The sequence below is a fragment of the Pleurodeles waltl genome, chromosome 12, assembly GCF_031143425.1.
Source record: "Pleurodeles waltl isolate 20211129_DDA chromosome 12, aPleWal1.hap1.20221129, whole genome shotgun sequence".
In the NCBI taxonomy this organism is placed as follows: Eukaryota; Metazoa; Chordata; class Amphibia; order Caudata; family Salamandridae; genus Pleurodeles; species Pleurodeles waltl.
The window spans coordinates 163,374,846-163,446,934 of NC_090451.1; positions in this window are offsets into that span (position 1 = coordinate 163,374,846).

The following is a 72,089-nucleotide window of genomic DNA, read 5'->3' on the forward strand; positions in this document are numbered from 1 at the left end:
CTCCACCATCTTCCTTGCCCAGCGTCTCAGGTCCTCCCATGTTTGCGACAGTGGGTGCTCCACCTGTCGTAGACCCCCAAAGTCCACACATCCTTGGCGATGGCACGCCATATACCCTTTTTCTGATGGGCACTGACCTGCAGACAAATAAACATAGAAAAAAGGTATCAGTCATAATCAAATCATTCACATTTATAAAGCGCGCTACTCACCCGTGCAGGTCTCAAGGCGCTAAGGTCATACCGTCCAGCATGTTACACCCATGGTTCACTAAATCCCTCCCATCCCCTTATGCACATACATTGACCACCAGACATGCAGCACTCTGCCCAGGACCCCTCAACCAGCCCCCCCTTACACGAGGCTTTCACAAACTGCACCCCATGCATTCATGCCCCATGCATCGTGCACACAGTGCACTCACCTGTTGACCTGGAGGCCCATGAAGCAATCGGTACTGGGGTAGGACCCCATCCACCAGTCTCTCCAACTCCTCCAAAGTGAATGCTGGGGCCCTTTCCCCGGAGACTCGAGCCACGGTCGCTTCCAGACACAGGTCACAGCAGCACTTGCAGTGCAGGATCCTCTCCTGTTGAAGATCAGGTAGCAAGTGAGTGAACAGACAGAAAATGGCGGTCACGTCTCCGGTGGTGCGTACCGTCACCGCTGGCGTGCATCACCAGTGGCTACTGGACCCCATAGGGCCCAATGATAACCAATGAGGAGTTGCACAGCGGTTCTCGACCGCCTCCAACAACGGCACACAACGTCTGCGTAATTACCTCATTTCCACCTGTCCCTCCACACAGGACAGGTATCCGCCATTTCAGGGGGGGGGCAGGCCATGGCACATAAGTGCGTCACAGCATACATAAGCACATTTAGGTACTACACGTAAACATACTGTTTCTGTCACAACATGCAATGCATTTTACACTGAGGATATGTTTGAAAATGACCAGCTGCTCACCATTTTGCCCTCCAGATTACAACCACTGAGGATGATGAGGAGATGGAAACATTTTCCCCATATGGTGGACTTGGCAACAATGGAGGACAGACACATTATCCTCACCTATAGACTTGATAGGGCCACAATCCAAGAGCTGTGTGTCCAATTGGAGCCAGACCTGATCTCAGCTATCCGTCAGCCCACTGGGATACCCCCTCTAGTGTGAGTCCTATCACTGCTACATTTCTTGCAAGTGGCTCCTTCCAAGTGACAGTGGCCATTGCAGCAGGGATGTCACAGCCAATGTTCTCAGTAGTGCTGACTAGAGTGTTGTCTGCCTTGATGAAACACATGCGCAGCTACATTGTTTTCCCCAGGTGGAGGATTTGGCCACTGTGAAGGCTAACTTCTATGCAATGGGACATATCCCCAACATCATTGGAACAATTGATGGTACACATATTGCCTTTGTCCCCGCTGTTGAAATGAACAGTATTTAGAAATCAAAAGAGCTTTCACTCCATGAATGTGCAGATAGTGTGCCTTGTGGACCAGTACATCTCCCATGTGAATGCAAAGTATCCTGGGTCTGTGCATGATGCCTTTATCCTGAGGAATAGCAGCATCCCATATGTGATGGCTCAACTCCAGAGGCACCGGGTGTGGCTAATAGGTGAGCCCTGGTACCCACCCAGTAGATGTGTGGGCTTGGCCCTAAAGGTAAGTGTGTGGCTAACAGGTATCCCTTGGTATTTGCAGGTGACTCTGGTTACCCCAACCTCTCATGTCTACTGACCCCAGTGAGGAATGCTAGGACAAGGGCAGAGGAACGTTACAATGAGGCACATGGGCGTACAAGAAGAATTATTGAGCGTACCTTCAGCCTCCTGAAGGCCAGGTTCAGGTGCTTCCATCTGACAGGTGGATCCCTGTGCTACTCACCAAAGACGGTGTGTCAGATCATCGTGGCATGTTCCATGTTGCACAACATTGCCTTGAGATGCCAGGTGCCTTTTCTGCAGGAGGATGAGGCTGGAGATGGGTGTGTGGCAGCTGTGGAGCCTGTGGACAGGGACGAAGAGGAGGCAGAGGATGAGGATGTGGACAACAGAACAACTATCATACGACAGTACTTCCAGTGACACACAGGTAAGACACTGTAACTTCACCTTCCATTGCAGTTTTGTGTAGTGATTTTTCTCTGGCAGGCTGCTGTTCCCACTACAATGGCCACTTACTCTACCCTTTGACATGTCTATTCACAGATCTTTTTGCCCTGCTCTGGCTCCTGGTGTATTGAGTGCAGCACATTACAGGTCATACCTATATATACATAACTGTACAGTCTAATTGCAATGTCTACAGATTGTTAAACAAATACATCCTTAAATCATTTGACAAACTCCATACTTGTATTTTTTAACAGGGTGTTTATTTCAGTGCTGAGAAGTAAATGGGAATGTGCAATGGACTGGGGTGATGATGAAGGAAAGTACAGGATAGAGTTCAGTCTATTTGTTTCACTGGTGCATTGTCCAATGGGGCATAGGAAGGGGAGCAATGGAAGTTCAAGGTGGACAGGGTAACAGAGTGGGTCACAAGGGTGGCATCAGGAGAGTCTTATTTCCTGGTGGGGTCTTGGCAATGTTCTCTGGCTTCTGCCTAGATCGCAGGGACCGTTTGCGTGGTGGTTCTTCTTCTGCAGGGGGTGGGGTGCTGGTGGCCTGTTGATCCTGTGGTGGGGCCTCCTGTCCACTAGTAGGGTGGAGGGCTGTTCATCGGTGTGGCTAGTGTCAGGGGCCTGTTGGTGTGCCACTGCCTCCCTCATGGTGTTGGCCATGTCAGCCAGCACTGCTGCAATGGTGACCAGGATGTTGTGGATGTCCCTCAGGTCCTCTCTGATCCCCAGGTATTGCAGCTGCTGGGTCTGCTGCAGCTTGGCCGGTATCTTGCCCATGGCCTCCTGGGAATGGTGGTATGCTCCCAGGATGTTGGTGAGGGCCTCGTGGAGAGTCGGTTCCCTGGGCCTGTCCTCCCCCTATCGCACAGCAGTCCTCCCAGCTTCCCTGTTGTCCTGTGCCTCTGTCCCCTGAACTGTGTGCCCACTGCCGCTGACCCCAGGTCCCTGATTGTCCTGTGTTTGTGGGGTGTCCTGGGGTCCCTGTAGTGGTGGACAAACTGCTGATCGATGTGTCTTGGGACAGAGGTATGGACCCGCTGGGTGGGTGCTGTGCTGGTGTTTCCTGAGGGGGAGACTCTGTGGTGGTATGGGACTGTGACTGGGTAACCGACTGTCGAGAGGTCCCTGATGGGCCAGGTTGGTCATCGGGATACAGGCGTGCAGAGCTGCTGTCGTCATTGTGAGCCTCTTCTGTGGGGGGACTGGATGTTGCTGGCCCCTCCTCTCCGGTGACATTGCGTGGGGGCCTGTGGGGATGTAAATACAGTGTTATAGTTTCTGCATGTGTCATCTTGTACATGGGTATGTTGCCCTCTGTGGTTGATATTGCCATGGCAGATTGGCCTTAGTGAGAGTTGTTATTTGGTGGGCTAGGTGATTGTCTCTAGTGTACATGCAGGGGTGATGGTTATCCATGCAGGTCTGTAATGAGTGTCCATGCATTGGTGGGGCATGCAGGGCTTGGCATTGGGATGAGTGGGTTGTGATGGTGGGGTGTATATGAGGTGGTGGAGTTATGGTGGTGAGGGTTTGTGATGTCATGCAGGTGGGGGGGTGAAAGTAGTAAAGAGTTGACTTACCAGAGTCCAGTCCTCCTGCTACTCCTACCAAGCCCTCAGGATGCAGTATTGTCAAGACTTGCTCCTCCCATGTTGTTAGTTGTGGGGGTGGAAGTGGGGGTCCACCGCCAGTCCTCTGTACTGCTATCTGGTGTCTTGTAACCACGGAACGCACCTTCCCCCGTAGGTCGTTCCACCTCTTCCTGATGGCATTCCTTGTTCTTGGGTGCTGTCCCACGGCATTGACCTTGTCCAGGATTCTCCGCCAAAGCTCCATTCTTCTAGGAATGGATGTCTGCTGCACCTGTGATCCTAATAGCTGTGTCTCTACCCGGATGATTTCCTCCACCATGACCCTTAGCTCCTCCTCAGAGAAACTGGGGTGTCATTGTGGTGCCATGTGTGTAGTGCGAGTGGTGTGAGTGTGAGGGTTTGTGGGGTGATGTTTTGGGGTGTGTGCTGTGAGGTGCGTGGATGGTGTATGGGTGATGGTGTTCAGTGGCTCTGGTTCTGTGCGTGCTCTTGGTGTCTCTCTCACCCAGTTGTACATTTTTTTGGAGTCGTAAATGGTTGTGGGTAGGTTGTGTGTGCGTGTTTTATATTGGTGTGGGTGTGTGGATGTGGTGTGTGGATGTGTGTCTGGTGTGTGTAGTTTGAATTGTCCAATGTGGTGTTGTTTTGTATGTGTGTGTGTATTTTGAGCGCCTGCGGTATGTACCCCCAATGGTTTACCACAGTTGAATGTCCGCAGCGGTGATTCGTGGGTCATAATGCTCTAGGGATAGTTCTATTGGTGTAACGGTGTGGGTTTTTGTACCTCCATTTTATCACTGACCTTTGGGATGGTGGACCTGTGTGTGTTTCTGTATAGTTACAGATTTCTATTTGTGGGTCATAATATGGGTAGCGGTATACCACTGTGGTCGTGGTATGCTGGCGGCAGTTGGCATGGCAGTAATTGGGACTTACCGCCAATGTTATAATGAGGGCCATTGTATGTTGTAGCCTGTGACAAGTGAAATAGGAAGACATACATATTGTCAACTATCTAAGAGGTACAAAAGAAAGGGGATTTATTTTGTGAACTCAATGACAAACACCATAGCAATGGGTTTTACATTATTTAACACTGAGTTGAGAGACCTTCTTATGCTGTCCAGACAGAGCATGACAGAGCATGATAAGGTGAAAGTTAATCAATGTTCCGGGCACAAAGGGAGAAAAACATACACATAACACAAAGACAAGGAATGAGCACACTGACAAATCCTTTGTAAAGTATACCCTTACTACCCAAATCTTAGCCCTAGTTCTTACACACTTACAATTACATAGGGTAGCCCCAGAAAAGCCTGCAGTGCAGACTGTCATTAACACCTGTTGACTCTACTACAAAAGTGTAATTGATTGAGCCAAGACATTGAGTTCTAGTTCACCCAGCTCAGGGAGGGGTGACCTTAACAAAGAACCAACATTTGAACCATAAACACTGCCAATATGCATATTGATTCATTTAATTTCTCCATGAGTTGCAGGAAGAGACTAACCTTTTAAAGGAGGCGTAGCTTGGGCCCTCTCAGGTGATAGGATATTCAATGGGAAAGAAAAGGAGACTGGCATGGTATGGGCTATTACATAAATCATCCTTTCCCAACCAAGAGGCAGAAGAGTAACGAGCTACCCTCTAGGTAAAGGTATGAAAGACACAGAAAGAGGGAAAGACAGTGAAGGAACGATAGAGAAAAAAACAGAGAGGAATAAATGCCACCTAGGAACTACTTGAAAAGGAGGCTTATTCATCATGGACACTCTCTTTAATCTTTCTACATGAAGATGGCCTCATTTTCTGATGATTAAAAGGGTAAAATGATAAACTTTGATAACTGTTTCATTGTGAAGCTCAAACGAAGGCAGCATGGGGGAAATTGATAGTCCCAGAGTGTTTTTTTCTGTAATTTTATTTAGGCATCCTGAGTTATAGTAGAATTATCCAAAGTGGAATGAAAGGTGAGACAATACTATAATGGACATATTTATGGATTAAAATAGATTTTTTTGCTGTCATTGATTATTATTAAGGGTGGATGTAAATCACATAATTTGCTGTAGTATCATTAAATTACATTACAGCAAAAGTAGACAAGATTCTGGTGAATTATGTGAGGAGCATAACCCAACATGTAGCGCAGAGAGTGAATTATGTACTAAGAAAATAGTGCTATTTGCAACAGAACACAAATAACAGCAGCCAGAAGCAACTAGTATTTGTTCTTGTGCTCTGGCTTTCTATAAATTAAGAAAGCATGTGTATTTGTATATTTTTGGGTAATTTCACAAGAGTAACACTAAATTACTAAAATTACTCTGATTACTAGGGCGTGATTAAAATTTCACCCAGACATAATTATTATCCCTAGATCTGCCAGCAATACACAAAGAGATTTTAATGAAATTTGCTGTCTGGATGCAACCCTTTCGTCATCATTCTTCTGGACCTATGAGAGAACAGGGGGCTACAGAGAGGGCTTGGTTTCCCTCCAAGGGCATACATTTTAAAATTATTTTTAGCTGTGGGTGAACTAAAGTACTTTTCTTTAGTTTGGAGCACAGTTGCCAGCATTGGCTACTGCAAGCAGCTGCTAGAAATTGCTATAGACTAGTGAATGTGAATTCAGAGGCAAAAAATGGAGAGTGCGTCTCAGCTCCAAGTGTGGCAGGAGAGAGGGCTGAGAATCAATGATGTGGTCACTGGTGTAAGTGGTACTCAGATGCTAGTAAACACAACTGATTGTGCACATGATATGGAGGTCAGTGATCTGTGCAGGGAAAGGCGTTGAGCAGTGAGTGTAGCTTGCCATGGTTAGTCAACAAGGGTTTCAAAAGTGAATAAATGGTGTAGCTGTCCCATTAATGTATTCCCCTGCAGTCTCTGGTCTAGTTTGTTAGGCAAAGTAGACCATTAAGGTTCAAAAGTAGGGGCGGTGGTGAAATCCGCTCTGCTTGCAGAGTTTGTGGAGGTTTTCCCACTCTGCACTCCTCTTACAGTGAAGAGTCCCGAAACTCTCTGTGTATCTGAGTTTGCTCCTCATTCATGCTCACCAGTGGTAAGTTGGCGAGCCCAAGCAAGGAAAATCCTACTCCAGACCACCTTCCAGCTAAATTTCTCAACACGGGCGGTCACAAATAGTCACTACCACTCGTGTTGAAAAATCTTTTGTTTGCGTTGGGGAAGCTGCTGCGCGAATAGAAAATCTACTAAAATGTCAGAAAAAAGCAGCGCCCTCTTGACTGTGAATGGTGCAGTTCATGCTGATTTGTCAGTGCGAGACAAACACTGGGCAATAAAAAATCAGCATGAACGATATGAACCTAATGCACTCCACCGCTTGGTGAACTCGGCGCAGCACAGCAGAGTTTTTTGGTTACTTCACGGAGTTCCACATAACAGAACTCCGGGAACTCCACCCAGGCCTATTCGAAAGCAGAGGAAGAGGGCTCTGCTATTGAATGAGTGTTGCAGCAATTATCAGGACCAAGACTTATCCTTTATTGAATAAGTAAACACCATACATTTAGCGATGACCTCGACAAAGACATGAGTTAAACTGTTAAAGCACTTTTAGAGGAAAAGCAAAAAAATCCTAAACCCTGACAGTACCCTACAGCCCCCATATAATAGACGTCGCACTACTAGGAGTACTCCTACACCTATCAGAGTATTATTTACAGACTACCAAATACACTTTAACACCACACACAGAGTAGTATTTACATGCTGCTATAAAACTTGCCCACCTTACAGAGTAACAGTTTGACACTACTAGCACAACTCTTACACCCCTCACAAACTAGGGTCTGACACTACTGGCAATACTCTCACTCCACGCAGACGAGCATTTAATCAGTGTAATACGCACTACAGCTCCCCTCAAAAACTAATAGTAAAGTCAATATTTATGGCTGACAAGGGAAGTGCCTCCTTATTGATTGGCGACTGCATGCACGCTATAGTGGATGAGCAAGTGAGTGATGATACGAATAAGTCAATGGGTAGATTAATTGATGCATGAGTTTAAGAATGTCAGACTGAGCAAGTGGATGGTAAATTAGTGAGGACATTGAGGAGTGGGTGAGCACCTGTATAGATCACAGCATCCAGGACCTTTCATTCTCTTACTGAGTAATCTTCTTCCACTGCCTAAATGAGGCACATACATTCTGTTTCTCTTTTTGTAAGGATTCTTTTTTTTAGGGAATTTTTACTGATAATGTACTGTCTGTGGAAGGCAAATACAGAGGTCTCTGGGCGTAGATTTGTAAACAGCATTGTGTAGTATGTGAGCTGCACGGTTATATTGAAGTACTATCAAATGCATTTTGGGAATAGCTTCCTTTCTCTGTAAGGTTTAGAAAAAGCGTTGGAATAAAAATTATGCTAAATAAAACTTGGCATTTGTTTGCGTCTCAAAATGCCAATATCTGTCAGAAGATATGCTTTTTAATTTGTTTTATTTCCCAGCATATCAAGTGCAAGAGTGTGATATATCGCATCACTGCAGTCGCATCAATTTCATTCCATATTGTAATAAATGAATGGCGCTCTTGAGTTGTTTACATTCAGGATTACATACAAAAGTAGATTTGTTAAAATGTCACACGAGAGCACATTCTGTATTGAACTCGTGGCAGCATTCTATCAAATATTACTATGCTGAATGAGGAATTTTGTTAAAATGGAGGGAAAGGTCATTTTCACATTATCATATATGTAACAGCTTTATAAATTATAGCCTTGAAAACAATTTTAACAAAATAGCACAATGGGTAATAAAATGATGGAAAGATACGAATACAAATTTTTCAGCAGTCAATAACGCAAGAAGATGGGAACGCCGTCAATACAAAGAATCTCTCAGAAGTTGCTGTCATTGCGACAGGCAGAACATGGAAAAAACATTACTTGTAAATTGGGGTATTAACTACAAACGCCATTTTGGCCTGCACATTAACAACAAATGTGATCAGTGATACTTGCAGAACGCCCACACGTGTGGTATACAAAATGCGAAGGGCTAGCATTTACTCTGTGTCGACTTGCTCAATCGTGAATCAGTTACCCTGTCCGGAGACCGCAGGGTACGGGACCCTGGGGATATTCAGCGTAATGGCAGAGTGTGATACGGGCGGTAGCCGTTTCCGGTTTGAGTGGGATACATGTAGCCCTGCGTGCAAAATCTGTTGGCTAACTCCAGCTAATGTTAACTCCAAAAAGAGGTATGGAATGGTATGCTAATGTATCCATCCTCAGTTTTGTCATTACTCTGCACCACCCTACTTTGTGTCAGCGAATTCACAAGTGTGCAAGTGTGAATATGTGCACCGATAAATGGACATTTTCGCAAGCCATATGTATTTTAAACGTTCAGTGGCTTCTGTTTCATCACTTCAGCACGTGATTCAGAGGATGTCTCAATTTTGACATAGCAGTGGTTGGTGATGATGTCAATCTTTTTATAATCATAAAAGTGCAAATCTCGCCAAATATATACTTTTTATGCCTATTGATCATTTATTGTTTTCTGTGTGTAATCTGAATGCAAGGAATGTTCCCGCATATAAAAGGCACCAGAGGTACCTGTTCAGAACTTTGTCCATACAGTTTATAAAGTCATGTGATGACTGTAATGCATTCAACCACTACACACATCCAGTTTCACAGTTACAGCCAGCCATTTTCTACTCGAAAAAAATCTCCAGTTCTTCCTTCCACAAAACACAAGGGGGCCAATTAATCAACATAACCGCAAGATTACACTTCAATAATAACAAACATGCACATTCCTACCCCACAGGGTAGGCGCATGATTTCTTTATCTGTGCATAGAGGGAGCGTGAGCGGGGTCCAGGAAAGCTTATGAATATGATGTAATATATGATGTAGACACATCTGAATCATGCCAGGTCCTTGTGGGTGCTCCTGAAATATATAAAAAAAAGTGATGAATGGAATGCTTAAACTAACCTTAGCCTAAAGTAGTTAGGGTAATATCCAATTCCATCATTATTTTGCACACCATGCCACCTCAGTTTGAGCTCAGCCATATTGCAAATCAGTTTAGACCCTGCCCCACTAGGAGCAGTCCAGTCCGAACTACCACACCAGGACCTCCCTCAACTGGAACACAAGTAACCCAAGACCCGTTTCACCCTTATTAGTGCTCATCAGTCAATTATAGCTTGGTTCCAGTGATACGGTGTGCACAGGTCCCACATCTGGGCATACCACTTCGGGCGTTTGTTAGAAATGGGGTCTCTAGTTCGCAGAGATATACACCCTTGTCCAAGTAGGGACTACAATCCTAGTCAGGGTAAGTCACAACACAATCCAAATTATCCTGTGCCCACATTCTGGTAGCTTGGCACTGAACAGTCAGGCTTAACTTAGAAGGCAATGTGTAAAGTATTTGTGCAGAACGTATATCATAACACAATGAAAACACCATAAAAAGACACCACACAGGTTTAGAAAAATATAGAGAATATTTAGCTGAATAAAACACAATTGAAAGAGGAAAATCCAATGTACATAAGCAAAGTTAGGAGTTTTTGAAGATTTCATCCAACTAAAGTGCCTAGAAACACAATAGCTCTGATTGGGGCTAATACGGCATCATTGGTAGTCATTCCCAATGATCTGACACCACCGGCGCCACTCACGAAATCACACGGACCCCCAGGTACGGTACCTTTTGAAAACGAAGAACAAGGATGTCGCATGGAGTCGGAAAGAGGCGTTTTTGGAATCTGTAAACTGTCAGTCGCTTACAGCTTCTGAGGAAAGAGGCACCTGTGAAGCAGGTGGAGGTGAGGTGTCGGTTCCGTCCGGATGCAGGGGGAGATGAGGCGGCAGTGACCATGATGCGTCGATTCCTCGTGACCCGGCGGGGTTGCTGGTTCCAGTCCATCAGGAAGTGATGTCTCAACTTTGCAGTGTCGCGATGACCCTGAGTGACGTCGCAGAATTGCGGCTACGCCAGACTTGCGTTGCATGCTGCAGTCATTGTGTGCAGCCATGTCTATGGAGCAAGCTGCGGCATCGCTGGCATCACTGAAGTCGTTCCGGAGTCGCTGGAGTCTGGTGCTAGCAAGAAGCTTGTAGTTGAAGTCTTTGCTGTCCCTAAGACTTCAGAACAGGAGGCAAGCTCAATCCAAGCCCTTGGAGAGCACTTTTGGGGGAAGGCAGAGTCCCTCCAGCACAGTAAGAGGCCAGCAGGGCAGCAGGGCAACAGGAGGGAAGCAGTCCTCCTCAGCACAGCAGTCCAGAGAGTCCTTTGGGCAGCTAGGCATGTCTTCTGACAGAGTTCAGGTGCAGGTCAAAAAGTGTCTGAGTTGGTGGGGTCAGAGACCCAACTTGTATACCCCCAAATGCCTTTGAAGTGCACAAGTTCCCCTTTCAGCACAGTCCTGTATGCCAGGGTCCCAGTGGGGGGAGGGGGGGTATCAGTCCTTTGTGTGAGGGCAGGCCTGTGGCCTTTGAAATGTAAGTGTCAGGCCCTCCACCCTTCCAGACCAGGAACACCCATTCAGTATGCAGATGAATACAGTTGTGACTGAGTGTCCTGTGGTTGTTGTTGTCTGGGTGAAATCCACAAGGGAGGTGTCAACCAGCACAGACCAAACATTGATTGGTGACAGGCTGTAAGGTACAGATGGTTTTAAGTGCAGATATGGTTTTAGGTCACATTTCTAAAAATCCAACCTCACCAATAAGCATGATTTTTAGGGGGTTCCTAGAAGACTGGAGGTCCACTAAGTAAATTGACACCCCTTTCTGCTCCTTTGTCTCATATGGGTCATTCCAGCTGTCCTGGAGCGCTTTAGGCTCTACTGGTTCCATCACCCATATTTTGTCTCCAGGCTGAAACGCCACCAGGGTGGTCGTCTGGTCATACCAGCATTTCCTAACCTCTTGAGTGGCCTCAAGGTTGCTCTTGGCCTTCTTCCACAAGCAGTGCATCTGGTTGCAGAGGGCCAGCATGTAGCTGACCACATCCTGAGGGGGTGCCTTGGGAGATTTCTCCCACCTCTCTTTCACAATGCTTAGGGGTCCCTTGAGCGGGTACCCATAGAGAAGCTCAAAGGGACTGAAACCTACCCCCTTCTGGGGTACCTCTCTATAAGCAAAGAGAAGGCATGGCAAGAGGACATCCCACTTACTCCTCATGGCCTCTGGGAGGCCTGTGATCATGCCCTTCAAGGTCTTGTTGAATCTCTCCACAAGACCATTGGATTGAAGATGATAGGGTGTGATGAATGTGTAGGTCACCCCGCACGCATCCCACATGGACTTCATCTATGCAGACATGAAGTTTGTGCCTTTGTCAGACACAATCTCCTTTGGGAATCCCACACGGTTAAAGATCCCCATCAGAGTTCTGGTCACCACCGGTGTAGTCCCTGTCCTCAGAGGGATTGCCTCTGGGTAGCGGATGGCATGGTCCACCAAAACCAGGATACAACTGTTGTCTAGGGCAGTTTTGGGGTCCAACGGACTAATGGTGTTGATGCCAACCCTTTCAAAGGGGGTGCCAATGATGGAAAGTAGGATAAGGGGGGCCTTGATCAGTTTCCCTGTCCTCCCACTAGCCTGACAGGTAGGTCAGGACCTACAGAATGCATCTGAGGCCATCGGCATTCTGGGCCAATAGAAGTAGGTGACAAACCTGGCAAAGGTTTTGTCTTGCCCTAAATGTCCTGCCAAGGGAATGTCATGAGCCAAGCCCAGTTAGTTGGTCTGGTAACACTGGGGGTCCACCATCACACGTGCTGCCCCAGGCTCCGGTACCTCAGGCTCACTGTAAAGGAGATCATTCTCCCAATAGATAAGGTGATCCCCAGAGGCTTCAACTGCTGCTTGGGTTAAGTCCAGTTGCCTCAAGCACACAAGAGTGCAGAATTCTTCCCTGGTTGGCTCATCCTCAACTTGCGAGCTAGCAAGCTCAGGTAGGTCACCCAGGGCAGCAATGTCGTTCCCTGTTGGCTCAGGGGCTTCCTCCTCAGGGACCCAGTCAACCACCAGGGAATCTTCTGGGACCAGTTTCCCACGCCCCTTGGTATCAACAGGCATGGCAGAACTCACAGCTACTCTCAGGGTACCAGAGACCTCACCCCCATTCAAAGGAAACCAGAGCTACTGGTAGGTGGCTATAACGATTGTCGGCAACTATGACTTTGTGGAATGTGTGGTAGGACCTGCTCTGCTGACACCAGCTGGCCCTTGACAGTAGTCATGCTGGCTCCTCTGTCACATAGAACCTCCACTTGTTGCCCACTAATGGAGACCCAGGCCCGTATTTATACTTTTTTTAGCGCCGCATTTGCGCCGCTTTTTGACGCAAAACGGCGCAAACCTACAAAATACAATGGTATTTTGCAAGTTTGCGCCGTTTTTGCGTCAAAAAGCGGCGCAAATGCGGCGCTAAAAAAAGTATAATTACGGGCCCCATTGCTTATACTTGTAAGTATTGGCAGGCATGTGGGCTTTTGGCACCATTTCTGCATCCCACAGGGACACTACGTACCAATGACTGTTCCCCAAAACTAATTTGGACTACTTCCTCCCCGCCCGATACACTAGCCAGCCCAGGTATCTGCCCTCCAGTGGTGGGCTGCGCCCTCTTTGGACATCTGGAGTGACCTTTAAAGTGACCATACTTAGTGCACTCTATGTATTGGAGTACAAACCTCCCTGTCTTATGGTCAAAGAACCCTTTTTAGAATCAGAGTGGGACTGGTTACCACTATTCTCTTGAGAATTATTTTGGGGGCCGTTTGAGAAATTCTTATTTTAAGTTTTTCTTCCCTCTCTTTCTTCTTTTGAGGACAATGACTACCTTTGTGGGTGTCACCGCCCCCGCCCTCCCCGAAGCCTTTTTGGGCACTCTGGTGCCAGCCCAGAGATTCGTCTTCTTAGCAAGCTTCCTGTCAACTAGGTGCTAGTGCAACTCTGTAAAGCAAATACTGAGCATATGCTCTCTCAGGATCAAATTGTACACCCCCATGTTATCATTTACTTTACTGCCCCGCACCAGCAATTCAGTGCCTTACTGAAAAAATCGATACAGTCTACCCAGATTTGTTTGGGCAGCTCGTTACAGTCCCTGAATCTTTGGCAATATTTTTTAGGGGTCAGTCCAAATTTGACAATTAAAATGGCCTTCATAGGTGTATACTTAGTTTGGTCACAACCTCTAATGTGAGAAGTGTGTCTCTCCCAAGTAGTGGCACGTGTTTCCACAAGCCCGCCCCCCATTGCTCTTCAGAAACCCCATGAGCCCTCAATGCAAATTCATAAGCAGAAAAATATTTGACAATGTCACCTCCCACCACCTAACTTGGCACCACCACAGGTCCTGTATGTATGCTGCCACCATCACTGCTGGACTCAGATTGCATAGACTTGAACTCCAGCTCTTTTAAACTCAAATTGTGAGACAAGATCAGTTTCTTTTCTGCCAAGGCTCTCTCAGCCTCAGCTCTCCTGTCCTCACAGTAGTGGAATACGAATTTAAGAGTTTTTCACTACTAGGGCCTACTTTGGGGTGACTTATATGTAGAAAAAGGGGAGTTTAAGGCTTGGCAAGTATTTTTAAATGTCAAGTCAAAGTGGCTCTGAAGCTGCACACACAGGCCTTGCAATGGCAGGCCTGAGACATGGGTAAGGGGCTACTTATGTCAGTGGCACAATCAGTGCTGCAGGCACACTAGTAGCATTTAATTTACAGACTCTGGGCACGTGTAGTACACTCTACAAGGGACTATAAGTAAATCAAATATGCCAATTGGGGATGAACCAATGTTACCATGTTTAAGGGAGAGAGCATATGCACTTTAGCACTGGTTAGCAGTGGTAGAGTACGCAGAGTCCTAAAACCAGCATAAACAGTGTCTGAAAAGTGGAGGGAGGCAGGCAAAAAGTTGGGGATGACCACCTTAAGGCTGTCAGGTCTAACAGTGTTGCATTGAAATATACAAAAATTAATTGATGGAATGCTTGAATTAATCTTAGCAACTAGTAATTACTCAGAGTCACCTTCCACCCCATCCTTATTTTGCATTACTGCATTTCTGAGATCAATGTTTCTTTTACTGTTCTAACACACAGAAATGTACACTTTTCCTCATCTGCAAATGCACAGCATTTATTTAAAGAGTTTGGACTGATTTACATTTTGGGCCTGATTTTGAGTTTGAAGAATAGGTTGCTTCGTCAGAAAAGTGACAAATATCCCATCCACTTTATTACATTACCATAAGATATAATGCACTTTAATAAGGGAGATGAGTTATCTGTCGCAGTTGAGATGGAGTAAAAAGTCATACTCTAAATCAGGCCCCTTGTCTTTTCATTGCTGCATCGAGGTTCAGAAATACTTTTTATGACTGAGGCTCTATGGGCAGATATAAATGGTAGCTTGTTCCACGAAGAAGCTGCTCTCTTCCCTTTTGAAAAAGCTCCATCATTTCTAAAGAAGTGTTAGCCATTTAGTACTAATAAAGTACTATTAATGCTTACACAGGGCGCTTGACTGAGTTGATATTCTGGTTCTGCCAACTGCCTAAATGTTAGGGCAAGCATCAAAAAATTAACATTTCTATGCCTTTCCTTTCTCTACCCTAAATCACAGCCATAAATAATGTCTCTCTACTGGGTGTGTCCCCAGAAAGAATTCTCCAGTACCGCTTACAGACACCACTCTTTCGCCTGAATACTCCTTTTTGTGTACAACTCATTTAGGCCTAGTTCTGAGATTGGTTGAGAAGAAAATCAGTATTTTATCCAAGAAAAAGCTGCCAGTACATATGACAACCCTTGATTTACATTTGTATCTGCTTACCAAGACACACAATAACTTCCATTTGTTTTTTATGTGACACAAAGATTGCCATTTACTGCAGCGGCGGCTGCCACCAATCAAAAGTAGTAGCTTGGAGGGGTGCTGGGGAAGGGGAAAAAAAAAAAAAAAAAAAAAAAAGCACATACTGCTCTGGTCCCGGGTCTGGCCGCCTCAGTGTGCTCCTCATCCTCCCTGCAGTCATAGGCCACAAAGCACAGACACCCAATTCAGACGCTGCTCTAATGCTACACCAAGCATGAAAGCAGCGTCGGGATTGGTCTGAGCGGTCTGGTGTGACTCTTGCTCAGGAACAGGGAGCCTGTGACTTTCCTCCACCCAGCTGTGCAAAATTGTTGGGCTGGAGAAATATAAGTGGACATGTTGGTTTGGCCATCCTAAGACGGTCGACCAAACCGATATGTGCACTTTACAGTGCCCACTACTCCTCCTCCCTATGGCCTGGCCCCGCTCTAGGATTCGAAGGCTGTTGGAGTGACAGCAACAAATAAAATGATAATAAACTTGTTTTATTATCATTTTATTTCTCACTGCCTGACTCTGAGCAGGGGCGATGCTCCTCCGCTATTACAGAGAAGCCATCCCTGATGTACACCTGAGTAGTTCCAAAAGGAAAAATGTACAGTCCATTCTAGCAATCAAAATTCAAAGGAAGAGCAACAGAATGTTGTATATGGTGCTTCCTTATTAAAGGGAAATCATTTTTTATTGATGTATTTCAGATTTGCCCAATCTACTTCGAGACACGCCAAGCAGTTCAGTACGTTTGGGAGCCTCTTTGTGCCCTAGCGCCTTCCAGCAAATTCATCCCCTGTTCTTTTAGATGCTTAGATAGATTCGGAACCGGGAATGCAGGGCAAGAAAAGTCATGCCGCGGACTAAGACTACTTCTAATATGGCTGTCAGAGTGCCTTTAACCAGGATAGGTTCAAGCTCTTGACACCTACTTACAGCTGAGGAGAGAAGCTATGTAGGAGCCTGTGAAAAGGATGAGCTGTGTGACACAGGTACTTCGGGAAATGTTTTTGGTAATAATTGAGTGAGGGTGTGTGACTGAGTGAGTGAGTTCGAGAGAGTGAGAAAGTAAGAGTCTAAGAGTGTGTGAGAGAGTCATTGTGAATACCAGTTTTCGAGTTAATGTATGTAACAATGCGATAAAGTAACATTTGAACTGTATGCATGGCACCCTGATGGTTGTAGGTCAGAGAGGGCCAAGGATGAGGAGCCCTGCGCCACAGGAAACGCAGTTTGCCACGGTGCTCCCTTGGTAAAATCATTGGAAGTGCGACAACTTTTGGAATGAGCAACAAAGGAAAGGTTGCACCTCTTCTTTGAGGACTCCTAAACGAAAACTGCCATTCTATCTCAGTATGCACGTACAGAGTAACAACTGCAAACGTCATAAGGGACAATTCTACTAACCAATGACAGTAACGTGGGCTTATGAATAAGTGATTGACAATTGCAACCAGTAGCTGATGGGGGCTGCCGACCGCCCTTCCTGTGAGTTATATTCGAGGTATAACTTCTGAGAGACAGTTAATGCACTAATTGCAGAGGTCTACGTGACCTCTAAAGGTTATTGGTATATTCTTCAATTGAGGACATAGGTCTTAACATTTCTTGGAAGTAACCAGATGTTATTGCTGTTTTTAAATCTCAGTAAGCCTAATATTAAAGAACAGCCCGAAAAGCCCAAAAAGTTGGGGTTTCATTGAGTTGGAAAAATGAGTTTTTGTATCTGTCAAAAACATTTGAATGTGTAAAATCTATCCAAAATGTAATTTTCACAGCCACACAAAGAAGGATTTTTGCAGTTGCTGGTTGACAGCTGTGGGCAGGTATTTGCTCAGAGCTTTACATCACCAGCCCTGTGTCTTAGATTTGACCCGTCTACAACACACATATAATAATGTTGCAATACATTCAAGACCTGACAGATTTTTTTCTACAAGTGGTCAGACAGAAACCTGGGTTCTCCAAAGACCTTATGCTCCTATAGCCCGGGTGCACAAGCTGTCTGACAACTGACGCATGACATGTGGCACGCAGCAGGAAATAATAAACAGCAATCTTGCAAAATGCCCTAAAAGCCTTTTTTTGTTGCAACTCCTGAGCTGTCATTTGATTCAGACAGCGACAGCTTGATTGTTACTTTCTCTCTGGCACTTGTGAACTAAACCTTTTCAAAGAGCAAATGACTCGAGAGGCAGATGTGAGTGCAAACTGTGGGAGACAGCTGCATCTCCATTAGTGAAGCGCCATTTTGTGTGCTTGGGAACTCAGTAGCAGGATCCAAACATTGCATATATTAGCGCTCGCTGTCAATAATGCACGTACAAATGATCAGGTGGGTAACATGTCTAATGTGCTTACCAAACTAGAGCACAAGGTGATTGCAGCAATTATGTGGTATTCATGTGCTGGAAGTAGTTGTAGCAATGATACAATCTACTTACTGTACGAGTCGTCCTTTCTTGGATGTGTAGAAAACAACTGGGTTTGCGGTTGTCAGATTAAAACATTATTTTAAGACTGAAATTGTTTGCAAATCAAATCTGTAGCGATAACGGGAAATAAGCTTCACCCATGTGCGAGAAGCAGATTTATGGCTACTGGAACGTTCATCAGTTGCAAAATACGTTAAATAAAATGATGGGCAAACTGGACCTGTCAATGGGGGCTCGGGGGGAGCAGAGGGCTTGCCCGGTCTCCCCCCGGGCTTTTCGGGCCGGAGTGGTACAGGCCACTGATGAGTTGGGGATTGGTAGTCTGTGCAGGAAGGGGCGGGTTGTTGGTGTGAGGATAAAAGACAGGGGCAGGGTGTGGGCGGCCTCTTTGGCCGCCGTCACACCCAGTAGGCGTGTTTGTCTTCGTGCTGTGGAGATTATAGGCTTGTTGGTAGGCGTTTTTTGCTTGTTGGAAGGCGTTTTAGGGTGGAGCTATTATTAATATTGAATTGTCACTAGAGTGGGGGAGTGTTTCTTATTGTGGTTTATTGGGATCGAGAACTGAGTAAAGTTGTGCAGGCCCTGAAGGTGTTGAGGGCAGGGAAGATTTGATTAGAGAGGGCATTCTGGAAGAAGCATGGGTGGGTTTAAAAAGACCTAAGAGGTTGTCAGCTGAAGGAGTTAGCGCTGCGGTAGCAGCTTGTTTCTCGCCGCAAGTAAAGCTTAAGAAATTTAAAACTAAAAGCGCGGAGGGTCGGAGAGTTACGCGCTCAGCTTTTGGGCCCCAGGAGGTGTTGGGGGGGCCGGGTTCGAGATCGGAAGAAGTGGTTCCTTGTAGACGAGGAATGGGCCATTTTCTCCGGCGTTCGGGAGTCTCCCTGGCGAGGAGGGTGTCGGCGGGAGGGAGGGGGGCGGGCCGCGTGGGCGCGGTGACACAGGGAGAGAGGCAGGGGGCGCGGCTCTGCAGCGAGCGCATGACGAGAAATCTGCGTGGTCGGAGGGCGGGAAAAACAAGCCCAATTGCCGCGCAACAACGCGATTGAACGCGAGGCGGCCATTTTAGAGGAGAGATCCTTAGGGGGCGTAATCAAAATGGCGGCGCCTACGGAAAAGGGCAATTCGGGGGCAATGTTATCGGTTAAAAGGGTTTTGACAGAAGGCGGAGGAGGGCAGGGAAAGGGAAGAAGACGTCATTGTGATATCTGACGAGGAGCCAGAGGGACAGGAAAGTTTTCGTTTGGGGGAAAGCGTTATGGATGAGCAGGAGGTGAATTTTTTGAAGAGAGATGCTGGGGCAGATGGTTTGAAGGAGTCCAGTTTGGTGAGGTGTTTCAAGCGTAAGGAGTTTTGAAGGAAATTTTGGAGCACGGAATGTTGTGCATGTAGGTGACCAGGTGGATTTGGTGGATCAGGAAGGTGTATTGGTAACAGGTTTGGTTTATGGTCAGGTAGGTAGGGGTGTGAATAGGGAGACGGGTAAGGTTTTGCTGGATAGGTGAAATCCAGCTTTGCAAGAGGTTAGCGCTGGGTGTGACACTCCTCGGTTTCCGGGCAGACCGGGGAGTTTGGCGGTGCATCAGGATGCTAGGCGGCATGCTGGTGGGCAGAGTTTGCCGGTTAAGGCCAGGGCGCTTTTGGTACACCGGAAAGAAGGGAGGGTAAAATTCCGGAGCGGTTTACCCGACGACGAGGGAAGCAGGTGTACGTTGTTCGCTGGGTCACAGTGCGGGCTCAATTTTGGATGACGAGCAGCCTTCCACCAGCTGGGGCGCTGGTGCAGGTTTCGACATGCAAGAAGAGACTCTGCTTGATTATGAAGAGGACGAGGAAGAACAAAATGTAAGGGTAGCGGTACCGGCGTAGCAGTCAGCGGTTCCAGAGGTGGTCCAGGGCGATCGCTCTGGAACTCGTCGCAAGGTTACAGCTGGGAATTTACCTAGAGGTGAGATTGGGTTGGGGATGGGTCGAAATGTTTGCGGCTATGGGAGGGAAGTATGTGGTTCGGGTGGGGTTGACGCTTCTGTGCAGGTGGATTGCAGTACTGATAATGGGGCAGGTAAGTCGGTAGTCACGGGGGAGGTGCGAAAGAGGATGAGTCAAAAGTCTTGCAGGAGGCGGTTAAGGAAAGGGGTGTAATAAGTGCGGATTCTTCGGGGAAAGGTAAGAAATTGCCTTACATGGGAGTGGCGATGCCTTTGGGGGCGCATCTCACTCAGAATTTAAAAGATAAAATTTGGAAAGGTGAATTTGTGGATGTGTTTAAACTATTGCATAGAGAGGTGCAAGCAAAAGAAGGGTCAAAGGAAGAGGAATGGGAGCTGGCTCGGAGGCCTAAGGTGCCTACAAATATTGAAAAAAGCTTTTTTGATATATGCAAGTGTCTATTGTGAGAAGTACGTGGATTCGTGTGTTGCTTTGTTTAAATATATGGTGGTGCGGCGGGCCCAAATGGATTATGGGGGTTTTGGGTGGTTTAGATATGACGAGGAATTTCGTGCAAGAAAGGCGATGGATCCCTCCAAGGTTTGGGGGGAAATAGATAATGAGTTGTGGATGCAGTGGTTAAGGACAGCCAGGTATGCTCCTACTACGCACACTGCAAGTGGCTTGCCGGTGCAATATAAGCCCTTTCAGGGGCGTCCCACCCAATTTCGGGTGGGTTTTGGGCAGCGAGGGCAGTTTCAAGGGAATGGGTCTTGCTGGGCGTTTAACAGCAGTTTCTGCAATAGGCAGCCCTGTAGATTTCGGCATGACTGCTCCCATTGTGGAGTCAGGCACCCAGCGTTTCAGTGTCTTGGAGGCATGCACTGGGGATGGCAAGGACAGCAAAGTAGAGGTGGTGACAGGGGCAGAGGCCAAAGTCAGCATGTTGTTGGAAAAGGGCCCTACGCCTATTAAGTTTGAGATTATTTCAGATTGGCTACGTTGGTATCCTCGAAGGGACGAAGCAAAGGTTTTGTGGAGTGGTTTTGTTGAAGGTTTCCGTTTATGCTATCAAGGTCCTAGAGTGCGAAGGTGGGCCAATAATTTGAAATCGGCGAGGGCATATCCGGAGGTGGTTCAGGAAAAATTGGACAAGGAATTGGAATTGGGAAGGATTTTGGGCCCATTTTTGGAGTGGCCTTTGGCCAACTTGACTATTTCGCCCCTAGGAGTGGTTCCAAAGAAACAGACAGGTGAATTTAGGCTGATACATCATCTGTCCTGGCCAGCGGGGTGTTCGGTCAATGATTTTATCGCTTTTGAGGATTCTGTTGTGCATTATGCATCAGTGGATGAAGCTGTTGCCTTGGTGAGGATGTGTGGGCATGGGGCAGAGATGGCAAAAGCGGACGTAAAATCAGCGTTTCGGTTATTGCCTTTCACCCGGAGGATTTTTCTTTGTTGGGGATTCAGTTCGGGGGTGCGATTTATGTGGATCGCATGCTTCCAATGGGTTGTTCGGTTTCTTGTTCCTTGTTTGAAATGTTCAGTACGTTTTTGCAGTGGTGTTTTCAGTACAAGAGAGGGGACAGGTTGGCGACACATTACTTAGATGATTTTTTCTTTGTGGGGGCGGCAGGGACAGGTTCATGTGGCAGGACTTTGTTGGATTTTTGAGGATTTGATGTCTGAATTTGGGGTTCCACTGGCAAAGGAGAAGACGGAGGGACCTCTGACATGTATTAGCTTTCTTGGCATTGAGTTGGTTTCTTTGAGAATGGAGGTGAGGTTACCTCAGGACAAAGTGAGGCAGTTGATTTTGCTTTTGGAAGACACGGTGAAAAGACATAAGCTGGAGTTGCGGCGAGCTCAAGAATTATTAGGACATTTGTATTTCGCCTGTTAGGTGGTCAGAGTGGGCAGAGCCTTTTGTAGGAGACTTGGTTTTGCAATAAGGGGTGCGACGTTACCGCATCATCACATTCGGATTAAGGCTCAGGTGAGGGAGGATTTGAGAATGTGTATTTGTTTTTTGCAGGAATTTAATGGAGTTCCCATGTTGGTTGATGATTCGGATTGGTTTTGGCAGGTTGAGTTGTTTTCGGATGCATCTGGTGCCCACGGTTTTGGGCTGTTTTGGGATGGTCATTGGATGGCGGAGGCTTGGCCAGCCAGATGGAAAGAAGCGAGGCATAGCATTGCCTTTTTGGAATTTTTTCCTTTAGTTGTGGCTCTGGTAGTATGGGGTTCTCATTTGGCCAATCGGAATGTGGTGTTTAATGTGGACAATCAGACTGTGGTAGCCTTGGTGAATTCACAAAAGGCGAAGGATGTTACAGTGTTGAAATTGCTGCGTATTTTCTTGTTGCATTGCTTAAAATCCAATGTTAGGTTCAAGGCTAAGTACATCCCTGGAATCAATAATGATACTGCTGATGCCCTATCTCGTTTTCAGTGGCAGAGGTTCAGTGGTCTAGCACCGGGAGCAGATATGGAGAAGACGCTGGTTCCGGGGGAGTTGTGGGTTTTAGGAGATTAAGAATGTTGGAGCTGGTACAGCGGTCTATAGCCCCGTCTACAAGGAAGAGTTATGGTCAGGCATGGTTGGATTTCTTGGAAGTGGGAGCTGTGGAATTGGTTGGGGGGGATGACGTCGTCATTAGGAGACGGGATATGGCGGTTCGGTTCATTATGCATCTGATTGTTAAAGGTTTATCTGCTGTTACAATTGCAGGTAAGTTGGCGGGAATATCATTTTACGGTAAGTATTTTTGGGGTTATGATCCAGTGGAAGGGGAAATTTGCAGGCGGATCTTAGCGGATTGGGCCAGGTCAGGAGGTGCAAGGTGGGATAGAAGAAGGCCAATCACGTCCCAGTTATTGCGGGACATTTTACGGGCACTGGGAGTTGTCTGCTTTTCAGAATGGGAGGTGGGTTTGTTATCTTTATGCATGGCTTGGCTCTTTCATGGAGCGTTTCGTATTTCAGAGTTGTTAGGTTTAAAAGGGAGGGATGGTTTATTACGTTCTAATGTACAGGTAAGTGGAGGAGAGGTTGTTGTGTGGTTGGGAAAAACAAAAGGGGATCAGTTGGGCAGGGGTCAGGAGGTTGTTTTACGGCGTACAGGCTCTCAAGATTGTCCAGTTAGGTCGTGGTTCATATTTGCAGGTAAGTTGCCGGAGTCTGCAAAGTTTGTATTTTTACATCAAGATGGTTCTTCATTATCGGCATCTCAGGTTTTGGCGGTTTTGAAAATGTGCTTGAGGCGGTTGGGTTTGGATCCAGGATTATACGGGACTCATTCGTTTAGGATCGGCGCGGCAACAGAAGCCAGGAGAATGGGGAGGAGTGATCAATTGATCCAAAACTTGGGTAGGTGGAGGTCACAGTGTTTTAAACGTTATATTAGAGCAGATAAATGATCATAGGTGATCTTTCATTGGTAAAGGGTTTCTTTTCAAAATTGTTCTTTTGCTTCTTTTAACTATCTGCTCTTTTCCTCCTGTTCTAGCTGTCAGTTTCGGGTGCTTTTCTTTGGGGTGGGTTATAGCGGGGGGGTGTGACATACTTTAACATCTTTTTTGCTTCATAGGTTGTGTTGGGGGTCCAGATGGAGCATGTACGGTGTGGATCGTCGGGCACTCATTCATTCGCTGGGCGGAGAAGCAGGCTGCGACGAGGCATTTTGGTCGACAATTGGGTTTGGATGGTGTGAGGGTTAAAGTTAGTTGGGTGGGTAGGAGTGGGATGAGGTGGGGAGAGCTTTTATATGTTCTTTCACAAAGGATTCGGCAAGGTGTTTGCCCGGATTTATTGGTCATTCATCTTGGCGAAAATGATTTGGTTCCCCTTTCGGGTATAGGTTTACGGAAGGCAATGAAGTTAGAATTACTACGCATTCAGGAGAAGTGGTCAGGGACACACATTGTCTGGACGGGACTGGTACCTCATTCCTTTCAAGGCATAGAGAAGCAACGAAAGAAGGTGAATAGGGAAATGAGGTCTTTTTGTCGAGTTCAAGGTTTTTTCTGTGTTGAGGCATTGACAATATTAGCGGTTCAGATGTAGGTTTTTTCCGTCAGGATGGGGTTCATTTATCCTTTTTGGGTAATGAGATTTATTTGTTTGAGTTACGAATGATGATTGCGGACCTGTTGGGGGTTAAGCTATGGGATAGATAGAAGGGGTCGGGTGGGGCAGGAAAACGCCTACCGGGTTTTCCTGTGTGGCGGGGGGTTTATGGTCAAGAAGCATTTCGGGTGGGGAAAGGGATCGATATAAAAATCAGTGGACAGGGAATTTACACAAGGCAAGGGGAATTTTAGAAGGGATGGGTAAGGGGTAGGTCAGGTCAAGGTGGTAGGCATAAGGGGTAGGTTGAATGGGTTCTTTAGAGGGAGGGGGAGGGGATAGGACGAAGTTATGTATTAGTGAGGTTATGTAGTTTTGTAAGGCTTTATGCCAAGGTGTTTATATATTGCCAGACCTGTTCTATTAAAGCGGCCTTTTACCCCTTAACAACGAGTTTGTGGTTTGTTCACTCTTCGGGCCCGATGGGGGCTCGGGGGGAGCAGAGGGCTTGCCCGGTCTCCCCCCGGGCTTTTCAGGCCGGAGTGGTACAGGCCACTGATGAGTTGGGGATTGGTAGTCTGTGCAGGAAGGGGCGGGTTGTTGGTGTGAGGATAAAAGACAGGGGCAGGGTGTGGACGGCCTCTTTGGCCGCCGTCACACCCAGTAGGCGTGTTTGTCTTTGTGCCCGCCCGCCCTCCCTTGCATTGATTCTTTGTTTTCGTACCCCTTTTTTGTTTGCTGTTTTGTGGCTGGAGGTGATTTGCATTTAGTGAGGCGTTGTAGGTTGGGCATTAATAAGTTTTAGCTTTGACAGGACAGGTCTGGGTTTGTTTTTGGTTAATGGTTCATTAGATGTGTTTGTATGTTAAAGGGGGAGTTGGGGTGGGTTTTATTATTTTTGCTGCTGGTAGTCAGGTCTGGCTGCGGGGGGTTTATGGTCAAGAAGCATTTCGGGTGGGGAAAGGGATCGATATAAAAATCAGTGGACAGGGAATTTACACAAGGCAAGGGGAATTTTAGAAGGGATGGGTAAGGGGTAGGTCAGGTCAAGGTGGTAGGCATAAGGGGTAGGTTGAATGGGTTCTTTAGAGGGAGGGGGAGGGGATAGGACGAAGTTATGTATTAGTGAGGTTATGTAGTTTTGTAAGGCTTTATGCCAAGGTGTTTATATATTGCCAGACCTGTTCTATTAATGCGGCCTTTTACCCCTTAACAACGAGTTTGTGGTTTGTTCACTCTTCGGGCCCAATTGGAATTACGGCAAACAACTCTAGTATTATTATTATTATTATTATTATTATTGTTTGTTATTATTGTTTCTTATTATTAGGAACATTATTATTATTATTTTATTAATAATCATCATCGTCGTCGTCATCATCATCAATGCAGTCTGCACAGGCATCATAAAATCCTTTACCTATTTTCCTTAGTTCAGTCTATTTTAGCCCCCGCTATGCTTGTGTAGTAGCCACATGACTACTCAACTGTAGTACTTTGTTACTTTTGAGTCATCCGGTTGCACTACCTGCAGAGAGAGCAGACAGGGTTAAAGGGAGGAGCATTGTGCAGAATTGTAACTACTGTTTAAACAAACACAGGGATAACTAGCTTCCCAGTTAATTTCCTTCTTAACCCTTTCCCCTTTGAAAGGAGCTTGCATTTGGCCTATCGGGATAACGTTCTGTGACTACATTTATTTAACTACATATTGTAGTCTTTATTTTGAGAGGAGACTCCGTATAGTTTCTGCATACTAATAAATGCACAATATCTTTCAGAAGAAGAGGCAGAATAATGTACATTTCAAGATGGTAGGGATAGTAACAATGTGTGCGACCATGGATTACAAGAATTAATTACATATTATTGCACAAAAACGATGATGAATGCCGTCTCAAAGTGCTATAATCTTACCAAGGAATTTAGGCTTCAGATTTGTTTACTGCGTCTCACAGAACTCCTCTTGAATACTGAAAATAATCAACATATTCATGCCACCAGCTATAATGTGTGAACCGTTTAAGGCGTGCACCGCAATCTCACTCGTCTCTTGCTTCTTAAAATATTTTTGCAATTATCATCGAACTCCATCTTACTTATGTCATGAATCCTTGAAGGTAAAAAAAGCTTCACTGGCGACTACAAAAATAATCTGTGTCCTGTAGGCAACAGAAAGTCAATGCACTGATAACTCCGCCAACTCTGGTTCATGGGAAACTATCCGAGGCCATAAAGATTGATTGAACACGGAGAAATAATTCAGTAGGGGTCGTGGAATAGTGTGATAATAGATTAAACTGGCAAGCGTTAGGGATGACAACAAGCACAAGGACCTAAATGTTCCACTGCACTCAATAAAGGACTTCATAGCAGATCTAGCTGAAGTATAATGGGATGTAAACATTGAAGGCTGCACACTCCCTTCCCCAAATATTGTACTACATTGTTATATTTGTATAGCGCTTACTATCCCTGATAATGCGGCATCGCGTTTTTAGGTGAGTAGCACGCTAATCGGGAACCGAAATGGATTAGGATTTATTCAGTATAGGGAAATATGTGCTAGTTTGAGCTGTGGACATGAGTCTGTTGAATGGTCAGTGGAAGGATAGAAGAAGGAATAGTAGATTTAGAAGATGAATTGGACAGAAGAAAAAACGTATTTATTTTATTATTTATTGTTCTTTGGAGTGATTCCAGCATGAGGAGCCCTGCAAAAATACCAGGCGGCATTCAGTGCCCGATTAAACCCTGTGAAGGCCCCCAGGTAGTCGAAATTTCGAGCTCCCTCCCGCAGAGTACCTCCTAATACGTTTTTAATTTTACCAACAGACACTTTTAAGAAGCCAATTTTATTAAGCAAAACTAAACATTACACTTAAGTAGTTTGCACCAATTTTTTCAACAAAGTGTCAGCTGACAGAAGGTGAGGTTTTAGAGAAAAACGTTTACAGAAATCTGATGTCTATAGTTTATGTACTTTAAGTTGTTAATGGGTACATTACATTAAGGCAGTATCTTCTCTATAGAGTCTTTAATGTACAGTTTTCGTTTCTTTAAGTTGATTCATTTGTTTTCTTTTGGAAACATTTTAAGAAAGCTTGATTGTCATTTTCTTTCAAGATCAAATCAATAGGATTTTGATCCCTTGTGGGGGGGGGGGGGGGTGGAGGGGGGGGGGAGTGGGAGGCCTAAAAGAAGTGGGGCCCTTTGGCCGATGCCTACTTTGCCTATTTGATAGTCCGGCACCTGGGGGGAGTTAAAGCAGTTTTAGTAAATAATATCTGCATGGGTAACAGATCAGAGACAGGTTCAAATAGGGCTCCATGTGAAAACATAGAGGACAACCATAAAGAGTAAAATTAAATACACATTGTAAAATGTAAAACCATACAAAACATCTAGCTGAATAAAAGTTGGCATGGTAAAAAAAAAAAAAATCCAGCCAGGCTCACTACTGATTTAGTGTAGGGTGACATTAAATTACTGATTTATTATGTTAAGGGAAAAGTGTTTCATTTTTGGATTAATTGCATAGCAACGTTTTTGCAGGTAGATATTTCATCTTGGCCTGTATTTTCACAGTATTCATACTTTATCTTTTACTCCTATATTAAATTGTCTGTGTTCAACATTTCACATGCTACCTCCAATAGTATATTTATATGAGAAGTTTAATAGGGGGAAGTAATTAGCTTAATGGGAGGGGAGGCATGTCTGCTAAATATGTGGCAGGTTTTCAACATGGCACTTATTGGAGCTCTCTTCAGGTTTGTATCCTGTTTTAGACACAGGATGAGAGCTTGGGTCGCCAGTCTTATTTTTGTAATTTGACCTGGCAAGAATGCACATAAAATGGTGCTTCAAAAATTCAAGACTTAGCTTTTTTTCTGTAAATCGTCAATCGAAACTGGCCCCACAAGCTGACTTAAAAATGTAATAATTCTTGAATCCACTGCTTGAAACGTGATAGTTCACTCTTCAGGGGGAAGTTCAATCGGAAAATTCTTGTCTTTTTTTGTCCAAAGGTGCGATGAACTATTTATCTCAATAAACCCAATTTTTCTCAACATTCTCAATTTTTCTGTTCACCAATTTTCCTCATATTCGCCTACTTTTTGGCTGTTCTTGTCCACGTATACGTGATTTTTTGCTGCATTGTTGTTGGCAAGTTTGTTAAATTTAACATATTTCAATATTTGTTTTCATCTGGCTCAGGACAATGCTGCAAAAGAGAGCCAATGTTACAAGCATAGAAACCTGTTAACTTTTTCAGGATGTTCTCGGTGAGTTCTGTGAGCCTCAGCCATGACTCACATTGAGGCAGTGGGCTCTATTCACAAAGCAATTTGGATGTGTGTGTCTGACTTACATGTGCAAATGTGGCGATTTATGAGTATAGGGCTTTCATGAAGGGTGCCCTTGTACTCATAGATCCTTTCAGTCATGTAAAATATTACCCTATGAGAATGTAATATTATACTGGGAAAATCCTTTCCAAGAGATAAGGAGAAAAAAACCTTGTGCGCATCAAGAAACAGGAGTATGTCAAATGTCACAGGCATTTTGCCATGAATAATTATGGAATATGTCGATTTAAGCAGGTGAACTATCTAAGCACAGACAAAAACAGAAATCGACTAAAAGTTTCTTAAAATGCATGTGGAAACATGCAACATGTACATTTTCCCACTGCACTTTTGAATATTGTGTAGGTTTAGGTGGAGTTCACAGAGTCCCGCTCCGCAGATTTCCATGGAGTTGAAAAAAAACTCAGTGGAATTCCTTGGAGGTGGAGTTCCATGACCCGCAGAGTCCTGAGTGCGTCTGATCTTGGAAGCGCTAAGCAGGGTGGGGTCTGGTCAGCCAGGCCTGACCCTGCTTAGCGCTTCCGAGATTAGGCACATTCAGGAAAGGGTCGTAGGCCGTGAAAGCAGCCATTTCAAGCCTCTTGTGGACCAGCCTGTCGCGTGTGTAGTGTACACAGGGCAGGCCGGTGCACAGGTCTGAAACAGCAGCTTTCTTTCGCTGCCTATGGCCCTCACCTGAATTCAGGACAGGGACGTAGGCAGCAAAAGCTGCCAGGCCTGTTGTGCACCGGCCTGCCTGGTGCACAGTGCACACAGGAGAGGCTGGTGCACAAGAAGCTTGAAAAAGCAGCTTTCACTGCCTATGGCCCTGGCTGTAGGGAGGCAAAGCTGCAGTTTCAGTCCTTGTTTTCACATCAGTGTGAACAAACACCAATAAAGGAGAGTAAAAGATGAGGACTTATCTTGGTCTTCTAGGGGGTCCTCCTCTCCTCGTCGTCTGACGGCGACAAGTCCCTCTCTGCAGCAACTGCCTCCTTTGTGCTCGAGTGTGCTCTGCATCCCGGTTATTTTGTCAATACATGAACTGTAAATCTTAACTCTAGAGTGGCAAAATGATGGTCATTCTCTGGCTCTCTGTTTGACACTCCTCCCCTAACCATGTTTGTGCCTGCCCACCAGAGTCTTTATGCACAACGCTCAACATATCACCAACATAACATGCTGACAGTAACATGAACAACAGTGGTGTGAATTTGCGATTGTACAGCAGGAATGCCAACTAGACACCAGGAATATATATTTATTTTTTTGTGTGTGGATTGTTGGGGAGCAGCCCCTTGCGGAAGGGTCGTTTCCCTTTGGGAACCATCTGTGTTGGGCGTTTCTGCACCCCCTCTGGTGCAGATCAGCTATTTGTTTAATGCCGATCTGCCCTGAAGGGGGACAGAAACCACTAGACAGCAGGGATTATTTCAGTGCCAGTGATTGTTTGTTTGGGAGCGGCCCCTTGGGCAAGGGTTGCTCCCCTTTAATGAGATATATTTTGGCCATTTCTGCCCCCCTTTGGGGGCAGATTGTCCTCTTTATTTCAGGCTCATCTGCCCCCAAGTGGGGGAAGAAACCACTAGACACCAGGGATTATTATTGCACAGAAATACCATGTTGGGGGAGCAGCCCCTTAGGCATGGCTCGCTCTCCTTTGGAGGAGATGTATTTTGGCCATTTCTGCCCCACTTGGGGCAGCTGGGCCTATTTATTTTAGGCCCATCTGTCCCCAAGGGGGCAGAAACCACAAGACACCAGGGATTACTTTTGCACATAAATGCTTGTTTGGGCAGCAGCCCCTTGGGCAAGGGCTCTCTCCCCTTTGGGGGGAAATGTATTTTGTTGATTTCTGCCCCTCATGGGGGCAAATCAGCCTCTTTAGTTTAGACCAATCTGCCCCCAAGAGGGGCAGGAACCACAGGACACCAGGGATTATTTGTAGCACATTGTTTTTTGTTTGGTGAGCGATCCCTTGGGCAAGGGTCGCTCTGCTTTGGGGGAGATGTATTTTGGCCATTTCACCCCTCCCCTACTTGAAGGTAGATTGGCCCTTTTTTGTTTTTGTCTTTTTTAGCCCATCTGCACCGAAGGGGGGCAGAAACCACCAGTCACCAGGGATTTAAATTGTAGCATTATTTTAATGTTTGGGAGATCAGCCTCTTTATTTTAGGTTCATCTGCCCCCAAAAAGTAGCAGAAACCACTAGAGACCAGGGAAAATATCTCAATGTTTGATGGTGGGGTGTTTGTGGACTGACACATTATTTGCATTTGTGATCATAATGTTTTATTTCTCTTCTTGATTCTAGTTCAAAGCTTTTGATTCTTTTGCTGTGACTCCTGCTTGCGGTTCTAGCAGTGGTAGACCTGCAGTTTGCATAGTTGCATGTGTTTGGTAAGAAAAGCATTTTTGTACTGTTTACTCCAAATGAATATCGTTGCCATGCATGAATGAGTTTTTTTGTAAATGGTGTAATAATAGCAGCACATTTAGCTTATATTTTATCATAAGTGAAATTCTTCTTTGTGTTGTGCACAATGTGAATTGTGTTGTCTCATGTGTAATTTTATTTTGTTTTTCCTTTTTAGTGGGATATCGTTGGTGCTTACTGTGTCTGTGCAGAATAGGTGGTGGTGAGTCTAGCTCTCTCAGGTAGGTGACTGGTATCTGTTTTGAGCATATAGGTCTTTGTGGTAAAGCCACATTTTGTTTTATACTTATTTTACACAGTGGAAGTCATATTTGTCAAGTTACTTTTGTGAGGACTGCTCATGGCTAGCCGCAGGTTGACTGTTAATCAGGTTGTTGGTATGCTTTTTAAAATTTTCTCTGACCATGATTATGAGACTTACACTGCATCTGAGGAAGAGGAGAGGAGGAAGTGCAAGATTCTGGCTGCAAATTTTCTGTCAGGGAGGAATCATCTGATGATAAAGCCACTCTCAGTACAGATAAAGTTTCTGTTTTAGAGGAGCACACTGATGTGCTGATAGTGCAGCAGCCTGGGGCTGAAAGGCTTCCCATTGGAACATCTAAACTCTGGGTTTTCCTAAACATGGTGCAGCTGGCACTGCCTGTTTTACTGCTGTCACAGGGTGTAGAGTGAATAATGAAAACTTTTTGATGGGCTTGATAAGGAAGAGGTCACTGTTTTCATATTGGTCTACCAGTCCCTTGATGGCAACGGTCATGTTTCCTGCAATCATGAGTTGTGATTGGTATTTACTTCTGTTGCAGATGCTGCATTTTGTTAATAATGCTTTAGTATTGCCGCAGGATCACCCAGATTGTGTCTGTCTTTTGAAGATTCAGCCTGTCCTTGATCACTTTGTAGAGCTTTTTTCAGAGATCTATGTTTCAGGGAAAGAAATAGCTGTGGACAAGTCGTTGGTCCTGTTCAAGGGCCATTTGGCTTTAAGGCAGTACATTACTAAAAAGAGGGCACGTTATGGAATTAAGATGTATATGCTGTCTGAGAGTAGTACAGGATATGTCTATAATTTCAACGTCTACACTGGCAGGGATTCCACTATTGACTCCCTGGTTGTCCGTCCATTTTTTGAGTTAGTGAGAAAATTGTGTGAGAACTTGGTAGAGGACGTTTTAACAAAGGTCACCATTTAACTAGATAACTAATGCACTGCTGTGGAATTGTTCACGGAATTGTTCAAAGTGGACACTGTTGCTTGTGGCACAGTCCACTCTAACCGTAAAGGTTATTCAAGGGAGCTTCTATGTAAAAAACTTGAGAGGGGACAGTTCAGTGCCTTGCGTAGTGATGAACTGCTAGCTGTGAAACTTGCAGGCAGAAAGGATGTCTACATGCTGACTACCATCCATGATAAAAGTACTTCACCTGTGACTGTTTGAAGTCAGGTTGCTGAAGTGTGCAAACCTGTGTGCATTCTAAATGACAATAAGCACATGGGTTGTGTAGAGTAGATCAGAGGTTGGAACCATACACTGCTGTTTGTAAGACTTAAGTTTGGTATAATAAACTGGCTATACATCTCTTCCATTTGGCAAACTTTAATGCTTTTGTTCTGTTCAAGGATTGTTCTCCAGAGTCAAAGATTACTTTTGTTCAGTTTCAGGAATATGTGATAAGCAACCTTGTGGTAGTGGAAAAAGCAGGTATTCCTAGAGTTGGAGCAATGGATGATGTGGCTAGATTGATAATTGTTCCCTTTCCTGATCTTATTCCTCCCACACCCAAAACATACAATCCCTGTAAGCGCTGTAGAGTCTGTGTGAAAAGAGACATGCAGTAGGGGAGTCGCAGGCACTGCCCGATTGTCCTTTTAAACCTCGGCTGTGAGTTCCTGTCTGTACCAAATGTATTGTGCACAAATGAGTTTTTGGGAGCACCTGTGAGTGTTGCCTGCTCTGTATCGTTTTATATTTTTTATTCAGTTTCACTGATGGCATTAGTGTAATGTATTTGATTAGAGCTATTGTGTTTGTAGCTTTGTATTTACTTACAGTTAGTTTGGTTTTCGTTTATGTTAAAAACAATGTGATGGCAGTGTCTGTTGACTGGTGCTTGGCTGGCGGTTAGCATGGGCTGGCACTTGGCTGGTGGAGTGCATGGGCTGGAGCTTGGCTAGCGAAGTGCAGGGGCTGGCACTTGGCTGGCAAATTTTCTGTCAGGGAGGAATCATCTGATGATAAAGCCACTCTCAGTACAGATAAAGTTTCTGTTTTAGAGGAGCACACTGATGTGCTGATAGTGCAGCAGCCTGGGGCTGAAAGGCTTCCCATTGGAACATCTAAACTCTGGGTTTTCCTAAACATGGTGCAGCTGGCACTGCCTGTTTTACTGCTGTCACAGGGTGTAGAGTGAATAATGAAAACTTTTTGATGGGCTTGATAAGGAAGAGGTCACTGTTTTCATATTGGTCTACCAGTCCCTTGATGGCAACGGTCATGTTTCCTGCAATCATGAGTTGTGATTGGTATTTACTTCTGTTGCAGATGCTGCATTTTGTTAATAATGCTTTAGTATTGCCGCAGGATCACCCAGATTGTGTCTGTCTTTTGAAGATTCAGCCTGTCCTTGATCACTTTGTAGAGCTTTTTTCAGAGATCTATGTTTCAGGGAAAGAAATAGCTGTGGACAAGTCGTTGGTCCTGTTCAAGGGCCATTTGGCTTTAAGGCAGTACATTACTAAAAAGAGGGCACGTTATGGAATTAAGATGTATATGCTGTCTGAGAGTAGTACAGGATATGTCTATAATTTCAACGTCTACACTGGCAGGGATTCCACTATTGACTCCCTGGTTGTCCGTCCATTTTTTGAGTTAGTGAGAAAATTGTGTGAGAACTTGGTAGAGGACGTTTTAACAAAGGTCACCATTTAACTAGATAACTAATGCACTGCTGTGGAATTGTTCACGGAATTGTTCAAAGTGGACACTGTTGCTTGTGGCACAGTCCACTCTAACCGTAAAGGTTATTCAAGGGAGCTTCTATGTAAAAAACTTGAGAGGGGACAGTTCAGTGCCTTGCGTAGTGATGAACTGCTAGCTGTGAAACTTGCAGGCAGAAAGGATGTCTACATGCTGACTACCATCCATGATAAAAGTACTTCACCTGTGACTGTTTGAAGTCAGGTTGCTGAAGTGTGCAAACCTGTGTGCATTCTAAATGACAATAAGCACATGGGTTGTGTAGAGTAGATCAGAGGTTGGAACCATACACTGCTGTTTGTAAGACTTAAGTTTGGTATAATAAACTGGCTATACATCTCTTCCATTTGGCAAACTTTAATGCTTTTGTTCTGTTCAAGGATTGTTCTCCAGAGTCAAAGATTACTTTTGTTCAGTTTCAGGAATATGTGATAAGCAACCTTGTGGTAGTGGAAAAAGCAGGTATTCCTAGAGTTGGAGCAATGGATGATGTGGCTAGATTGATAATTGTTCCCTTTCCTGATCTTATTCCTCCCACACCCAAAACATACAATCCCTGTAAGCGCTGTAGAGTCTGTGTGAAAAGAGACATGCAGTAGGGGAGTCGCAGGCACTGCCCGATTGTCCTTTTAAACCTCGGCTGTGAGTTCCTGTCTGTACCAAATGTATTGTGCACAAATGAGTTTTTGGGAGCACCTGTGAGTGTTGCCTGCTCTGTATCGTTTTATATTTTTTATTCAGTTTCACTGATGGCATTAGTGTAATGTATTTGATTAGAGCTATTGTGTTTGTAGCTTTGTATTTACTTACAGTTAGTTTGGTTTTCTTTTATGTTAAAAACAATGTGATGGCAGTGTCTGTTGACTGGTGCTTGGCTGGCGGTTAGCATGGGCTGGCACTTGGCTGGTGGAGTGCATGGGCTGGAGCTTGGCTAGCGAAGTGCAGGGGCTGGCACTTGCCTGGCAGTGTGACTGAGCTGGCACTTACTTGGCGGTGTGAGTGTGCTGGAGCTTGACTGGTGGTGGGGGTGTGCTGGCGATTGGCTGGTGGTGTGTGTGAGCTGGCGCTTGGCGACTTGCTGATGGTCACTATCCACACTGCTAGCCAAACGCCAATCCACACACTCCGTCAGCTGGTGTGATTGTTGTATCCAGCATGTGGGTGTATGTATGTGATCAGCCATTGAAAGGCGCTGTCTGTTGATGTGAGGGTTGTAATATGCTTGGCCCATGGCTGGTATTAGACTTTTCATCTTTGGCGTGGACTCTGTTTTTACTGTTTTTGTTACTCTGGGCACTTTACCACTGCTATCCAGTGCTAAAGTGCAAGTGTTCCTATGTGAAATGTATGTTTAATTGGATTTCCATGATTGGCATATTTGATTTACTGGTAAGTCCCTAGTACAATGCTGCTAGTGGGCCTGCATCACTGGTTGTGCCACCCACATTGGTAGCCCTGTAAACATGGCTTAGACTTGCCACTGCAGTGTCTGTGTGTGCAGATTCGACTTAGCAAGTTTACCAACTTGCCAGGTATAAACCTTCACTTTTCTTACATGTAAGACACCACTAATGTAGGATCTAGGTAGCCCCATGGGCAGGGTGCAGTGTATGTTTAAGGTAGGACATACACTAATGTGGTTTAATGTCCTGACAGTGAAATACTGCCAAATTCGTTTTTCACTGTTGCAAGGCCTATCTCAATCAATCGATCAGGAATTTGTAAAGTGCACTACTTACCCGTGAGGGTCTCAAGGTGTTGAGGAGGGGGGGAGAAGGGGGGAGGGAGGTGCTGCTACTGCTTGAAAAGGCAGGTCTTGAGAAGTTTCCTGAAGGTAAGGAGATCTTTGGTCTGGCGCAGGTGGGTGGGAAGAGTGTTCACGTTTTGGCAGCAAGGTGCAAGAATGATCTACCGCCTGTTTTAGTTCTGCGGATGCGTGGGACAGTTGCTAGGACGAGGTTGGTGGAATGGGGATGTCGGGTCAGGGTGGAGAAGGAGAGCCATCTGTTGAGGTATTCTGGTCCGATGTTGTGCAGTGCTTTGGGAGAGTGGGTGAGGAGTTTGAAGATGATTCTCTTGTTGACTGGGAGCCAGTGCAGGTTTCTCAGGTGGTCTGTGATGTGGCAGTGGTGGGGGATGTCCAGGATGAGGCATCTGGAGGTGTTATGGATGCGTTGCAGCCTCTTCTCGAGTTTGGCCATGGTTCCTGCATAGAGGGCATTGCCGTAGTCCAGTTTGCTGCTTACGAGGGCTTGGGTGACTGTTTATCTGGTTTCGGTGTTGACCTGCTGGGTCATGGATTATGAGGAGTCTAAGATGAATCCTAGGTTGCGTGCGTGGTCGGTGGGAGTCGGAACGGCTCTGAGAGTGGCAGGCCACCAGGAGTCATCCCATGCGGTGGGGGTAGAGCCGAAGATGAGGACTTCCATTTTGTCAGAATTGAGTGTCTCATAGGTTAACATGGGGGCTGCCTTTAAAAAGGATTAAAGTGTGGATTCCCTTTGGGAGCAGATAGAAACATGGAGTTTGGGGTCTCTGAGCTCACAATTTAAAAATACATCTTTTAGTAAAGTTGGTTTTGAGATTGTGTGTTTGAAAATGCCACTTTTACAAAGTGGGCATTTTCTTACTTAAACCATTCTGTGACTCTGCCTGTTTGTGGATTCCCTGTCTGGGTCAGTTTGACAGTTGGGCTGTTTGCATCTCTCTCTAGACAGTGACACAAAGGGAGCTTGGGTGTAGCCTGCATATCCTGATGATCCATCTGTGCTAGGAGGGAGGGGTGCAGTGGTCACTACACCTGAAAGGGCTGTGCCTGCTCTCACTCAATGCAGTCTCCAATCCCCTGGAGTGTGCCTGGGGCCTGGCCTTTGCAAGGCAGGATTTCACAAACAATAGAGACTTTCTTTTGAAGTAGGCCTACTTCAAAGGCCATAATGGGTATGAGAAGAGCACCCAAAACCACAGACTGTAGATCACTTCTGGACATCAAGAGGAACCTCTGCCTGGAGAAGAGCTGAGGAGAAGTACTGCCCTGCTTGTGTCGAGCTATCCTGCGGTTGCTGCTCCTGCCTGGAGAAAGGGGAAAAAGACTGGACTTTGTTCTGCATTCCTGCTTGTGAAGAAATCTCCAAGGGCTTGTCCACAGCTTGCCTCCTGTTGTTGAAGTCTCAGGGCCATCAAAGGCTTCTCCTGCCAGCCCCTGGACTCTCTGCTGAGACTCCTGCCCTGCCAAGTGGCTCCCTATCCAGTTCCTGGGGCCCTGGAAGGTGAATCTGGCAGACCAAGACTGAAAATCCATGCACAGACCGCCGTACAGGGAAAATATCGACGAACCTTCCGAGACGTGGCTGAAAAATGACTCACCGACGGCTTCGCGGCAGAAATCGACACTCCACTGGCATCGTGGCTGGAAGATCTACACATGCAGCTGGGGAAATGACGCGCAACACCCGCTGACCGAGGCTGATAACATTGCAACCCACATTGCGCGGTTTTGCTGATACCGTGCAACAGGTTTTTCGCGCAAACCTTGCTGGGCATGGAAAAACAGCGCAATGCCTGCCCGGACCCTAGGGCTTGCCCGGATTGATGCATCGCTTTCCTGCGGAGAAGAAAAATGACGAACACCGACCCAACTGGAGAAGGAGAAAAGACACACGGTCTCGCTTGCAGTTGAGAAATTGATGCATCGCTAACCCCTTTTTCGATGCACACTCACCTGTGCTTGTTATTATGATGCTACTCAGGTACGTTTCATTGCTAACATTGTTTTTACTGTTTGCTAAAGGATTTAAGACTCTTTTGCTTTTAAAATTAATAACTTGACTTGGGTATGTTGGATTTTTTGTTGTTTTGTTCTTATTTTGTTTAGATAAATATTTCCTATTTTTCTAAACCTGTGTTGTGTCATTTTGTAGTGTTTTCACCGAGTTACTGTGTGTTTGGGTACAAATACTTTACACTTAGACTCTGAAGTTAAGCCTGCCTGCTTGTGCGAAACTACCAAGTGGGTGAGCGGGGGTTAACTGGGGTTGGCCTGTAAAGTGGTTGGTGCCTTGCATTGTCTTTACAGGTCACCATCTGTGAGTCATTGGTTCAGTTTTTTGACCTAGCAGTCATTAATAGAGCATTTCTTTTTTTGTGAAATATCTTGGTAATAGAAAATTATCCATTAAACCATCACTCACCCTTGTACCATATCCAATCAGTATGTATGTTTTCAAGAAAAAACCCTGCTACATTGTAATCAGATATCAAAGCACATCCCTGACATGCTATGTGTCTCGGGTGGGACCCCAATAAAGAAGCATGCCATCAGATAGGTTGGTAGGTGCGGGGTCTTTTTAACAAAACCTGAGAGCTTTTTTTCACAATTTGAGTGTTTGGAACAACACAGAAGTAAGAGACTTAGGCCCTCATTCTGACCTTGGCGGGCGGCGGAGGCCGCCCGCCAAAGTCCCGCCGTCAGGTTACCGTTCCGCGGTCGAAAGACCGCGGCGGTTATTCTGACTTTCCCGCTGGGCTGGCGGGCGGTCGCCTTCAGACCGCCAGCCAGCCCAGCGGGAAAGAGGCTTCCACGATGAAGCCGGCTCGGAATCGAGCCGGCGGAGTGGAAGCTGTGCGACGGGTGCAGTTGCACCCGTCGCGTATTTCACTGTCTGCGCAGCAGACAGTGAAATACATGTAGGGGCCCTCTTACGGGGGCCCCTGCAATGCCCATGCCAGTGGCATGGGCACTGCAGGGGCCCCCAGGGGCCCGCGACCCCCCCCTACCGCCATCCGGATCTCGGCGGTCCGACCGCCGGGATCTGGATGGCGGTAGGGGGGGTCGGAATCCCCGCGGCGGTGCAGCAAGCTGCGCCGCCGCGGAGGATTCAATGGGGCGGCGGTACACTGGCGGGACCCCGCCAGTGGTGCCGGTCCGACCGCGGCTTTACCGCCGCGGTCGGAATCCCCATTGGAGCACCGCCGGCCTGTCGGCGGTGCTCCCGCGGTCCTCCGCCCTGGCGGTCAAAGACCGCCAGGGTCAGAATGACCACCTTAGTAGTGTGTTCACTTCTTGTATAGGGAAAATCTACCAATTCTAGGTATGTGAGAAAACTAGACACCCAGCGGAGTACAGGGTGGTGTGCCTCTCATGGATTCCAACAAGTTGTCTCACACTCAATGCCCTGCAAACCTCAACATGTGACTAAAATCACTCGTTTTCCTTGCATTTCTGTGCCATATTATCCAGAAACAGAAATAAACCAGGAATCTTCTATCACCTAGCGTTCCTCTTGGTCTCCCAATAAAAATGTTATCTCACTTGTTTGGGTGAGTCAAGTGGCTGAGACAGGGAAAGGTCAAAACACAGCATGGACACATCAAAGTTCCCTATCACAAAACAACCTGTTTTTGCAAGGGGGGACACCTGCATTTTTGGTCTTGGGATCGATGTTTGGGGATCCATGCAACCCACACCTCCCTGAACTCCCCTGGTTGTCTATTTTTCTTGGTTTGGTAGATTTTCTTAGATGACTGCTGAGCCCAGGATAAAAAATGCAGGTGCACCCCTTGCAAAAACAGGTACTTTTGTAATAGATCATTTTGATGTGTCCACGTTGCATTTTGGGGCGGTTCCTGTTGGAGGCACTAGTCCTACCCACACAAGTGAGGTACCATTTTTATCAGGAGACTAAGGGAATCCTGGGTGGAAGGGAATTTGTGGCTCCCCTCAGATTCTAATAGTTGGCATAACCGAAATGTGAGGAAAATGTGTTTTTTTTAGACAAATGTTGAGGTTTGCAAAGGATTCTGGGTAGAAAAATGTGATGAGAGTCACACAAGTAACACCATCCCCAATTCCCCTAGCTGTCTAGTTTTTAAATATGTACAGGTTTGCTAGGTTTCTCTAGGTGCTGGCTGAGATCGAGCCCAAAATCCTTAGCTAGGCAGTTTGCAAAAAACACATCAGTTTGCAGTGGAAAAATTAGATGAGGCCACGTTGCATTTTCTGGCATTTCCTGTCGCAGGCACGAGGCCTATCCACACAAGTGAGGTATTGTTTTTATGAGGAGACTTGTGGGTTTGCTGGGTGGAAGGAAGCTTGTGGCTCCCCACAGATTCCAGAACTTTGCATCACAAAAATGCAAGGAAAATGTGTTTTTTAAGACAGATTTTGAGGTTTGAAAAAGATTCTGGGTAAGAAAATGTGGTAAGAGCCACACGAGTCATCCCATCCTTGATTCCCCTAGGTGTCTATTAAAAAAAATCTACAGGTTTGATGGGATTCTCCAGGTGCCAGCTGAGCTAGAGCCCGAAATCAACAGCAAGGCACTTTGTGAAAAACACATCAGTTTTCAGTGGAAATGCAATTTGTCCAAGTTGCGTTTTGGGGCATTTCCTGTTGCAGGCAGTAGGCCTATCCACACAAGTGAGGTACATTTTTATCGGGAGACTTGGGGGAATGCTAGGTGGAAGGAAATTTGTGGCTCCCCTCAGATTCCAGAACTTTGCACCACCAAAATGTGAGCAAAATGTGTTTTGTAGACAAATGTTGAGGTTTGTAAAGGAATCTGGGTAGGAAAATGTTGTAAGAGCAACACAAGTAAGCCCGTCCTTAGTTTCCGTAGGAGTCCAGTTTTCAGACATGTACAGGTTTGCTACTTTTCTTTAGGTGTTTGCTGAGCAAGAGCCCAAAATCCACAGCTAGGCACTTTGCAAAAAAACATGTCTATTTTCAGTGGAAAAATGTGATGTGAAACGTTGCATTTTGGGGCGTTTCCTGTCGCGGACACTAGGTCTACCCACGCAAGTGAGCTACCATTTTTATTGGGAGACTTGGGGGCATGATGGGTGGAAGAAACTTTGTGGATCCCCTTGAATTCCAGAACTTTACATCACTGAAATATGACATAAATGTATTTCTAGACAAATTTTGAGGTTTGCAATGGATTCTGGGTAGACAAATGTGCTAAGGGCCACACAAGTCAGCCCATCCTGGATTTCCCTATGTGTGTACCTTTAAAAAATGTACAGGCTTGCTAGGTTTCCCTAGGTGCCAGGTGAGCTAGAGCCCAAAATCCACAGCTAGATACTTTGAGAAAAACGCATCTGTTTTCAGTGGACAAATGTGATGTGTCCACATTGTATTTTGGGGCATTTCCTGTGGCAGGCACTAGGTCTACACACACAAGTGAGGTGCTATTTATATCAGCAGACTTGGGAGAACACTGGGTGGAAGGACGTTTGTGGCTCCCCTCAACTTCCCGAACTTTGCACCACAAAAATGTGAGGAAAATGTGTTTTTAATACATATGTTGAGGTTTGCAAAGGATTATGGATGACAGAACCTGGTGAAAGCCCCACAAGTCACCCCATCCTGGATTTCCCTAGGTGTATAGTTTTCAAAACTGTACAGGTGTGCTGGGTTTCCCTAGGAAAACAGAAAGGCAGAACAAGTGTTATTGCCAATTGTCTTTCTCTAATTTGCACCTTCCAAATGTAAAACAGTGTGTAAGAAAGAAGTCATTGTGAGAAATGCCCTGTAATTCACATGATAGTATGGGCACCCCCAAATTCAGAAATGTGCAAATAACCACTTCTTCTAAGCCCCATATTTCGTGTCCATTTCAGAAATACATAGGTTTCCTTGATACCTGTTTTTCACTCTTTATATTTTACCAAATGAATTGCTGTCGTCCCCAGTGCACAATGAAAACCCATTGCAGGGTGCAGTTCATTTATTGGTTCTGGGTACCCTGGGTTCTTGGTGAGCCTACGAGCCCTATATGTCCCCATAACCCGAAGGGTTCAGCGGATGTAACAGCATATTGCTTTTGAAAATCTACAATAGATGGAAAAAGTTACACATGAAAACATAGACAGGAATGGCTGTTTTTACAATTCAATTTTAATATATATTTTTATTTCAATTGTTATTTCCTATAGAAAAACCTTTAAGGATCTAAATAAATGACCCGTTGCTGAATTCAGAATTGTGTCTATTTTACAGTAACGTATAGCTTTCCAGGATGGATCCACGATTGGTTTCATACCCATTTCTGTCACTAACTGGAAGGAGGTTGAAAGGACAAAAAATAGGAAAAATGGGGTATGTCCCAGTAAAATGCCAAAACTGTGTTGAAAAATGTGTTTTTTTTATTCTAGTCTGCCTGTTCCTGAAAACTGGGAAAATTGTGATTTTAGCTCCACAAACCCTTCATTGATGCCATCTGCAGGGAGAAACCAGATGCTTTCTTCTGCAGCACTTTTTCCCCAATTCCCCCCCCCCAAAAAAAAACGATTTAAGCTGTATTCTGGCTAATTTCTCAGTCCCCACCAGGGAAATCCACAAACACTGGGTACCATCAGAGCCCCTAGGACCTTAGAAAAGGATGCAAACTTGGTGTGGATAGCTTATGTGTACAAAAAGTTATGGTTGCCTAAGCGCTAACTACTCCAAATAACAAAAAAAAAGGCTTAGCACAGGTGGGGGTGAGGGGATGGAAGGCTTAGCAGTGAAGGGTTTAAATGCTAGGTTCCCAATGGGGCAAGTAAGAAGCACTGTTGTTAGTTTAAAAAAATCAACAAAACCAATCTGAGTTGCTAAAAGATAGTAATTCTTCTTATTTGCTTACATGAAAAAGACAGGTGGCGAGTTCAATTTTAAATGAGTTAAATGATGCAAATATTGACAAGTATGGTAATAAATTGCAAGAAACTGATGTAGAGTAACATTAATGTTTTTAATACCTAATTAACAAAGAGGGTTGAAGAAGAATAAAGCGTGATTCAAACACATTTCCTATATATCAATGATAGTTAAAATTATTTCATAAATACAGGTGTTTAAAATTGTGCTCTAACTATAATCTTTCAGTTTATGAAGCCCAGCTAGTACAAAGACTGATATAATCTGGACAAAAACAAAATGATCTCGGGTAGAAATCATCAAAAGCAAGTGCTACAAAAAGTGAAGAGAGAAACTGAGTAGAAAGCAATCAAAAGAATCTGAAACCCCCAAAAAGAAAAAACAACTGAAGGCAAAGGAGAAAGACAAGAAGTATTCACCAGAAATGTCAGTAATGGAAAGTATTAAAATACAGTGAGGCTTTTGGTCAAAGTAAAAGCTGATAAGCTAAAGCTCTCTAGTCATGTACCAATACACCTTCAGAAAAAGACATAGGGCCTGATTTACAGTCTGGAGCAGGGTTATTCCATCACTAACGTGACAGGTATCCTTTTTGCCTCAGCAGCGGCCGCCGCCACAAATGTCAAAGGAGGGGCGGGGGGACGATTTGGTTGGGGGAAGCAACGAAAAAAAAAAACACTTACCGTTCTCGCCGCTGCCTCCTGCAGCCTCGCTCCTCTTCTCTGCTGGTGTCCCAGCATTCACTGGGACACCAGCACAGGCTGCCAAGCAAACCTGGCTCTGCTCGCATGCTAAACCAAGCACAAGAGCAGCATCTGGATTGGTCTGCGCAGCTTGGACTGCCTCTCAGACACTGCCCTGGGGTCTGTGTGGTTTCTCCATCCCAGCTGTTCAACACAATTGGGTTGGAGAAACCTAATGGGGCATGCGTGTTTGGCTGACTTGAAATGTCTGGCCAAACACACATGTTCACTTAGGTGCCCTCTCCATCCCCTCCCTGCACTACTGAGCCAGCAGCTCAAAAAAAATAAAAAATAATAAGCTATTGTTTTATTTTTCATCTGCTGATTCTTAGCTGGGGGGGGATAGACGCCCCTCCGCCTTTGCGGAGGAAGTGCCCCTGATTTGCCTTAATACAAGTGCCATAGGATATAATGCACTTGTAATAAGGTGGATGGGATATCCCTCACATTTGTAAAGTAGTAGCTCATCTGCCAAAATCTTAATCAGGCCCAAAGTCTTTTATTTCAACATTAATCAGAAAGGAGAAAAAGAAAACAAATTACAAACCCTAAACAGAGCTAAACATTTGTTCTGATTTAAACAGATTCCCAAATTAGCCAACAATGTTCCACACATCTTTAAATGGCCAGCTTTTCAACAACAAGATGAGAAAACAGGGTGGTTTCCTTCTTATCACCTGTTCTTAGAATGATATTTATGAGGCCTTGGAAGCCATTTCTGCTGTAGGTTTAGAAATAAAATCTGAAATGGATATTAAGCCTGTGATTGATAATGTTTATCCAGGGGCGGCTCCTCCATTAGGGTGGAGGAGTGTCGCCCACCCGCCAGAAGTGACAACTGCAAACCTTGTACCAAAAAAATAATAATAAACTGTGTTTATAATAGTTTTTTGGTGAATGCGGTGGGGCCATGGAAGTGACGAGCACTGAGGAGGAGTGTAGAGCACTCCCCCTCAGTGCGCATGTATGTTTGGCCAAACATACATGTGCAGTAGGCTCTCTCCAGCCCAGCAACACAGTTGCCGGGCTGGAGAGGGCCTGCACAGGCTCCCAGTCCGCCGGGGAGCGCCCTTGCTGAGCAGCGTCAAGATTGGCCACAGAGCAGGCTTGGAGCATGTGCCTACAGCCAGCAGAGGAACGGATGTAGCGGAGCGGCGATGAAGGTAAGTGTTCTTTTTTTTTTTTTTTTATTTATTTTTAATTTCTCTTTCTCTTTTAAAGGTTTGTTGTCATTAATAAATATGGTTAGGCTGCTAAATTAAACCAATCTTGTTGCCATTAAATGTTGTCACAAAATGTTAAAAAGAAGGTGTGGTCTAACCTTTATGTGGCCAAGTGGGAGTCAGAATCCTGCTAAAGGGATCTTTGTGATTGTTCAGGGTCTAATAAAGTCTGTGGCTAATTCTTCCAAGTGATTCGTCAAATGACAAAGGTTATCTGCTTCCGGATGACTTTGTTTTAAAAGATATCTATTCCAATTGTATCGAGGAAATTATGATTACAGGACCACTATTGCCTACTTGAGGTCCTCACTAAGCATCTTTCTTGAAGAATCTGAGTTATTGGACTTGAGTGGGTTGCTAACCCTTACATCTAAGGCAACATCTAGATCATCTAATGACCCAGCAAGACTGGATATTTTAAAAAAGGCTGGCTCCTTCCTTTTCCCAACATTCCTCAGCCTGTTGAACCTTTCAATTATAGTTGCTGAAGGACCATGTCATTGGAAACATGCTAGAGCATTTCCTCTCTTCAAAAAAACAATCTAGATTCAGCCCTGAAAATGATTGCCCAATCTCCCTCTTGTTGTTTTAGGCAAATGGGGCAGAGAAACATGGGAATGACCCACTGATGAAGTATTTAGAGGAATAACAACTGCTACACTTGTTTCAGAATGGCTTTAGGCCAGCTCATTGCACTGAAACAGCTTTGCCTAAGGTGATTGAGGAGTTTTGTCAGTAGCTGGATGTGGGAGGTTCTGCTGCTTTAATCTTACTAGATTTTAGTGAGATGTTCCATACTGTCTCCCATAAGGTGCTCCTGGGCAAATAGAATGAGGTTAAGATACAAAGTCAAGCACTTTCTTGACATAAATCATTTTCGAAGGATAACTCCTTCCTTGATATCTTTTCTATTTGCCTCCCCTATGCATCAACTGGAGTTGGGGTTCCGCAAGGCTCAGCCCTAAGCCCCACTCTTTTTTAATATTTATGATAGGTCATTAGCAGATATTGTGGAATCTTCAGGGTTGTCGTTAGTGTCATATGATGATGGCACCCAGCTGATTCTATCATTGTCATCCTCAGGGAGAGGAGCACTGCCTTATTTGAAAACTGTATGTCTGCCGTGGCACAAAGGATGAACCCACATTTTCAGGAGTTATATGTCAACAAAACAGGAATTCGTACTGTGGGCCATCATTCTTTGGATTTGTTGGCTAACATCTTGGGTCAATCTTCTATGACCAAAGCTGCAGCAAAAAAGATCTTGGAGTCCGTGTGGGCTACAAGCTGCCTTTTAAACCACAAATCAAAGCATTGCCATCTTGCTGCTTTTATGAAGGTGATCATACAGGCTCTAATTATCTCATGACTAAACTATTGCAACATTCTCTATCTAGGCTCCACTGGATATGTTAAAACAAGAATTAGGATCACTCGCAATGCAGTGGCAAGGCTGCTATGCCATGTGCCAACAACTCAGTCTGTGTCACATTAGCTCTGAACTGGCTCCCAGTGAAGAGGAAGATTACATTTGAGGCTCACCAATTTTTATTCAAAGTGGGTGTACCAAGCTTTCTCTCCCTAATTGAGCCGTATTGCCCCACCAGGCACTTAAAATCATCAAATCTTTATTTAGCTGTTATTCCACACTCTAAGCTGACTAGGCGGGAAGGAAGGACTTTCTGTGTATTAGTACCTTCCCTTTGGAATAACCTGCCAAATCATTTAAGGGTGTCTAATTACCTTACCTTTAGGAAGCAGCTTAAGACATGGCTGTTCTCTAAATATTGCCATCTTCTGCCTAATTATCAGGTGTGCTGGGAAGCCCTTTCTCAGGCAGCCATGAGTGCTATGAGTTGGCATTACATAGCATAGAAAACAAAAGGGTGCCAGTATTCTCAGGGTTTGCTTACTCTTATTTCACCAAAAATTAACTAACACTTTATAGAAGTTCAAATTACATAGCAGGTTATTCCAAATATGTGTCACAAACCATCTTTGGAAAAGCCAAATAAGTAGATTTGATTCTGTTTAATGTATACTAACACAGTAGGATTATATCAAAGATAGTAGATATAATGGACAACTAGAATTAGCTACTGGGAAAGTGATAAAAAAAAAATTACGATGACATTGATCTCTAGTAAATCGGATCAAGTAATGAGTGATTTGTTAGAAGCTGATCACGTGCCTTTAGAGGACCTTTCTCCTTATTTAACTACTATGGAAGCAGATATGAGATATTGAGTTTGCTTAAATGAACATAGCCCTTGTTACTGTCCTGCAAGCTAAACTTTCAATTTTGGTCATCAATATTTCCCCATTGATTATATTTATGTTCTTCTATGGAGTTTTGTTTCATTAATTTAGGATGCTCAAATCTGAGGACAGTGATCACTGGGCCAAGCAGTCTACATTTCATTTTAAAAAGAACCTGTGGCAAATAAAGTGGAATTCCTTCCAGTCAAGAAAGCTTAGGACGAGATTAGACTTTTATTGGAACATCAAGCATCCCAAAATCCTATACAGTTAGGTTAAACAGAAATAACTTACTATGATATTCTACTATTATTGATTTCACATTCCATGTTTAAAAATATTGTTTATCATGAATATGGGCAGGGGAATGTATCCACTTATGCCCAAAAATGTTTTAAATGGTATGATTCACCCTTCCAAAATTTAAAAGTGAGAATTTGTCAAATGGAGAGGAACATAGGCAATGAGCTAGTAACATTTTTTTATAAAATAGGAGATTTACAGAGGGAATATAAAAGTCTTATGAAGAATGAGAAAAATATATTTTTTACTAAACAATAAGAAATAATGGCTGATGCCTAACAGAAGGGGTGGTTAAAGGACATTTGGAAGTTGGTAAATACTTTCAATAATACTAATCTGTAAAATGTGAATTATTAATTGGAGTGGATAGTTGACTACCACAGGTAATAAAGTCACTATCTATTAACTCCAGTAAAAGATTTCAGTAATTTAAACAGGAGCTTATACTCTGGTAGTTAGAGCACAGAGAAGACATGCTTAAGTTAAAGAACATTTGTACTGTATTTAGAATTAGCTAAGCAGTCAACGATACAAGACAACAAAAATTCAACTCCAATTTATAAAAATAGAGAACTTTTCAATAAGTAAAGCAACACCAAAATGACAACAATTCAATAATAGGAAACTGCAGATAGGAAGTTTTAAGTGGAAAGAGTCCAAAAAAATGAAAGCACCCAATTTAATTTCAATGATAATGGTAGGTTGGGACCAAGGTGCAATTTCAGGCTGTCAGTAATGGAGTTTTGGTAGGATACATAAAGTGGATTGGTCCTGGTGAACGTCTGAATGTCAAAAGTCCAAAAAGTTTTAAAATCTCAATGCAGAATCGGAATTTGCCACTTTTTGAGAAGAAAAATCCTCCATGGGGAGACTGCGGCCGTAGAACCAAAGGACAGAAACCTGAAGCAGGTTTGTCTCGCTGGAGCTTTGCAGATTTTTAGCCAGCATTTTTTGCTCAATTTTAGTGCTAATATTTATACTTTCTACACTGGGACACTGCTGCCCATTGCCTAGTGTATGTTCTCTGAACTCTAAAAGTAAAAAGTGGCTAAGTCCTGATTGACCTATTTAACCCTTTGGGGACGTTTGGGACATAGTAACCCTTCAACCAATCTTTAAATCAGGCCTTAAGTCCAATCCAGAGTTCTGTCTTCGAAAATGTTCAGCAAGAAATAATTAAAGTTCTAGAGCACGAGCTGGATTAAGCTGCTTCAGCTATTCGGCCATCAGTTCCTAAGCAAGAGCTAGTTTCATTGACGTCCGATGTGCATTCCTTCTTAAAAAGTAGAACAGTCTGATTCTCCATTTTTCTCCAGGAAAATGACAAAGTTCCTTTCTGACGTGGGATTTAGAAACTTTTCTGAAATTGACTTCCAGACTCTCATGGAGACAAATCCACTTGGTGTACCAACATGGATACAGTCAGCATGAAATTGCACCTTAGTGCAGGTCTATTGGGATCATTGAATATATTAGGTGCTTTAATTTTCTTGGCACTTTGGGGGTCATTCCAACCCTGGCGGTCGGTGTTAAAGCGGCGGCTAACCCGCCAACAGGCTGGCGGTTAAAAAAATTGAATTCTGACCCTGGCGGAAACCGCCAACAGAGACTGCCACTTTAACACTCTGACCGCCACGGCGGGACAAACAAACAGCGCGGCGGTCACCGCCAACAGACAGGCGGGAGTCAATGTACCGCCCACCCTATCACAACCCACCAATCCGCCACCTTTTCCGGGGCGGTGGCCCCGCCGATAAAAACACGGCGGAAACAGACATTTCAAACTGAAAACGCTCACCTCCATACACCCCACGAGGAATCTGGACAGCATGGAACCCGAACTACACATCCTACCAGCTATTGTATTCCTGCTCCTCTACCAGGAGCATGAACGCCGGCGCAGAAGACTACGGTGAGTAGTGCACCTACGACACAGAGGAGGGGGGAGGAGAAAATATTACGGGCACACATACGCTACACACCCACCCCCACCCTCACCCACTACAACACACACATCAATGCATAGCAATACATCACTGTTACAACCCCCAAACTCCCCGGAAGAATGCAAAGACAAAATGAAATGATCATAAACAGTCGAATATATTGTATTATTGGCATATAAAAATATCACACATTTAAAACTAATATATACATAAATATTAAAAGTCCGATACTTTTAGCAGTCATTGTCCGTGGACCACTGGGCCCAAATCACATGGGCAAGGCCCACACAGGATACCTGACACCAACGGAGAGAACACTGAAGGGGCATCAGATAGAAAAACTACAGGCACCTCAGGGGGAAAGGAAGGGGGGCACCTCAGCCACATGAGTACACAACGCCAGATCCACGAGGGGCCTCCATGCCCACTGTCCCATCCTGGGGAATGCAAAGCCACAGTCTCTCAAGTCCATACAGTGGGTGGCTTGCTCACTGTCCCATCCTGGGGAGTGTAAAGCCACAGTCTCTCAAGTCCATACAGTGGGTGGCTGGCCCACTGTACCATCCTGGGGAGTGCAAAGCCACAGTCTCTCAAGTCCATACAGTGGGTGGCTTGCCCACTGTACCATCCTGGGGAGTGCAAAGCCACAGTTTCTCAAGTGGATGACAGTGTCCACTGGTGCTGGAGGGGGACTGGTGCCCAGAGTGCTTCGTGCAGCCCTGCCCGACACAGATGCGGCACTGCCCCTTCCGCCAATGGGCCAGCGGTGCTTGAGATGAAGGGCCCAGTTCAGCGGTGCTTGAGACGGCAGTGCCCAGCGGAGCGGTGCTTGAGATGAAGGGCCCTGTTCAGCGGTGCTTGAGACGGCGGTGCCCTGTTCAGCGGTGCTTGAGACGGGGGTGCCCTGTTCAGCGGTGCTTGAGACGGCGGTGCCCTGTTCAGCGGTGCTTGAGATGGCGGTGCCCTGTTCAGCGGTGCTTGAGATGGCGGTGCCCTGTTCAGCGGTGCTTGAGACAGCGGTGCCCTGTTCAGCAGTGCTTGAGATGAAGGGCCCAGTGCAGCGGTGCTTGAGATGAAGGGCCCAGTGCAGTGGTGCTTGAGACGGCGGTGCCCAGCGGAGCGGTGCTTGAGATGAAGGGCCCTGTTCAGCGGTGCTTGAGACGGCAGTGCCCTGTTCAGCGGTGCTTGAGATGAAGGGCCCAGTGCAGCGGTGCTTGAGACGGCGGTGCCCTGTTCAGCGGTGCTTGAGACGGCGGTGCCCTGTTCAGCGGTGCTTGAGACGGCGGTGCCCTGTTCAGCGGTGCTTGAGATGAAGGGCCCAGTGCAGCGGTGCTTAAGATGAAGGGCCCAGTGCAGCGGTGCTTTAGACGGCGGTGCCCAGCGGAGCGGTGCTTGAGATGAAGGGCCCTGTTCAGCGGTGCTTGAGACGGCGGTGCCCAGCGGAGCGGTGCTTGAGATGAAGGGCCCAGTTCAGCGGTGCTTGAGATGAGTGTCCAGTGCAGCGGTTCCGGCCCAGGCATGGATATCACTCGCCACCTGACATGTGGCTGGCGCGGCCTTCCTGCCCATCTGTCTGTTGGCTTGCGGGGCCTTCCTGGCCTGCCGAACCGGGCCTCTGGGTGTCCTCCTGCACACCTGGGATGGGGCTGGTGGGGCCCTCCTGGGCAGCTGGCCTGCTGCCGGACTTGTCGGGCGTGCTGCCCTTCCCACCCTTCCCTGGTCGTCTGTGGCTCTTTCCCACCTTTGGCGGTGTGCCAGGTGGCACCCCACTTCCAGCCGGAGCCAGGGTAGGGATTTTGGTCCCTGGTGTCCTTGGCCTCTCGCGCCGGGCACTGGTAATCTTTGGGTGTTTTTCCGGGGGTGGGCTGGCCGTGCCTTGGCTCCTAGCAGAACTAGTTGCCCTTGAGGGTGGGGGACTCCACAGTCCTTGGACAACAGTCTTGATCGGTCCTGGTTTGGTGGTGGCTGAGGTGCTGATTGCAGTCTTATGAGATGGACGGGGTGGGGGAGTTGTTGGAAAGAGGTCATGTTTGGAAAGGAAAATCAATTTGGAAAGAGAGGGACGGCTAGGTGTAGTGGGTATGGGAGTGGAGGAAGAGGATGTGGTTGTAGGAGTGTGAAGTCTGGTGTCTTTGGGTGCAGGTGCTTGGGCTGGAGGCTGTCGTGAGGTGGATGGCTGTTGGGTGGGTGGCTGCCTGCGTTTGTGTGGTTTGGAAGAGGGGGTGACAGACACACTGGGAGAGGACACAGGGGACGTGTAAATGGTAGTGGGGTGGTGACTGCACGTGTGCGGAGTGTTCTGGTGGGTGTGCTGGTGATGCACGTAGTGGCTGAAGATGTTGTGCATGCAAGTGTGAGTGGAGACGTCACAGGGAGGGAGGAGGGAGGAGGGAGACGAGGAGGAGGGGGACACAGTGGAGGCAGTGGCTGTTGGTGTGTCTGCATGTGGATGTTGCTTGTGTGAATGCTTGTGCGATGTGTGGTGCTTATGTCTGGATGAGCTTCCCTTGGGTGTTGAGGTGTGTGCAGGCTGGTCTGTAGGAGTGTCTGGGATAGGCAGAGGTACAGGGGATTGGGTCTGGGTGGAGGAAGTTGGAGGGGGGAGGCTAGAGACAGGGACAATTGCTGCCGTCAGTGCTGAGGCCAGAGCGTTGAACGATCGCTGATGGGCAGCCTGACCCGAATGAATGCCCTCCAGGTATGCATTACTCCGGTGCACCTCCCTTTCTACACCCTGGATGGCATTCAAAAGGGTAGACTGCCCAACAATGATGGTCTGTAGGAGGTCAATGACCTCCTCACTGAGGGCAGCAGGGGTAACTGGGGCAGGGCCTGAGGTGCCTGGGGCGAAGGAGAAGCCCCCCTTCCTGGGTGAGCGTTCACAGGGCAAACACTGAGGGGCTGCTGGGAGGGCGGTGCTGGTGCGCTGGGTGGCGGCTGTACCTGTTGTTGCAGGGGCACGGATGTTGCCGCCACCACAAGGGAGCTCCCTTCAGAGGACGAGTCGCTGCCACTGACATCAGCACGAGTCCCCGCTGTGGAGCTCCCCTCGCCCTCCGTCCCACTGGTGTACTCAGAGTCCGTTGCATGGCCCTCCATGGCCATGTGGGATGCAGCTCCCTCGTGCTCCGATGCCACTTCTCCTCCGCCTGATGATGCTAATGCACACATGAACAGGAAGACCACAAAAAAGGGGGGGAGGAGAAATAAAGACATGTTCAGAGCATGGATTACCGCTACAGTTGGCGGACAAGACAGACACAGAAGCCCCCTGCACTACGCCGCTCACTTGGGGTCCACTACGCAATCCGTGGGACATGGCCTACAAGCCTATGGACGACAACTGCACACATGGATGACACAGGGCCATGGATACCTGTACTTGGCACCCTACAGAGGTGGGGGGCGGGGGCACAGGGCCATGCCTTACGGAGGGGCCTAGCCTACAGAAATTGCCCTGGCCTAGGGATACCCACAGCCCTCCTCCCCCACCCAGACACCTCCACTGCGCGCAAAGTCAGCAGAATGTGTTTGTACTCACCCCTTGTGTCTGCTGTGATGTCCTCACGTGCCCATCCAAATCGGGGTAGGCCACCGCCAGGATCCGGGACATCAGGGGGGTCAATTGACGACTGGCACCCCTCCTACGTTGGGAGGCCATCCCTAGCAGAGCCTCCGCCGTCTTCCTGCTCCCGCGTCGGATGTCCTCCCACCTCTTCCGGCAGTGGGTGCCCCGTCTGTTGTGGACCCCCAGGGTCCGAACGTCCTTGATGATGGCACGCCAAATCGTGATTTTCTGGTGGGCGCTGACCTATGTGACATGTACAGGGAGAGAAAAATTGTCATCACCTTCTGCATGCTCGATGTGAGTGGCCCCCCATCCCCACCCTTGCCATGTGGCACATGCTCTCATCTGTCGTCTGATGCATGCCTCAATCGCTCCCCTCCCCACCATCTTTCATCCACCCGACTCAACCCAGGCATTGCCCACAAAGCATGGTCCCAGTGTACTTACCTGTTGGTCTGGAGGACCGTAGAGTAGCGCATACTGGGGGAGGACCCCATCCACGAGTTTCTCCAATTCTTCAGAAGTGAAGGCAGGGGCCCTTTCCCCATTCGCAGCAGCCATTGTCTCTTCCAGACCGAGGTCACAGCAGCACTTGCAGTGTAGGTCCTCTCCTGTGGAAGATCAGGTATCGAGTGATTAAGTAGATAGAAAATGTCGGTCACGCCCGCGGCGGTGCGTACTGCGGCGGTGCGTACCGCGACCGCCCGCGCACATCGTCATTGGCTCCTGAAACCCATAGGGTTCAATGTTAACCAATGCACGAGGATGGTCCAGATGGTGGTGTTGTAGCAGCTGAGGAGCCTGGGAGAGTGAAGAAGAGGAAGCCGAAGAGGACGACATAGACAACAGGAACACAGTAATAGAGCAATATTTTCAGTGACACACAGGTAAGAGTACACACCGGCATATTACATTTACTTAAAGACTCCTACCTCTCTACTGTCTGACTTTTTCCCCCAGTGTATGGTAACTGTGTTGTGACTTTCCCTTCCATTTTCAGAACTGTGGGCCCGACTGCGTGACATCTGCTTTGTTTCCCCATGGACTACAGCTGTGTGACAGCGGTTTGTTGGCATCACAATGTGAATAACATTTTTAACACTGTCATGTCTAATACATTTGTTAAAATCACAGACAGACTCCAGATTGTTTATGTGCAATAAGTGTGTTTATTCAAGTGCTCTAATTTGGATGGGTTGTTGCAAATCAGTGAGGGGTGATGGTGGAGGATTGTCCATGGCAGAGTCCAGACTATCAGGTTCACAGGTGCATTGTCCAAATGCCTGTGGGAATTGGAGCAGGGGCAGTTTAAGGTTGGACAGGGTGACAATGTGGGACAGTGGGATGACAATCAGGGCGGTATCCTTTGCTGGCGGGGGTCTTGACATGTTACTCTGTCTTCTTCCTGGATCTCAGGGCCCGCTTGCGGGGTGGTTCTCCTTCTGCAGGGGGTGGGGTTCTGGTGGCCTGTTGGTCTTGTGTCGGGGCCTCTTGTCCACTAGCGCCGGCGGAGGTGGTAGCCAGTTCTTGGTCCATGCTAGTGACAGGGGCCCTTTGAGGTGCCACAGTGTTCCGCAATGTGGTGATTAACTCATTCAGGGCCACTACGATGGTACCCATGGCGGAACTGATGTTTCTTAGTTCCTCCCTGAACCCCATATACTGTTGCTCCTGCAGAAGCTGGATTTCCTGAAACCTGGCCAGGACCGTCGCCATCGTCTCCTGGGAGCGGTGGTATGCTCCCATGATGGAGGAGAGGGCCTTGTGGAGAGTGGGTTCCCTTGGCCTGTCCCCCCCCCTGTCGCACAGCAGCCCTCCCAGTTCCCCTGTTTCCCTGTGCCTCCGTCCCCTGGACCGTGTGCCCACTACCACTGCCCCAGGTCCCTGTTGTTGTTGGGGTGGTGGGTTAACCTGGGTTCCCTGTAGTGGTGGACACACCGCTGATTGACGTGTCCTGGGGACAGAGGTATGGGCCCGCTGGGTGGGTGCTGTGCTGGTGTTCCCAGAGGGGGGAAGGTCTGCTGTGGCCTGTGACTGTCTGAGGGGAACCGACTGTCCCGAGGTCCCCGATGGACCGGGCTGGTCATCTAGATCCAGGGAGACAGAGCTGCTGTCATCACTGTGGGCCTCTTCTGGGGGTGGAGTGGACATTTGTGGACCCTCCTGCGCGGTGACCTGCCGTTCGGGTCCTGCAGGGGTATAAAAGTATGGTTATTGCTTCTGTGTGTGCCAATGGCGTGCAATGGATGGGTGCCCGTGTACCCCAGTGCTGGCATTCCTTTGTGGGGGCTGTTGTGACGGTGTTTTGGGGGGGGGTGATGGGTATGTGCATTGGGCATGCTTTCGTGATGGGTGTCCATGCTTTGGGGCCGCATGCAGGGCTAAGTTTTGGGATGGGTGGGTTGTGATGGTGAGACATTTGCAAGGGGTAGTTGTGATGGGGGTGAGGGTGAGGGTGGGGGTATGAGTTGGCATGCAGGTGGGGTGGGGGGAATGAAGTAGTGAAGATGAGACTTACCAGAGCCCATTCCTCCACCGACTCCTGCGAGGCCCTCAGGATGCAGGATGTTCAAGACTCAAATACTTTACACATCTCATTTGATTTTAGCCTGACTGCTTTGTGTCCCATTAGGAGAGATCGAGCACCGGCGTATTTTACTTGATTTTGGTGGGTTCTGGTCTTATCCTTTGAGGTGAACACTTGTCCATCACAAATAACAGTCCACTTTCCCACAGTAATTAAAATCACCTAAGAGTGCCACGATATTAAATCAAAACACAGACTGAAACCAATACACATTATATTCATAGTCATTCCAATTTTAGTGTTAATGTACTTCTGTCTCAACTGTATGATGGCTCACATTCACCTGGCTCAATACAGCGCCTTTTGTTTGAGATGGTGTTAGGACAATAAAAATGCCCTGTGCATTGCACACCACTGGACGTTGCTTAACGCTTTATAGAATACCTAAACAAACGAAATAAGCACAATTCGTTTGGTTAGCTCAGTGTAACATATAAACAGGTACCTCCAACACATACTTGTTCTTCTGTGCTTTCCCGTCTGTTTGTGCCACCTGGATTTAACAACATCGATCCTACAAATCCAGACTTAAACAAAACTAAACCAAGTGTAAACGAAACATTGCTTTGCTCTGGGGCTGCTATTACAACCTCTGTAATTGCTTTAGCTTATAAAACACAGCCAGGTAAACTTTGATATGTGCATTCAGTGCGTTAAAGAGTAGCCTCGTGTTGCCCCTCTAGCAAAAACAAATCTTCCATCTGGATTCTTTTCACATTGCATAATCTGCTGAGACACAAATGAGCATCTCTATTTTATGTTATTATCCTTCCTATGGTACAGTTAAACACATTATGATTGGATATAACAAATACTGTGAGAAGAAGTAAATGTCTGATTTTCTATCATGCTTACTACCAGTGTTTGACCTGTACCAGAGAACATTTGGGGGCATATTTATACTATTTGGTGCAAATCTGCACTAACGCAGTTTTGCAACAAAAAGTTTAGCACCGGCTTGCGCCATTCCTGAGCACCAGCCGGACGCCATATTTATGGAATGGCGCAAACCGCACCAAAGGGTGGGCTTGTGCAAAAAAAATGACGGTAGCCGGGTGGGGCTGGCGGTATGGGAGAAGGGGATTTTACACCAAAAAATTACGTTAGGCTGGTTAGAGTACAAAAAGATGACGCTAACCAGCTTAACATCATTTTCTGATGCAAAACCATCCACACCACGACTCCTGTCTTAGAAAAGACAGGAGTCATGCCCACCACACAAATGGCCAGCACAGAGAACCGGTGTCCTCTGGGCATGGCCATTGCACCCAGTGCCATGCAGGGGCCCCAAGTTGGACCTAATTCTTACCTATACTTACCATACTTACCATGGATGGGGTGTCCCTCTGGTGTGGATGGGGGTGTTCCTGGGGCTTGAGGATGGTTTGAGCACCAGCTTATTTTACTTGATTTTGGTAACATTTAGCAGGTTCTGGTCTTATCCCTTGAGGTGGACACTTATCCATCACAAATGACAATCCACTTTCCTACAGTAATTAAAATCACCTCAGAGCACCACAATATTAAATCAAAACACATACTGAAACCAATACACATTATATTCATAGTCATTCCAATTTTAGTGTTAATGTACTTCTGTCTCAACTGTATGATGGCTTACGTTCACCTGGCTCAATACAGCACCGTGTGTTTGAGATGCTGTGCGTTGCACACCACTGGACATTGCTTAACGCTTTATAGAATACCTAAACGAAATAAGCAAAATTTGTTTGGTGATAACAGCTGTTACTTACCTGGGATGGGGCCCCCCGTCCTCCGGTGTCCCTCTGGTGTGGCTGGGGGTGTTCCTGAGGCTTGAGGAGGTCACATGTGGACCAATTCCATGGTGTTTAACCATGGAAATGGGTCCACAGGTCCCTAAATGCCTGGTCTGACCCAGGCTTTAAATAATGGTGCAAAGCAAGTTTTGCGCCATTGTTTTAGCCCCTCCTCCCACCCGTGTGTCATTTTACCCCGGAGTGGATAAATATGGGGCTACCACCATTTTTTAGATGGGAAAGCCTACCTTGCATCTCATTGACGAAAGGCAGGTTTATGCATCTAAAAAATGGTGCAAACACCAATATTTTGACGTTAGATGGGTATAACGTCAGAATATAAATGTGGAGTTAGTTTTGTTACGAATTTGCATACAAAAATGACGCCCATTCCGCACAAATGGGATATAAATATGCCCCCTAATCTTTGTAAATATTGAAACAGAAACACATGAAAATAAAGGTACTTGGACTTGACAGTCATGAGGCTAGAGATTAAGGTTAGAAAATTGCTTGGGTAGGTTTCTAAAGTCAAATATTTTTGATGGTGAAATCTATGAGCTGTGTGCCTAATCAATCAATAAATCAATCTGGAATTTCTAAAGCACTCTACTCACCGTGAGGGTCTCAAGGCGCTGAGGAAGGGTGGGAGAGGAGGGTGAGATGCTGCTACTGCTCGAACAGCCAGGTCTTGAGAAGTTTCCTGAAGGTAAGTAGGTCTTTGGTCTGGTGTAGGTGGGTGGGAAGAGTGTTCCACATTTTGACGGCGAGGTGCGAGAATGGTGCGAGAACATAGTTCTGCGGATGTGTGGGACGGTTGCGAGAACGAGGTCAGTGGAGCAGTAATGCCAGGTTGGGGTGTAGAAGGAGAGTCGTCTGTTGAGGTTTTCTGGTCCGGTGTTGTGCAGTGCTTTGTGAGCGTGGGTGAGGAGTTTGAAGGTGATTCTCTTGTTGACTGGGCGCCAGTGCAGGTTTCTCAGGTGGTCTGAGATGTGGCAGTGGCGGGGGATGTCCAGGATGAGGCGTATGGAGGCGTTCTGGATGCGTTGCAGCTTCTTCTGGAGTTCAGCCATGGTTCCTGCGTAGAGGGCATTGCCGTAGTCCAGCTTGCTGCTTACGAGGGCTTGGGTGACTGTTCTTCTGGATTCGGATGGTATCCATTTGTAGATTTTTCGGAGCATGCAGAGGGTGTTGAAGCAGGAGGAGGAGATGGCGTTGACATGCTGAGTCATGGTTAGTAAGGGGTCCAACATGAATCCTAGGTTGCGTGTGTGGTCGGTGGGAGTCGGAGTGGTTCCGAGAGTAGCAGGCCACCAGGAGTCATCCCATGCGGAGGGGGTGGAGCCAAAGATGAGGACTTCCGTCTTGTTGGAATTGAGTTTGAGACAGCTGCTCTTCATCCATTTGGCGATGGCCTTCATTCCTTCATGGAGGTAGGTCTTGGCGGAGTACTTGGTGAGTGAGAGGATCATCTGGGTGTCGTCGGCGTATGAGATGATGTTGAGGTTGTGGGATCAGGCGATGTTAGCGATCGGCCATGTAGACATTGAAGAGGGTTGGGCTGAGAGATGAACTGTTAAATATGTCGAGGGTACTATATTTTTTCTAATGTTTCTTTCTTTATTTGTTTTTAATTTTGTTGTGGGTCTTCCTTGATAGTTGTCTGGCTGATTAAAAAAAAATTAAGAATACCACTATTAAATTGTGTTGTTTTACTTTATTTTAATTTCAATTCGATATTTAGAGTATTTATATACTTTTATCTTCAATATTTACTATGGCCAGATAAATGGCCTCATTACGAGTTTGGCGGTCCTAACACAGGACTGCCAAACTTGCGGGGAGAACGCCACCACCATATTTTCAATGTTCCCGGCAGTCTGAATGGGCTGACCAGCAGGAACATTGTAATAGAGCGTTCTCACTGGTCAGACCAGCAGGAACAGTGCTACGAGATGGCACTTGGTTCCCTTAAAGGGTCTGAGTGCTATCTTGCAGCATAGAAGGGGCCGACCAGCACAGGCAGAATGCACATTGTCTGCAAAGCAGACAGTGTGCATTCCATTGGTGCTGGGTAGGGGGGGCCCCTGCGCTGCCCGTGGCATAGGGAAACCACCATGAAAAGGCTGGTGGAAAATAAGGTTGTAATCTGCATGGCGGGGCTGAGTTCAGCGCTGCCCTGGCTGACTGCAAAGAAGACCGCCGTCACCCAATGAGGATCTTTGATCCTGGCGGGGACGGCGGTCGTTAGGTGGTCCACCCACCAAACTTGGAATGTGGTGGTCCGACCACCACAGCTGTGGGGCATGACCGCCACCAAGAGGCTGGAGTTCCTAGGACCGCCAGCCTCGTAATGAGGCCCAAAGTCTTTAACTGAACTGCAATTTCTTGATAGTTCTCACACTTTGGTCATGGGTGTTCATCCAGCTGATAGAAGATTCTACTACATTCAGCACACCACCCTCTAGCATGAGAAAAAATTTGATAATGTTCAATGTGTAAATGGATTCAGGTATTTCTGTAGTGCAAACATATACAAAAGGCAACGGAGCACTGTAGAGGTTCTGGGCAAACATAAAGTTAGTGAGCGAGAGGAGAGGTAGCTGGTCTATGAACTGTTAATATATTGTGATGGTGGTGTTCTTTAAAGAGGGACATCTCCAACTTTTTCCTAAATTGGAGTCTCGTCATAGTGGTTCTTATTGATACTGGCCTGCTGCCTTTTTCTTTTAAATTTTTTATTCTTCTTAGTCTGCAGTCTGATAGTGTCCTGGCTGTGACTGTGCTGAGAACGATCAGAAATGCTGAGCTTGCTTTCAATTTAAGTAAGGATGTTGGTTGTGTACATTAACCTTATAAATAATGCAGCTGGTTTTGGCAAGGAGAGTCACTGGTGCTCCATCAGGATGGGTGGTTATGTGATCATACTTGTTCAGGCCCTGGATGAGGTTTGATGCAGTTTATAGGATGCAGTTATGGGGTGCCAGGTGAGGTAGGCCATGGAAAAGAGCATTTCTGCTAACTAGATGTGAGAGTAAACGTGCTTGCATAGCAGCTCTAAATTCACTTTCTAGAAGAAAATGTTTGACTCTTTTTTAGAAGAGTGCTGGTAACAGGCCATCTCTTTTTTAATCTGGCCTTGTGTTCCTTGTTGTGAGGTTAGTATTTGAAGTGAATCCAAAAGACCTGGCATTCACTGAAATTTGGGGTTTGACCCTCAAGGTTAATTGCATTGAGCCAAGTTTGTACTGTTTTTTGTTAGTTTGTTCTTGGCAAATATCAAGAATTTTCTCAGGGTTAAGTTGAGCTTCATGTAGGTGCTGGACAGCCAGGACTCGATGATGTACATGCAGTATTTGAGGGGGTGGATATCTGAAACAGAGGAGACTTTCTACTAGAGATATGAGATTTTGCAATTCGGTCATGGTGGACTTGGCCTTTGCTTTCATCCCTCCTGTGTTCTAAATTCATTTTCTTAGCATTAGGATTCTGTGCACTTTACCACTGCAAAGCATTGCTAACGAATGTGTGCTCTCTCCCTAAAATACAGTAAAGTTAGCCTACACCTGACTGGCGTAATTCATTTACTTATAAGTGCCTATGTATGATACTGATTATGGTCAGAGTCGGCAGCACTCATGCTACCCACTTAGGTAGTACTTTAGGCCTGTCTAAGGCCTGCCATTTCAGTATTCAGTGCAGTTTTAAACTGACTCTTTGACCTTGTAAATTAAACCTTTTGTCAGTTCTTAACCTTCCTTTGAAAACATATAAGTCACCCCTAAGGTAGGCCATAAGTACAGGTAGCTGGAACTAGTGGAGATCCATACCGTGGAATTCCTTGCATAAAACTATTGGGAGTTACATAAAAACTCTGGGAGATTCTGCAGAATTCCACAAATTAGCAGAGAGTGGCATTTTGTGCTGCTCGTTCTGATTTTCATTCCCAAGAGCTTCTTTCGAGTTGAAAAATCAGGGCGAACAGTACCACGGACCGCACCAGAAGGCGCTTCTTCTCGAGTTGATTTTGCTGCTGCTTGAGTAGATTGTCTGCTTGAGCAGTAGCTTTCTCACTGTGAATGGTTGTGACCGCCCGTATTAGGTAAATCTTGCTTGGTGCCCTCCTAGTGCCTGAAAATTGTGCTAGGGGACACCAGTTCTTGCTTGTGCTCACCAACTTACCATTGGCGAGCCAAGTGTAAGAAAAATCTCCGCTCCCATCCTTTGGCAGAATATGGCCACAACTTTCCATTACAAGAGTAATGTGGAGTGGCAAAAACTCCATCAACTCTGCTGGCAGAGCAGAGTTTATCACCCACCCCTAACCCTAAGCAGCCCACAGGACAAGGTGCAATGTATTTGAAAAGTAGGACATGTGCATTTAAGCTTTACATGTTCTGGTAATGATAATCTCCTACATTTTTCTTGTACTATTGCAAGGCCTATCTCTCCCACTGGGTAACACTTGGTTACCTAGTGATATTTCAGAAGTGCTGACTTATGAGTGGGAAAAGATACTAATGTGAGGTTTGGATTCAAATTAATTATAATTTAAAAACCTCTTCAAAGGTCCAATCAGGCTTTAAGTCACTATTCTGAAACCATTTGGTGCCTACAGCCATTGTCCTGGGTCACAGGACTGTGAATAGCTTGGCAGTTGGTCTTTATGTATACCACCCATACAGTGAGTAAAAGGGGGACTGGTGTTTGGAAGGATAGTGGTAGCAGAGATGTTACTTGTCCTACTTATATTTCAAAGTGCTTCCTCAAACACACAAAGGAACCTAACAACAGTCTTTTGTCACCTTAGATTGCTTGAAGCCCTGGCAGCGGAAAGGAAGACCCCCCATTTTAGAGTCTGGCACTAGATATAAATATTAGTCCTCCTAAACCAACTCTTCAGTACACTCCTAATCTGATGCAATTGGACTTTCATGCCTCTGCTGGAGTGAGTCCAGGGTTCCAAAGAGGTGCCTCTTCAGTTCCTGGATCCTTGGCTGGCATCAGAGAGAACTACTCCTTGACAAACTGAAGGTTTCATCAAATCTAGCATGAAGTGACGTGAAGCCCTGCAAAGCCTTGACACACAGCGAAAAGCTTAATCGGAACCAGCGGTATGCTATGCAAAGCACCACAAAATCTCAACACACAGGAGAAAGCATCATTGGACCCGATGCTAAGTGACTTGAATCTCCTCGATGACCTGCACAAAGAACGTAAGTTACAACTTCCTGCAGGCCTTACTTGGGCCTGTGCCCAGCCTGCACTCCATCATGGTCAACCTGAACTGGTGACATTATCCCAGTCCAATGGGACAGGATACCCTCAGTTAGTGCTTTATGCTTCTTTGAGCTATATTTACTTAAATGCTTGAAATTGCATATATCCAGTTCTACTGACTGATTTTTTATTGTTCTGGTATCATTCTATTAATTCAAATGCAATCTCTTTTTCAGAATTGGTTTGGGTTTTTTCTTGTGTTCTGGTTTCACTTTAATACTATTTCGTTCTGCATAAATATTTTACATATTGCAAATTTAGTGGCTTTTGTAGTTCTATCTGACAAGGATTGTGGTTGTCACTTGAGAAGGGTTCTCACACTCTCAAACAGAAATCCAATGTCTTATAGGTCAAAAATGCCAAATGGTATAAAATGTAATCAGTGTTATTGAGTGTCACTATATATGTGATTTGCCATCATTTGTGTTCCGTGCATTTGGACAAATATTCCCAAAAGGAAGTTACAGGGAGAAACAGGCAGACAGAATTCTACCAAAACATTCACCTACACTCTACTGATATAAAGGCCACATATGTAACATCAACAGTGATGGGCCAAAAGAATGACGTATATTATTGTTGCTGTCTCATAAGTGTATTTTTTGTGTGCGACTTTCCAGCTACGCAGAAGAAAGTGTGGGTTACACAATACAAATTAAAATTTTCAAACTGCACTTTAAAGTTCAACTCCATTTAAATAACTCTTATCTGAAGTGAGAATTATTTTTTTCATTCAGCAAGCAATTATTTCATTCCCACTTCATGACACTCCATTATTTCAGTGTTCTGTCCACATAGATTTTCACCACTTCTGTTATGTATATGTCTATGTCAGATAGCTTTGACAGTGTGAATGCTCCAACAGGAGTCAGGTCTCCTACCATTCTGACCATGGTACTACAGGAAAGATATGTTGTGTGTAATATTTTGAGTTGCACAAGTCTAAATCCTGCTCGGATCACTACCTCTTTAGGAGAGTCCAGGCCTTTCCACCAGTCCTCATTTGTCAGGTCTTCCATGTCAGCTTCCCAGCAACTTAGCACATGAAGGTGAGTATCAGGGGAGTTGTTGATTAGTTTCCTTTATGTCAGGGAAATCGCCTTTCAGCTCATGTGGTCATTTAATAGTCTATCTTCCAATGGTGATGATTCTGGAAGGTCCTCCCCCCTGGGGATCGCCACTTGGAGTGCATGTCAGACCTGTAGGTACTGAAAGCTGTCTGTGTTGGCAAGGTGATATTCCCTCTGCAGGTCAGAAAATTGAAGTACAGCTCCATTGGACCAATGATCCCCTACCCTGGAAATGCCTATCAGATCCCATTAATCAAAGCCTGTCCTTGACCCCAACATGCCCAGTTTCTCTGAGTCCCACAGTGGTGTGGCCTGGGTGATCCTGTCTCCCTAACCCAGTGTTTTGAATGTGGTATGCCAAATCTGGACTCTGAGAGCCGTTGGTCCCGTGATGGATAAGTGTTTTGGAGTAGTGTATAGCGCTTGCATGTCGCCACCAGGTTGCAGGGTATAATAGTCCATACAGTATGCCGGTTCATTTGGGGGTTGATGTACCCATTGGTTAATAAATGCTAGTTGTGCCATCCAATAATACTTCTGGATATCCGGTAGGGCTATCCCCCCATCGTACCTGTCCCAAGTTAGTTTGTTGTAGGCTATATGAGAGGCTACCCACTACCACAACAAGGTTCTAACTTTGCACTCTATGATTTTAAAATAGGTTGCAGGGACAGGTATGGCGTATTTTGTAACACATATAGAAATTGTATCAATGATGTCCTTTTAAACAAGGCCATTTGTCCAAACAGAGAGAGCGGAAGAGACCTCCAGTGATGAACGTCTCCCTTGAGTCGGTGTTAGGGGCCCTGAAGGTTGTTAATGTGGAACAAATTGGAATCAGCAGTGACATAAGTACTGAGGTAACGGAGACCGTCAAACACTACATGTGCCTCAAAACTCAGTGGCAAGACACTTCTTTCTGCCACTGCACGGGACTGCAAGTTCCAGAAGACAACAAGGAGGCCAGGGGGCAGGGCCAGGCACCAGCTTCAGCTCTATAAAGCGCTGCCTGTCCCTCGCATCGTGGGACGCTTCTTTCTGCCACTGCAAGGGACTGCAAGTCCCAGAAGACAACAAGAAGGCCAGGGGGCGGGGCCAGACACCTGCTTCAGCACTATAAAGCGCCGCCGGTCCCCCGCATCACGGGACACTTCTTTCTGCCACTGCAAGGGACTGCAAGTCCCAGAAGACAACAAGGAGGCCAGGTGGCGGGGCCAGACACCTGCTTCAGCGCTATAAAGCGCCGCCGGTCCCCTGCATCATAGGATGTGCGCGGGCCACGTCCGGGCAAAGCCTGGACCAAGGACGGGCCTGTCTGCACCCGTCAGTGACAGGAAGAGGCAAGACAGGGCAACCCCTCTTTGCTTTTCAACCGGAATCCTCCTGGTGAGTCGTTTATGCTAACTTCCTGTGTTTTTTCCCCCAGCCCCTCAGAGTCTATTTGAAGTTTTGATCATCCCCATAAGCAGGATGGGGAAAAGGAAAGCCAGTGGCAACTACACAGGACAGGGAGGGATCAGGAAATTATCTAGACACTCGGCCAAGAACTGTACCATGGAACAAATAGACAAACTTATAGAGGAAGTGGAAAAAGTCCAAAATGTCTGTGAAGAGGGGGACTGACGTTCCAACGAAGGACATAAAGTCCCTTTCGCCCCCACAAGTAGAGAGTCCCAGACAAACTCCCCAAGGAGGAACCACTCAGAGCCCATCACCCCCACAACCTCTGTATCTCCCACAGATCATTTGCAAGTGAGGGTGCCAATTTTTCATGGGCACATAGTACCCTCCATAGGATGCTCCAATCGTTTTGCACCACTTGCGCCCCTACTGACCAGCAATAGCGATGAAAATAAATCTAAGGGTACAGAAGAGATATCACATCAGGCAGGCAATTTGGTGGAAGATCATGTCAGGTCCCAGTTAATCAAATTGAGAGGTGAGATTGTGACCCTAAGAGAGTATATGATAACCTTGAGTAACACGATTCACAAGAAACTGGATGGTATAACTGCTATAATTGGGAATATAAGGAAAGCGTCCCCTGTGCCTGACTTAAGCGCCTTGAACCACAAACCCAGCTAAGTGGAACCCACTTCCTTGGAGGGCGTAAGGAAGAGAGAGTAAACACGGTGCTACCGAGCAACAATGGGAAGGTATGTGTAGCCCCTGATGCAGCTAGCACATGACCAAGTGACAGTAACACATTGGGAGGAGACAGACAAGACGTGTACCACAAAAAAAGAGTGTCTGAAACCTAGTAACAGAGATACCCCTTGGAAACTTCTCCAGGCTCTTAATGGTCTCAATCAGCATGATCTGTACCTGACGAACATCCCAAAGTTAACCGATGGACATAAAGAATCTGGGGACTCACTAAAAACAAAGTGATCCATGGGATTAGGGGAACAAAGAAATGTAGATCAGTCATCCAAGAAGATATAGTTCATGTCCAGAGATATTCAGGTGAAGGACCTGGAATAGACTTCACAGGCCTGAAACTAACCAACCAGTCTCTAGTAAAAGGATTACTAGTACTCGAACAAAGACCAAGACCATGCATCCAGTCTCAAATTAGCCTCAGCCGGTCAACCCCCTCCCAATTGTAAACTTTTGTTGCAGGGGAAACCAAAGTACTCCATCTTCACAAAACACACATAGCTTAGACCAAGCCCTAAGGGACGAAATTTCAAACGTCAACTGACAAAAGGCCCCCCTCCCAAATGGATTGGAAAAAGGCCTACCGACAAACATAACTGTGGAGTGCTGTGAATCAACTAGCCCTACACCTTGCCATGTGGAAGCGAAGGATAAAGTGCATTGGAACTCCCCCAGAGGACGTCAGGTCGGGTGGGATAGGGAAGTAATCATCACCCCCAGCTGGGGCACAGAGCAAAGGTTGGACTCAGGAGGCCATGATGACTTTCAAATTAAACTTCTATCTTGAAACATAGCAGGATTAAGATCCAAAACAAATAACCCAGAATGGTGTAACATTATAGCTCAGCACCAAGTTATCCTGCTACAGGAAACATGGGCACCTTCACCAACCCATAGACCAGGCTATCTGACTTTTCAGAAGGCTGCTCTCCCTTCTCCATCTGGGAAATCCTCAGGGGGCTAATAATCTGGCTGAAACAATACTTGTTCCCGAAGGCAAAAGGGTTACTTTGCCCCACTAGCAACATGTTGGCAGTGGAGCTGGGAATCAGGAATCCTAAGGGCTAGCGTAGTGATTGTAAATATCTATATTAGACCTGGGTCACGAAGCGTGCAGATTGCTATGCTGAACCTTCTTTCGGATTTCCTGATTCAGCTGCCTGGGGGAACAGGCCTAACTGTAGCAGGGGATTCCAATATGCAACTAAGTGCCAAGGATGACTTTTCTCAACCAGGAACTTAGTATGTAGACCCTTGGGATACATTAGGCCCAGGAAATGACAAAGCAAACTGGGGGTGTGATAGCCTTATTAGAGAACTTAATAAGCAATGTGGGGTTAAGGCAAGTAAATGGGAATACCAACATTTTTGTTGATGATACCTTTTTGCATTCCCTCAGGGATATTACAGTTACCCCTAGGGCAGATAGTGACCACCAAGCCCTCTGTGCAGTTTTTATACCCTCCACATTTAGAAGCAGCAACCTGTCCCAATGGGTGATGGGCAATAATGTAATGGTGACTAACGATAACAAAAATGCTAGATGGGCAGCGGTGGCAAATGATAAGAAGATACAGGTTGCAATCTACGATACAGTTAAAATGGTTTTATTAACTCTGAAGTATATTCATTTTTCATCATTGGACTTCATTCATTTGCACTGCTCCTTGATGAGGCCACTCTTTCTGGTAGTGAGAGAAAGAGGGGGAAAGCCACAGGTTGACTGTTGAGATGGTTCACTAGTTCTTGCCGCCAAGCTAAACTGCAGCTTCGGAGAGCATTGCAAATAGGGAATCGCCCTGAGATAAGAGTGGCGAGGAATTTATACAAAAAAAACGTTAAAAATGCCAAAAATGATTGGGAAAACAACAAATGGAAATCCCTGGTTTACAAACTCCAAGAAGGTGATATAAAATTGTTTTGGAAAATGGTGGCAGAGAAGAAAGACCCTCAGAAAGATGAGAGTGATCCAGCAATCCAGCCAGCAATTTGGGTGGCACACTTTGATAACCTCTACAGGGTAGGCCCCAACTGTTGTAACAACGAAGCTCAACTAACACCCGTAGAGACCTGTACCTCCCCCAACTCACTACCTAGAAATGCAAGTCTGCAAAGCTTTGGTTTAGTCCATTTCTCCATGAATGAAACCTCTTTGGTTCTCCAATCACTGCGTAGAGGGAAGGCTCCAGGTCCAGATGGCATTCCAGACGATTTGTATCTATCACGACCTGGAACTTGGAAGCTGTATTTAAATACTCTTAGCTATGCCATCTTGAGGGGAGGTGACCTCCCCCCTACATGGAGAGGAGCAACAAAGGTCTCCATTTATAAAAAAGGGGGCAAGAAAGCTACCAGCTAACTACAGGTCAATAAGCTTAATCGATGTTAGCCAGAAGGTATTCTGCAAGCAGGTCCTGGCCAGACTGCATTCCTGGATCTACGACCACTAGATCCTCTCAGATTTCCAGGCCGGATTTAGGAAAGGGGTTAGTACAATTGACCAGGTCTTAAGATTTAAACTCCTTTGTTGCAAACACCTGAGACTAAAAAGAGATCACTTGTATGTTGCCTTTATTGATCTAAAGACTGCATTCGATTTGGTCCCACATGACTTGCTAAGGAATGTTTTGGAACTTTACGACCTCGACAACGAACTGCTGAGGCTGATAAAGCATCTTCACAAGGGAACTTACGCTTGGGTCCGATGGACCCAAGGTGATAATTTGACAGCCACCATCACCATTAAGAGAGGGGTGTGTTTTGGCCCCCACCTTGTTCAGCCTCTGTATCTACGGGGCAGTAGATCAGCTGATCCGGTGTAACCATGATGCCCCCAAGCTAGCAGGAGCACCTGTTCCCATCTGCATGTTTGCAGACGACACTCTACTGATGTCAAGAACTCCACTGGGTCTCAAAAATGAATTAGATGCTTTTGCTACATTTTGTGAGAAGAGGGGCCTTGAAATTGACACAGACAAAACTGAGTTTATGGTTTTAAACCCACACAAGACCTTAAGGTGGAAAATTACCATTGGTGGCCAACCTATAGAACAGGTTAGCCAATTTGACTACCGGGAGATCAGACTAACAGATGTCCACCAATGGTCGGCACAAATTGAGAAGAGTGTCACTGTCCTTCAACAGCGGTCAGTGGCGAACGGAAGGAAAATCAAAAACTCCATGGGAGGGCAACCAGCTATCACCATGTATAAGGCTGCAGCAGTGATGGCTGCAACTTATGGTGCTGAGCTATCGGGCCACTGCAACTCTAAGAATTTGACCCTGGTTGAAAACAGGTTCATACGCTTTTTGTTGCATTTACAGATGAGCACACCTCTTATTCCTCTTAGATTTGACTTAGCGTTTAATCAGATTCACATTGAAATTGCCTTGAGACCGCTCATATATTGGGTGAGCCTTTGGTCTTCCGATAATTTGGCTCCTTACCAAGCAGCCGTAGCAGAGCTATTAGCTCTTGATGGTGTGGTGTCAATTCCTTGGTTCAAATATAATAGAGATATGTGCCATCACATTAGAATGGAGGAGGTGTAGAAAGCTCCTCGCGACTTAACAAAGGAGGTGACACCATGCATAAAGCAATGCTAATGGGAGATGGTCCTGATGCAGATATGGTGTAGCCAGGGACAAGGTTGCAGGACAGTCCAATTTTTAAATCACAAATGTTCACCGAAGTTTGAAACCTACATGGACAATGTACAACCAGCTTACATTAAAAGCCTTTTTAATAAATTCAGATTGGGGATCCTGCCTCTGAAGTCCTTTACCTTGGGGTAGAACAAGGTCAATTCCACTCCGGGTTTTTGCCACTTTTGCCCAACGCAACCTGAGACCTTTTTTTCTGCCCCAGATATTTGATCCCTAGGAGGAAGTGGATTATTCCCCAATGTAGAGTGCTTGGAATAAGGAACTATAGAGAATCTCACTGCATATTAATAAGCAACACAAGTGATAAGGTAGTGTTCGCAGTAGTGAGGTATCTTCAATGTGCTTGGGCAGTAAGATCCAGAGAGTCCACATTTGACTGACGTGTGACCCCGCAAAGAGGTCTGGTTGACTACTGATCTGTTAAGATGCCATAGACCGACAGTTCACTAACCGTGTGACATTACAGATTGATCTTAATTAGTTTTATCCTTTTAAGATTTAATGTATGTATGTATTTATTACCTTGTGAATGTTTTAGGGCTCTGGATAGCTTACTAATTGTGTGATATTTTAGATTACTTCATAAGCTAAGTCTTATTCTTTCAGACTAACGTTCACATGTATCTATTTTTTTTAATGCTTTTATGGCTCTTAGCCAAAATAAAGAAATATTATAGACAGTGGCAAGTGTGTAGTCTCCCCGTGAAGGACATACACTATGGATTTAGAACAATTTACAGTATAACCTGAATATTTGCCAATGTTGGTGAATACGTCCATTAGTCTATGGATGGAGGAGTGCAGAGATGCAACATATAATAGAACATAATTGGAATACAGAGATATTCTGTCTTCCCACTCTTCCATCCAGCACAATCCGTGGATAAAAGGATCTGCGCGAACCCAGGCCACTAATGGTTCCAGGATTAAGGAAAATATGAGTGGCAATAGTGGGCAGTCCTGTCTGGTCCCTCACTGGAGGGGGAATAGATGAGAGGTTCTAGCCTTCACAACTGCTTGACCTAGGGGATTGACACACAGCAGCCATCTACATGATATCATTACCAGAACTGATCAATGATTTTCATCTCACATGCTACAACTATGCAGATGACACACAAATACTACTTACATTAGAATGCCCCAAAAACATTCAGTTGCCTCAGAGCTGTTGAGCAGTGGATGACTTGGAGCCATCTTAAACTAAATGCCTCCAAAACAGAAATACTCATATGTGGTGACTGGAAAAGTTATGACCCATTGTGTGCCTGGCCTGACGATCTCAGACCGCATCTTCAATTATCCAAGGAAGTTAAAAACCTTGGAATCACCATTGACTCCAAGTTCACTATGAATGCACAAGTGGACAAATTAGCACAAACAAGCTTCATCACCTTGAAGACTCTACGATGCATCTTCCCTCACCTCGGATTTCCACACAAGGTGCAAGCTACAATCTCGCTTGTAATATCCAAACTGGATTAGGCCTCTACCATGGATCATCTCTACCTAATATGAAAAAACTACAACGTATTCAGAACGCAGCAGCCAGGCTACTATTACATGTAAAGGTACAAGCCCACAACTCCCTGCCTTGAGAGCACTACACTGGTTACCCATTGCCAGAAGATGCACCTTCAAGCTGATTTGTATCACCCACAAAGCTATACATGGAACAGGACCGCTTTTTATCAGAAACAAAACATATTCAACAAAGAAACCTCTTCTCAAGATTGGCACCCCGCCTTTAAACACCACCATGCAAGAAAAAGACTATAGGTGGTACATCCTTCTCCGTTCAAGCAACCAAACTATGGAATTCATTACCCCCAACTATAAGAGCCACAGATAACTATCTTGTCTTCAGAAAACTACTCAAGAGTTGGCTCTTTCCTTCATAACCACCATATTTAACAGCTATGGACTGCATATGCCTATGTTGATAAATATTTGTTATCTGATTATGTGTATATTCTAGATATATATATATAGTTCTTAAGAAAATATGTATCGCTACTATGTCATAACAATAAACTATACACATACTCTTTAAACCTGTTTAACTTCTGTATATGTACTCCCGGTTTAAATGTGTGTACATATATGTGGGCATATGTGTGTGTATTCATGTGTGTATGTACATATATATATTTATGTATATATATATTGATATATATAGAGATATATATATCTATGTGTGTGTGTATGTTATTCTATGCTTAACATGTTCATAAGTCATTGCATAACTCCTAGATAAGTTGTTATACTAGATACTTATAAATCCCTGCTCTCATTTTATATCACACTTTGGCGGTGATTCTGAGACTGGCGGGCGGCGGAGGCCGCCCGCCAGTCTTCCCCCGACAAAATACTGCTCCGCGGTCGCAAGACCGCTGAGGGTATTTTGAGATTTGCCCTGGGCTGGCGGGCGGCCGCCAAAAGGCCGCCCGCCAGCCCAGGGCAAATCTACCTTCCCACGAGGACGCCGGCTCCGAATGGAGCCGGTGTAGTGGGAAGGTGCGACTAGTGCAGTTGCACCCGTCACGTATTTCAGTGTCTGCTTTGCAGACACTGAAATACTTTGTGGGGCCCTCTTACGGGGGCCCCTGCAGTGCCCATGCCATTGGCATGGGCACTGCAGGGGCCCCCAGGGGCCCCGCGGCACCCCCTACCGCCATCCTGTTCCTGGCGGGAGACCCGCCAGGAACAGGATGGCGGTAGGGGGTGTCAGAATCCCGCGCTCCGCCGCCATAGAGGATTCTCCCGAGCAGCGGAAAGTCGGCGGGAGACCGCCGACTTTCCGTTTCTGACCGCGGCTGAACCGCCGCGGTCAGAATGCTCGACGGAGCACCGCCAGCCTGTTGGCGGTGCTCCCGTGGTCGGTGACCCTGGCGGTCACCGACCGCCAGGGTCAGAATGACCCCCTTTGTCTACTCATCACCATATGTCATGTCGCTATCAATCTATCCTCCATTCCCACTCTGACTCATCCCAAATCCATTCTATTTCTTTCATCTCCTAAATAACCCTGCCTAAGCTCTTCCCTCCTC